Source organism: Setaria italica, chromosome IX (genome assembly GCF_000263155.2).
Source record: "Setaria italica strain Yugu1 chromosome IX, Setaria_italica_v2.0, whole genome shotgun sequence".
Classification (NCBI taxonomy): Eukaryota; Viridiplantae; Streptophyta; class Magnoliopsida; order Poales; family Poaceae; genus Setaria; species Setaria italica.
The window spans coordinates 37,901,097-37,971,693 of record NC_028458.1 but is presented as its reverse complement, the minus strand read 5'-3'; the positions used below and the strand labels follow the sequence as shown (position 1 = coordinate 37,971,693).

At 47.3% G+C, this 70,597-nt stretch overlaps 4 protein-coding genes and 1 long non-coding RNA gene across 5 annotated transcripts; 1 reads left to right on the top strand and 4 right to left on the bottom strand.

The window, feature by feature from the left end:
* Nucleotides 1-25,256: 25,256 nt before the first annotated feature.
* On the bottom strand, nt 25,257-26,995 carry LOC101760127 (expansin-B2). Its single transcript, XM_004983634.2, has 3 exons — nt 26,761-26,995; nt 26,529-26,638; nt 25,257-26,099 (listed from the first exon to the last, which is right to left on the bottom strand). The coding sequence occupies exons 1-3, from the start codon at nt 26,945-26,947 to the stop codon at nt 25,587-25,589; spliced, it is 810 nt and encodes a 269-aa protein (XP_004983691.1). The 5' UTR covers nt 26,948-26,995; the 3' UTR covers nt 25,257-25,586.
* Nucleotides 26,996-32,915: 5,920 nt separating this feature from the next.
* On the bottom strand, nt 32,916-34,601 carry LOC101758914 (expansin-B3). The gene is made up of 4 exons (XM_004983631.2): nt 34,376-34,601; nt 34,173-34,282; nt 33,836-34,020; nt 32,916-33,552 (listed from the first exon to the last, which is right to left on the bottom strand). The coding sequence occupies exons 1-4, from the start codon at nt 34,554-34,556 to the stop codon at nt 33,231-33,233; spliced, it is 798 nt and encodes a 265-aa protein (XP_004983688.1). The 5' UTR covers nt 34,557-34,601; the 3' UTR covers nt 32,916-33,230.
* Nucleotides 34,602-40,593: 5,992 nt separating this feature from the next.
* On the top strand, nt 40,594-41,415 carry LOC111255864. The gene is made up of 2 exons (XR_002676005.1): nt 40,594-40,832; nt 40,913-41,415. It is a non-coding gene; the product is annotated as an uncharacterized LOC111255864 (long non-coding RNA).
* A 7,386-nt stretch (nt 41,416-48,801) lies between these two features.
* On the bottom strand, nt 48,802-50,315 carry LOC101759311. Its single transcript, XM_022823440.1, has 5 exons — nt 50,160-50,315; nt 49,520-49,599; nt 49,327-49,392; nt 49,157-49,204; nt 48,802-49,019 (listed from the first exon to the last, which is right to left on the bottom strand). Exons 1-5 carry the CDS (start codon nt 50,230-50,232, stop codon nt 48,894-48,896), a joined length of 393 nt encoding a protein of 130 aa, XP_022679175.1. The 5' UTR covers nt 50,233-50,315; the 3' UTR covers nt 48,802-48,893.
* A 1,153-nt stretch (nt 50,316-51,468) lies between these two features.
* LOC101759719 (expansin-B3) lies at nt 51,469-53,220 on the bottom strand. The gene is made up of 4 exons (XM_004983633.2): nt 52,919-53,220; nt 52,687-52,796; nt 52,377-52,561; nt 51,469-52,083 (listed from the first exon to the last, which is right to left on the bottom strand). Exons 1-4 carry the CDS (start codon nt 53,097-53,099, stop codon nt 51,762-51,764), a joined length of 798 nt encoding a protein of 265 aa, XP_004983690.1. The 5' UTR covers nt 53,100-53,220; the 3' UTR covers nt 51,469-51,761.
* Nucleotides 53,221-70,597: the final 17,377 nt, after the last annotated feature.

Here is a 70,597-nt window from a genome sequence, read left to right as displayed (position 1 = left end):
ATCGGCTCCTCAGCCGACAATCCAGCCGCAAGATCTACACCACGCTCCCAATCATGGTGCCGCAAGTTCAACAGCATATGCCAATGGCTCAGCGGATTGCACATCAGTAGCAGCAGCAGGTGGATTGGACCGCAAGAATAGCTGATATAATACAAGACCAGTTCGGATTGAAGCCAAAGATACAAACCTACACATACAGAATGCCGTACCCAGCCGCCTACGACCTATTTCCGTTCCCTCATCGGTACAAGGTGCCCGACTTCACTAAATTCTCGAGTCAAGATGACATGTCCACGGTGGAGCACGTCAACAGATTCATCATCCAGTGCGGAGAAACTGCTGCACAAGACGCTCTAAGGGTACAGTTGTTCTCATCATCCTTGTCCAAGTTGGCCTTTCAATGGTTCACTACGCTGCCGCCCAACTCCATCGTCACTTGGGCCGATTTGGAGAAACAATTCCATAAGTACTTCTTTGCGGGGGTCCACGAGATGAAGCTGTCAGATCTAACTAGCCTCAAGAAAAGAAGCGACGAGTTGGTGGCCAGTTATATATACAGAGGTTCAAAGAGGTGAGGAACAAAAGCTACAGTCTGGTTTTGACTGATGGCCAGCTGGCCGATACCGCTTTTCAAGGGCTCCTACAGCACATCAAAGAAAAATATGCTTCCCAGGAGTTCGAGAGTTTGAGCCAGATAGTACACCGGCTGTCCGGCCAGGAGGTGCACCTCTTTGACCAATGAAGAAATTTCCAAAAAAGGTGGCATACGTGGGAGGGTCCGATTCAAAAGAGGAGGCAGAAATCGGCTTGGCAGAATGGGTCAAAGGCAAAATGCCAATCTCGTGCCCATTTGGAAAAAAGGAACCAAAGACGTTCGGCTTTGATACATCTAAGGCTGATAAAATCTTCGACTTATTGCTACAGGAGGGACAGATCAAGCTCTCATCCTACCACACAATCCCGTCAGCCGAACAGCTTAAGAAGATGAAGTACTGCAAGTGGCACAATGCCACATCTCACAACACCAATGAGTGCAAAGTCTTTCGTCAGCAAATAAAGTTGGCCTTCAAGCAAGGGAGACTTAAATTCGAAGTCCCCACAAAACCAACAAAATAGATGAAAATCAACTAGCATCCCTTCCCAGCCAACATGGTCGATGTCGGCGAAAAGAACGCACTCCAGACCAAGGTGCTGACGTCAGAATCGGCCAGAAGGAGCGAGGCCGTGGACCCTAGGAATCAGGTCTCGGCCGGTGATGTTAAAGGTAAAGGCCGAGTAGAAACAGAGGATGAGAACTTGGAAAGGCCCCGTTAGCCTATCACGTCTCGGGACTTAGTCACCAAGTACCAAAGGCAAAAGGAAGACGCGAGACGCCAGGACGAGATGATGCGCCGGCACAAGGACCACTGGAGATGTCCGTTCTTCATCCACTGTTGGGAAAATAATCTCAGATTGCCATCGGCCGACAACTGCCCTAAGTGCAACGGCCAGTACCTCGACGGCCGTCCGTTCAAGAGGTCACGCTCCGGAGATTGAGGATAGGAGCCGATCAGCAGAAAGGCTCGAACAAGAAGACAGGCGCGTTTCAGTGCGAGATCAGCTGAGGGGCAGAATAAATGAGTATAATCAGCCGGGGGGTAGAGCTAACGCATATAATGGGCTGGGAGAGATGGCCGACGCAAAAGTCTCTAACGAAAATCCTCTGGGCCAGAACCGGGTAGGGAACGTACGAAGCCGTCGGGTAAACTAGTGAACCCCAGATGGTGCCCAGATGGTTTAACCAAATCCTAAAAGAGAAGGGTCCAACGCTTACGCCAATGGGAACAACAGGAGGAAGAGCAAAGGCAAGCGCTGGAGAAAAAAGAAGTCAAATCTCAAGTTTGGCGCCCTAGAAGAAAAGCTGATGAAGAAAATGACAATCAGGGTTCGGCTGCTGACATTAACATGGTGTTCATCTTACCAATGGAGTTCATGGCTCCCGCTGACCGCGATAATGCAACAGAGGTAGAAGAGCGGATGGATCAATTGGCTATGGAGCCAATGACCACCACTTTTAAAAAACCCGAAGATGAAAAACGCCAACATCTCAAGCCTTTGTTCCTCAAGGGGCATGTTGACGGATGACCAGTCACCAAGCTGTTGGTAGATGGAGGCACGGTGGTGAACATCATGCCATATGCCATGTTCTGAAAACTTGGCAAAGGGGAAGGAGACTTGATCAAGATGGACATGATGCTCAAGGACTTCGAAGGCAACATATCTCCAGCCTGGGGGGTACTCTGCGTCGACCTCACCATTGGCAGTAAGACCCTACCCACCACTTTCTTTGTCATTAATGTAAAGGGTCCTATAATATGCTGCTTGGGTGAGACTGGATCCACGCAAACTGTTGCATCTCGTCTACAATGCACCAATGCCTTGTACAGTGGATCGGTGACACGATTGAAGTGGTCACCGCCGACTCTTCTTACAGCGTTGCCACAGCCGACACGCAATAGTGGAGTTACGAGCACGTCAGATGCATATCTGGCAGGACCTGGGACACTGATTTCTTGAAGGTGTCCGATTTCGGTCTAAAGTCGATCTAAGCAGTCGGCTCAGAAGCATCGTTTTGATGGATGAGTACGTCCGAGAGGATGGGAAGCTTGGGCATGGGTTTACGTCGGCCAATTCGTTAGAGATGGTAGACCTTAGAGATGGTAGCAAGCCAAGGCCGACGTATATTAGTGCCAAGTTAGATCCTGAGTATAAGCATGAGTTAGTGGATTTGTTAAGGGAATTTAAAGATTGCTTTGCTTGGGAGTATCATGAAATGCCTGGTCTAGACCGGTCGATTGTCGAACACCATTTGCCCATAAAACCAGGGTTACCGGCCATATCAGCAACCCACACGACATTGTTACCCAAAAATTTTACCTGATATAAAGGCTGAAATCATGAGGTTAATTGAAGCAGGGTTCATTCGGCAGTGTCGATATGCCGATTGGATTTCTAATATTGTTCCTGTATATAAGAAAAATGGAAAACTACATGTTTGCATTGATTTCAGAAATCTTAACCAAGCTACGCCGATGGATGGATAGCCGATGCCGACGGCCAATGTTTTGATAGATGCCACCGCGGGACACAGGGTCATCAGCTTTATGGACGGTAACACCGAATATAATCAAGTATTAATGGCCGAAGAAGATATCTCCAAAACGGCCTTCAGGTGTCCTGATCATCTCGGTTTGTTCGAGTGGGTAGTCATGACTTTCGGTTTGAATAATGCTGGAGCTACATATCAGAGGGCCATGAATTATACATTCCACAAGCTTATCGGTGTTCTGGTAGAAATTTACATCGATGATGTCGTTGTCAAGTCAAAGGGACATCGACAGCATTTGGCCGATTTGTGCAAAGTGATGGAGTGCACGAGGAAGTATGGGTTGAAACTGAATCCGAACAAGTGTGCTTTTGTCGTTTTGGCTGGTCAGTTTTTGGGTTTTTTGTCCACGAGCGCGGCATCGAGATCAACCAGAAGATCATAACCGCCATCAACAAAGTTGTGGCCCAACAAGACAAGATTAAGTTGCAGTCCTTAATCGGCAAGATCAACTTCATCCGGAGATTCATATCAAACTTGTCTGGACGGATTCAAGCTTTCAGCCCATTGTTGAGATTGAAGCCCAACCAAGAATTTGTTTGGGTTGAAGAACAACAGAAAGCGTTAGGTGACATCAAACGATATCTGGTGTCCCCTCACGTGTTGGTTCCTCAGGCTGATAAGCCTTTCAGATTATATCTATCAGTTGATGAACGGGCTATCGGTTCGACGCTGGTCCAGGAGTTTGAAGGTAAAGAAAGGGTAATTTATTACGTCAGCAGAAGACTCTTGGACGCTGAAACCAGGTATTCTCCAGTGGAGAGGTTGTGCCTTGGCTTATATTTCTCTTGCACTAAACTCAGGCACTACCTATTGTCGACGGAATGTGTAGTCGTGTGTAAAGATGATGTCGTCAAGTTTATGTTATCACTGCCAATTTTAAAGGGTAGGATTGGAAAGTGGATTCTGGCCCTCTCAGAATTCGATTTGAGGTACAAATCGGCCAAGGCTATCAAGGGTCAAGTGATGGCTGATTTCGTAGCCCAACACTATGGACCAGAAATTACTGTCGTCGAACCAGCTCTGTGGACTTTATACTTTGATGGATCTTCATGTGGGGTTGGATCAGGAATCGACATCATCCTCATATCGCCTTGATCGGCAAGTTATGATTTGTCTCTACTGATTGAGGCTTCTGCCACTAATAATCAAGAAGAGTATCGGGCTATCTTAAAGGGCATCCAACTGTTGAGAGAGGTCAAGGCTGACGCGGTGGAAATATTTGGGGATTCCATGCTTATCGTAGATCAGTTGACTGGAAAATGTGAGTGCAAGGATGATATTCTGAGGATTTATTATGAAGAATGCCTTCAGTTACTGAAAGAGTTCAAGACTGTAGTTATTGAACATATCCCCAGAGATTACAACGAAGAAGCCAATAGACTTGCCCAGCACGCTTCTGGTTACCAGCCGATTCATGGCGCTTTGGCTCTAGAGTTGGCACCCGACGACTGGAGGAGAGAGATCGCCAACTATCTAAGGGATCCATCCAAGAAAGTTGATCGGTGGATATGCTTCCAAGCCACAAAGTATGTGTTACATGAAGATGATTTGTTTTATCGAACGATTGATGGAGTATTACTCAAATGCCTCGGCGTGGAGGAAGCAAAAATCTTGATGGGTGAGATCCACGAATGTGTTTGTGGGGCCCATCAATTGGCCTTCAAGATGAAATGGATGATCAGAAACAATGGGTACTACTAGCCGACAATACTTGAAGATTGTTTTAAATATTATAAAGGCTGTCAGGATTATCAAAAATTTGGCCACGTGCAATGAGCTCCGGCCTCGGCTATGAACCCGATAATAAAGCTGTGGCCATTTAGAGGCTGGGGAATTGATCTTATCGGACAGGTTTATCCACCATCAAGCAAAGGGCATAAGTTCATATTGGTGGTGACCGACTACTTCACCAAGTGCATTGGGGTAGTCCCTTTGAAAGTCGTGATGTCGGCCAACATGATTGAATTCGTGAAGGAGCATATTATTTATCGATTTGGTATTCCTCAGACTATCACGACTGATCAGGGGTCAATGTTTACTTCAGGGGAGTTCAAGGAGTTCACTACCAGTATGGGGGTTAAGTTGTGGAATTCTTCTCCGTATTACGCTCAGGCTAATGGTCAGGCCGAGTCATCAAACAAAGGGGTTATTAAGCTGATTAAGAGGAAGATTTAAGAACAACCAAGACGGTAGCATACGACGCTGAATGAGTCCTTGTGGGATTATCGGATGGCTTGTCATGGTGTCACCAAGGTGTCCCCTTACCAGTTGGTATATGGACATGAAGTGGTATTAACTTGGGAATTGAAGGCTGGGTCTAGACGTGTGCCACTTCTGGATCAGTTGTCAGCCGATAACTATTCCACCCTCATGAGAGGAGAACTGGAAGATTTGGCAAATTAGCAGCTAAGGGCTTTGATTAGTATTGAGGAAAATAAGAAAAGAGTCGATGGATGGTATGACAAGAAGGTTAAGGTCAAGCAATTTTCCCAAGGGGATTTAGTCTGGAAGTTGGTCCTGCCGATAGGATCTAAAGATCCCAAGTATGGAAAATGATCGCCTACCTATGAAGGGCCGTACCGGATTAGCCAATGTGCTCCAGGCAACGCGTACATACTGGAGACTTTTGAGGGAGAGGAATTTACAAGGGCTCTGAATGGAAGATATTTGAAAAGGTACTACCCCAGTACATGGGTAGACGCTTAGCCGATAATATGGCATATCGGGCTTTCACGACTGACGCGTATTGAGTCGTGTTCATATAGCCGATACGAGAGACATCACCTTAAGATGAAAGGATTTATATGAATAAACCGATCATTATTCGGTACATCAACTGGATACATGGCCGACATGGTACAAGTCGCCCTCAGATAAAAAGTACCAACATACTCATAAGTTACAATAATTCAATGGCGTTCCAGTCAAGCTTTATTCATGTCAATCTCTTTTTGAAGTCGATTTAATTCGATCTAAAGACGGGCGTTCTTTTCATCCACTTCTGCCATGTCATCTTCGAGGGCAACTTGACGAGGCGGTTAAGGGCTCCTTTCGACTGGTTGCTGAGTTGGTCTTCTAGAAGCTTTGGCCTCGATGTCATCTATAATCCTCTTGATGTGTGTAGGAAGGTGATCCTTGAGTTCCTCGCAATGAGTTTGGATCAGATCTTTGTCAGCCTGGGTCAATGGTTCATCGGAGTGCATGATTTCAATGGCTCATTCAAGACCGGGGCTGAGGTGGTTTGGCTGTGAGAGTAATAGATGATCAATTGAAAGAAAAAATCAATCAAAGAGGGAGAGGTTAACTTCGTACCTGATTGGCAGAAGAGGAGGAAGCCATCTTGGTCGCTTGATCTGAGACTTGGCAGTGTCTACAAGGAACGAGAGTTAATGGGTGCTGTGCGAGTGCTTTTGGAGGGGCTGCGAAGGACTCGTATTTATAAAAAAAAGATGGTGACAGTCAATGGTTAGTAAAAGGAGAGCATTTAAAGCAAGTGACCGTTGAGTCAAAAGGCTGCGGAAAAGGCCGTTTAGATTCACATTCAAGATAGAAACGTCAAAAATATCAATGTTATACGAAACTTTCAAGGGCTGTTTGAGTTCATTACAATTATCCGAGGAGATTGTTTAAGGCCTCGATTGCTCATAGGCGAACCTGGTCGGCCGCATCCAGCACTCGCCGATCGTCATCGGCCGATCCTAGGATTTCTAGCACGTTACGATGGAGACGAATGGCCTCATGAGCGAGGGTCTGCCTTTCTTGTTTCAGATCGGCGATGACAGTCGGAAGATCTTCAAGCTTCTTTTCTTCGGCGGCGATAGCTTTCACGAACTGTTCCATCTCTTTGGCGAGTTCTGCTCTGCGCCGTTTAAGCTGATGTATTGCGCTGATGATGCTTGGACGGGAGGTCTCGAGGATGCCGATCCGTTGGTGTACCTCTTGCGCACGATGCTTGTAAGATTCTTCTTCTTGACGCACCTTCTCCAGTTTAGCACGATCAGCCATGTGTCGCAAGGCTCTAAACACTGGGACCCGCATGGTTTCGATGTATGCCGCGGGTGTAAAAGCCTCTTCTGCATCTTCTGGGACTTACCCTTTGATCTCGTTGAATATTCGATGTATTGGTTCAGCATCCTCCACCAATCGGCCAACATTTTCCTGGAGAAGGGCTCACATGTTTTGGAACTTGGCGTGGACGTCTTCTGGTATTAAGCTCAAGGTTATCTGGCGTGATGCAACTTCCTCATCATGAGAGACCGCGACAGCAAAAGAGAAGAGGCTGTTGTTTGGTGAATCCTATTCCTGCAGAGATGGAGGAGAAGCATTTTAGCTGACAGAAATGAAAAAATTGGCTGACAAAAATGGAAGGTTCTTACCTCCTCAAAATAGATATCTTCTGCTTGGGTTGGCAGAATTGCTACTCTTGTCTCAGGAATCGGTGGAGGTAGTTCATCAGAGGGAGAAGAATCGATGATAATCGGCTCTCTGGTAATAGCCGGTAATGTGCTTGGACCAACCTCCTGAAGAAGGGAAAGGAAAGAATTTGTGAGTATAAAAAGGATACTAGATCTAAATGTGGGTCTTGGTTTTCTTACCTCTAGGAGTCGCGCGGCCGATGGGCACTCAACGGGGGACGACCGATGTGTCTAGAGCATCCTGTGCTAGGAATCATCCGATTTTAGTTGAAGGAGTGATGGAGATTAAGTGAAGAGCGTGTTCTTTACCTCAATCTGAAGATTTGCTGGTGGCACAGTTTCGGCTCAGAGATCGGCCGATTGAGGAACAGTCTGCTCCGGAATGAGTTGTGCGGCCTCTTAAGAACGAACGAATTTAGTATTGGTGATACATATGAAGAAGTTAGAGCAGTAAGATTACCTCTATGACCTCCACTAGGAGAGATGCAACCGCCGACCCAGCTTCTAATGCCGCCAGAGGATCAATGTCTTGAATTGTTGGCAGGACACCTACTTGGATTGGTGCGGCTGAGGGCTCGGCCGACGTTGCTGACGATTGGTCGACTGTCCGAGCTGTCGCCGATTCAATATGAGCTCGTACCCTGCGGCTCGTTTTCTTTGTGGTAGACATTTTGAGCTTGTGTTTCAATCGGCCGGTGGCTATATCTTCCATTGATGGAGCATGATAGCCAATAAGAGGGTACGACGTGTACGGATGGTGGGTCTCTATCAGCCTGCCGCTCCGACTGTGCGTTGGAGGCACTTGGCTATCGACCTGCACGGAGAAGAATGGACAGTGATGAAAAAGTTCTTTGGCATGAAAGAATGAAAGCAAGGAATCGGCAGGAAAAATATTGTTACCTTTGCGTTTGGATCGGCGTGAGTGGGGTCCAGTTGATTGCAATACACCGCAGGAACCACACAGAAGAGGTGTTGTTTCCACTCGGCCCACCATAATTTGAATTGCTGAGTAGAGAAGGGTGCCACCAGCCAAGTGCTCAGATCAATGGTGTTGGAGTTCCGTGTCAAACTGCATAATCTGTTGTATTCAAATCCTCTTGAAACCAGTTCTCGAAATTTCACTCGGCCAACGAAGTGGACTCCAATTGGCATTTATCCCAAGCCGAATTATCTGGCTGCCACCGATGGGTTGTAGAACTCATATGTTGGGGAGTCCTTCCAAGAAAAGAAGTTCACCGGCAGAATTCTAGGTTTAATCCGAATGTCCATGATTCTCTCATCAAAAGTATTGGTACACGAGTCAAAGCAGTCAGGATTCTCAAAAGTTGGATCTTCTGTTTGATATGGATACCAGTTCGTTACTTCTTCTTTGAAGCCATTGTAAAAGCATCTGAAGTGCTCGGCTATTCTTGAGGGAGCAAGCTTGCTGCCCAGGAAAGAAGATACAGCTTCTCCGAAAGAGGTGCAGCGGCGTCTTGCCGATGGGTTAGTCTCTGATTCCATATTGGGGAAGGTCTTAGTCTCGATCCGCTCTTTGAAGATTTTGCTCATGTATAAATTGAGCCAGAGGTTGATAAACCACCAAGGACCACCAGGGTTCCCGATGGGTACCCCAGATGATAGCTTCACGGCGACTTGATGCAACATGCAGTACACTGACCCTAGCAAGTGTTTTCCCAGAGGGACGGCGGCACCTCTTACTAGTGCTTCGGCCAAAGCTTGCGTGTTGGAGGTAGGACCGACTAATTTGCCAAAGAAAAGATGTTTTTCTAGACACATCATCAAGGAGGTTGTGTGCACCTTTTTCGTGATAGGTCCGGTCTTCGTGTTCTTCTCGATAAAGCATTTCCATCCGTCGATGGCTTTCATTTCCAGCCAATCGGTGGGTTTGATTAAAAGATCGAAAAGTCTATCAACTGAGGAGATATCGAGGCCAGTCAGCATTAGAACATCGGCCAAGGTTGGAGTCATTGGTCCGTGGCCGAAAAGAAACGCATTGAGAGCGTCGGACTAGAAATAAGATGCCGTGATGAGTAGAGAGTCATTCCTTTCCATATGAGATAGGGACAAATTTATGCAGTGGTCGATTTTCCGCTCATCCCAGAAGACTCTCTTGGAATTCGGCATCCTGAAAAAACACTCTCTCCAACCGGGAGTCTGATTCGGCCAAGACTTGAAGGTGTTCGTCCAATTGTCCAAATTCATAGTGGATTGTTTAAATGGAATCCTATGAGTTTCCAGGCTAATCAGATCAGTTGGGTCAGGATCTCCCATAGGACCAAGACCGATGAGTCCAGGGGTGTCAGCCATGGGGATGGTAATTCTCTGCCTAAGTTCCTGAGCAAATGTGAAGAAAGACTAAGAACAGATCTAGAAATCGCGAATAGGTAAAAATGGGGGCTCAGAAGACTTTACCTCCGGGATGAAGGCCATGGTGGCTGTGGGGCCTGCCATTGGGACTTGGAAGCCGGCGCGATCGATGAAGAACGGGAGAAAGTCACCGGAGTGCACTGGAATGCACCTGGAGGTGGAACAAGCGGGGGCGTCGGAGTGTGTTGGGAGACAATTCGCTGGGAAGGAAACCCTTTTCGCCCAGAGGAAGAAGAAGCGGTGGAAGAGATGAGTGTTTGGGAATGGCTCGAGAGAGGGATAAATATGGGATTTTTACCGCACCGTCTGTGCTAATTTAAAAAAGGGTGGTTTCCTGTGGGCGCTATGTTCAGAAAAATGTAATCATTAGGGAGAAGATTTCAGGAGAAAAAAGGGTTTTGCCGCATCTATTGTTGCATCTCTTCAGAAGGAAGGAATCAGAGTTGAGAAAATTTCGGAGCAAAAGATATGTTTCACTCCAAAACTATGGGGCATGTGTTGACACCGGTTTTTTACACATGTTAGGGTCGGCGTCAGGGAGAGAAAAGAATGGCCGATGAAGTCAAATAGGAGGCTGTCGCTAGGGAAATCGACCGATAAAACTACAGTGTTTTGGCCGATTAGCCGATGAAGTCGATGGAAACTAGCCGATTGGAAGCTAGAGCAGCTCGGCCGATATGCACCTGAATGGGCCAAGGCGGTAACAAACTAAAGACAGAGTTGGCCCATAGAGGATTGATTGGTCCTCGACTCCGATGCGAGTTGTATCCGTATGTAAATATTTGTTATTTTGAATAAGAGATAAAATCATAGTCGGTTAGGAAATCAGTTGTAATAGGGTATAAATAGGTGCCTTGTGAGGCTTGTAGAACAACGAACAATCATCAATACAAAATCTACTTTTTCACGCAACTTTACTTTCAAGTTGGCGACTTCGCCAAACCCTTTTTCTTTTCACGAGTTCGTACGAGTTGGCAGTGCTGCATCAACACGACCTTCGGCCAATTTGTAAGTTCCGCGTATCGAGTAATATCTAAGCTTTAACTTCGAGTGCATCGCTGTTGTTTCTTTTAGATTTATTCACTAGTTATCGATATTTACTAAAATTATAGGTTTTACCTGTTATTTTAGTTTTTATCACCAGTTATCCAGCTTGCAGCATGAACTGTCGGCTATATCAATATTTTGTTTATTATCATAGAGCCGATTAGATCTGTTCCAAGTGTTGTCTCTGTAGCATTGTTTAGGTTACTCCAGTAGTTTCTTTTACAATTGCCACGTGATCATTGGCTGTTTCATAGCCGGTCATCTTTACATTAAATCGGCCAATCCGTGGATAGATTGTTTGGAATAGATCGGAAATTCAGGCGATCAAATCTCTAGAATTTGATATCTTTTCTCTCTTGTCAATCAACAGGTCAAATTGACTGGCACGCCGCGTGAACTGCATCAGGGCGATAACCCGAACAGGTGCTAAGCGGATTCTCCCGGTTCGTGTGTCCGATGCAAGAGTCAGGGCCACTGTCCGATTTTTTGCGTCAACACAGTCCAATGGCTACGATGCTACTCACTAGCTACGATGCTACAAAGGTTATTCACATCCCCATATGCATGGAACCCGCGCCACTAACATGGCTCGAGTCACTCAAGCCCAAGTCAATCGATTCCTAGGAAAACTTGACGAAGGCTTTCACTAATAATTATGCGGGCTCCATGTCTCGCCCAGGCAACAAAATTGACCTGAGCCAAGTCAAACAAAAGGAAAACAAGACACTTCGCGACTACCTACGTCGTTTCTTTGAAAAGAAGGCTACAATAGTCGACATTTCAGAGGGGGACATCATCGAGTGCTTTCAAAATAGCCTCTATGATCGTCGAACATACCAAGACTTTGGCAGGCGTCGACCAGCCACTGTCAAAGATCTCAAAATCATGGTGCAACAATGGGTAGACAAAAAAGATAAATAGCGTGAGAGATTTAGCTCTCATCACAACCGTGATCGCGACAATAATAACAACAATCATAATCAAGATAGAAACGTAACAATGATACTCGAAACAACTACTCGGGTAATCAAAACCACAAGCGCAAACCTGACAACACCGTCGCGGCTATCTCCAACTCAGGAAAAAAAGGGCCACCCAAACGCAATGACAGGGCCTCCTTCACCGAGTTACTCAAGAAGCAATGCCCATGGAATCCAAACAGCAAACACTCAGCGATTGATTGCTACAGCATGCGGCGAATAATGCAAGAATTACCCGCACCACCCCCTCTTGAAGACATTGGTCAGAAGAAGGACAAGCGCAAAGGCAAGGTCGACGAAGCTAACGAAGGTGAAGGTGAGTTCCAAACTGCCTCTAAAACGGTCAACGTCAATTTTGGTGGAATCCCAGGTACCGCATCCAAGTGGTCCAATAAGCTAGTACTTAGAGAGATTATGGCTATCGAGCCAACAACTCCTACATCACTCAAATGGTCTGAAGTATCCATAACTTTCAGCAGAAAGGACCAATGGACAAGTTTCTCAGAACTAGGCTGATTCCCTCTAGTACTCGACCCTATCATCGCAGGCTCAAGACTTACCAAAGTACTCATCGATGGCGAAAGCGGCCTCAATGCCATTTTTCGCCAAGACACTAAGGAAAATGCGCCTCGACATCACAGACATGCTTACTCCAACAGACTCACCATTTTACGAAATTGTCCCAGGAAATGCTGCCATACCTTTAGGACAAGTTGTCCTACCAATCACTTTCGGCACCAACAAACATTACCGAACCGAGTACATCAGGTTTGAGGTTGCCAACTTCGAAACTTCTTACCACACCATACTCGGAAGACCAGCCCTGGCCAAGTTTATCGCCATACCACACTACGTGTACCTAGTACACAAGATGCCAGAACCTATGGGTGAGTTAACACTATGTCGATACTTGAGGCGATCGTACGAGTGCGACACGAAAGCTGTCGAGATTGCAGCGACATCTCAAGCACCCAATCCCATGCAACAAGTCTTCACAGTTTCAAAGAAACTCAGCCCCACTGAACTCAAGATCCCAGAAAACAAGTCAGGATCGACTAAGGTGAAACCAGCAAGCGAGAAGGACTTCAAAACCGCCAATCTCCAAACTGGTGACTCATCCAAGACAACCCTGATTGGAACAGGATTAGACCCTAAATAGGAAAGTGCGCTCGTCAGTTTTCTTTGGGCTAACCACAACATCTTTGCTAGGAAGCCAGCTGACATGCCCGGTGTGTCCAAGGAGCTGATTGAGCATTCATTAAATGTCGACCCCAAAGCTACCCCAAAAATACAACGACTACGAAGGTTCGTCCAGGACAGAAGAGATGCAATAAAAAAAGAGCTAGCCAAACTACTTGCAGCAGGGTTTATCAAGGAGGTTTTCCACCCTGATTGGCTAGCCAACCCTGTATTCGTTCGCAAGAAGAAGAATGAGTGGAGGATGTGCGTCGACTACACAAACCTCAACAACCATTGCCCAAAGGACCCCTTTGGACTACCCAGGATCGACCAAGTAGTCGACTCCATACCTGGGTGTGCTTTGCTATGATTTCTCGACTGCTACTCAGGCTATCATTAAATAGCCCTCAAAAAAGAAGATCAAGCCAAAACAGATTTCATCACCCCATTTGGAGCATTTTGCTACAAAACAATGTCTTTCGAGCTAAAAAACGCAGGTGCGACCTATCAACGTGCCATCCATATGTGTTTCAAAAAGCAACTACACCGCAATGTAGAAGCTTATGTGGACGACGTAGTCGTCAAAACAAGAAATCCAGACGATCTAGTCGCGGACTTAGAGGAAACCATTGCAAGTCTAGGAGCATTTTAGTGGAAACTCAACCCTACAAAATGCATTTTCGGTGTACCCTCAAGAAAATTACTCGGATTCATCATTAGCTACCATGGCATTGTGGCCAACTCGGAGAAAATATTTGCCATCACAAATATGCAAGCTCCAACCGGCATCAAAGATGTGCAGAAGCTTACAGGCTGCATGGCAGCCATCAATAGATTCATCTCAAGACTTGGAGAACGCGGATTACCCTTCTTCAAGCTACTCAAATGACAAAACAAGTTTCAATGCACAGAAGAGGCAGACAAAGCCTTCACATAGCTCAAGGACTTCCTGTCAAAACCACCAATCCTCACGGATCCATCTCCAAACGAGGACTTGCTCCTATGCATAGCTGCTGCTACTCATGTTGTCAGCATAGCAGTAGTAGTCGAAAGGTCTGAACCAGGCCACGTATACAAAGTCCAGAGACCCATCTACTTCGTCAGTGAAGTACTCTCGGACTCCAAAACTCGGTACCCACCGGTGCAGAAGCTACTCTACGTGATCCTACTTACCTCACGGAAACTACGACACTACTTTTAAGAACACAGCATATCCGTCATCACCGACTTTCCACTCGATGAAATCCTTCTTAACAGGGATGCAACGGGTAGAATCTCCAAGTGGGCAGTAGAACTCGAAGCTCTGTCTCTAGATTTCAAACCTAGAACAGCTATTAAATCCCAAGCTCTAATCAACTTCATGGCGGAATGGAGGGAAAACTAGGTACCAACACCAGTTGAAAGGTCAAAACATTGGGTTATGTACTTCGACGATTCCCTCAAGCTTGAAGGCACCGGTGCAGTAGTACTCTTGATCTCTCCAAAAGGTGAACAACTCAAATACGTTCTCTAGATCTTTTGGGAAGTATCAAACAATGAAGCCGAGTACGAAGCAATTCTACATGGCCTTCGTCTCGCAATACCACTCGGTATCAGCAACTACTAGTATATGGTGACTCGCTAGTCATCATTAACCAAATCAATGATGAGTGGGATCACAACAAGAAAAACATGGATGCCTACTGCAAGGAAGTCCGCAAGCTAGAGAACAAGTTCTCAGGCCTTAAGTTTCACCATGTCGTACGCGACAACAACGTAGCTGCTGATGTGTTATAAAAAATGGGCTCAATTCCTGCAGAAGTTCCAGCAAGCATTTTTGTACACGAGCTTCGTAAGCCTTCCATATAAGAACAAGCCACTCCAGCAACTACCAACACAAAACCTCCAGCACCCAACCAAGGGATCATGATGATCAAAGTTGACTGGAGATCACCGTTCATCGACTACATCAAAGAACAAAAACTACCCTCTGACAAGAACCAAGCTGAACAAGTCTCGCGATGAGGAAAGAGCTATGTTTTAGTCGGAGACAAGCTCTACAGAAGGAGCGCATCTTCAGAAATACTCATGAAATGTGTCACCCGAGAAGAAGGTTAAGAAATCTTGGAAGAAATACACAAAGGAATATGTGGTAATCATGCCTCTTCACGAACGATTGTAGGCAAAGCTTTTAGAGCAGGCTTCTACTGGCCCATGGCACTAGCCAACACAAAACATCTAGTCCACAGATGCTAAGGCTGCCAATTCTTCGCCAAGCAACAACATGTCCTCGCCTACCTACTCATCACAATACCTCCAATATGGTCCTTTGCATGCTGGGGGCTTGACATGATTGGTCCACTCCCAATTGCGCTAGGAGGGTTCAATCGAGTACTCATGGCCATTGACAACTTCACCAAGTGGATCAAAGTCAAACCTGTCACTTGCCCTAAGGCCGACCGAGTCCTTAACTTCCTGGACAAGATCGTACATCGCTACGGTTTCCCCAACAGGATCATCACTGATTTGGGATCCAACTTCAACAACCACGACTTCTGGGAATACTGCGAAAACAGCGGAATTGATGTACGATACGTCTCCATCGCTCACCCAAGGGCCAACGGCCAACTTGAGCATGCCCACAGCATGTTACTTGAAGCTCTCAAGTAAAGACTGCATGACATCGGTAACACGAAAGGAGGCAAATGACTCAAAGAACTACCCAATGTTCTTTGGGGATTACGCACTCAACCATGCAAGCCTACTGGGCACTCTCCCTACTTCCTCATATATGGGTCAGAGGCCATCCTCCCTACCGACGTCATGTGGCAATCTCCCGCAGTTGAGCAGTATGACGAAGGAGTGTTAGAGGAAACAAGACGCCTAGACCTGGACAATCTAGAAGAAACAAGATGTGCAGCACTAGTTCCGTCAGCCAGATATCTCGATAGGCTACGACGCTATCACGACCGTAATGTCAAGGAACGTTCCTTTAATGTGGGTGACATGGTCCTCAAATGCATTCAAGACACATCAGGGCTGCACAAACTCAACTCATCATGGGAAGGTACTTATGTCGTATCCAAGGTCATAGGGCCTGAATCGTACCGACTACAGGAACTCTCAGGTGAAGAAGTACCAAACTCTTGGAATATAGAGCATCTGTGTCGCTACTACCCATAGCAGACTACAGGACGTGTACTCGGGTCTTCACCCACAGTTTATTAAACAACAAATTTCTTTGGCAAACACTACCTATCTTTGCCTCCGCTCGACTATTCACAGCCACTCGAGCTCTTCAGCTCCGCGAGCCCCAGCGCTCCGCCTTCGACTTGATTCCGTCAAGTCTCTTCGAGTTATCACAACTCGTCGGCTATTCACAGCCACTCGAGCTCTTCAGCTCTATGAGCCCCAGCGCTCCGCTCTCGACTTGTTTTCATCAAGACTCTTGGAGTTATCACAACTCGTCGGCTATTTACAACCACTCGAGCTCTTCAGCTCTGCGAACCCTAGCGTTCCGCACTCGACTTGTTTTCATCAAGTCTCTTTGAGTTATCACAACCCATCGGCTATTCATAGCCACTCGAGCTCTTCAGCTCTGCGAGCCCCAGCACTCTGCCCTCGACTTGTTTTCATCAAGTCTCTTCAAGTTATCACAACTCATCGGCTATTCATAGTCACTCGAGCTCTTCAGCTCAGCGAGCCCCATCGCTCCGCCCTCGACTTGTTTTCATCAAGTCTCTTCGAGTTATCACAACTCGTCGGCTATTCACAGCCACTCAAGCTCTTCAGCTCTACGAGTTTTAATGCTCTCTCGCCGACTCATCTCTACAAGACTAAGTGGTTTCACAAAGCCACGACTCACTGTGGTACAATGCTCCATGATAACAAGCCACGGCTACGGCGCTAGTCATTCGTTCTTCAAAGGCACAAGATTGCCGCAACCATCAGTCAAGGAGTACTCAAACTCACTTCACACTTGCATTTTTTGCATTAACGAAACTCCGCAGGATTACAATCGACTACCCAATGAAGTCGGGGTATACAAAATACAACACAATTGCACAACAACGACTGTAAGTTGTTAGAGTATATTAGGCAACTCTGGATATGGTTACTTTAGAATTGATTGTAATCTCGGGATAACATTTCTTATCTCTAGGAGAGGCCACTTGCCCTCCAAGCCATGTACTCCTATATAATCAGCCCAAGGGGCTCAAGCAATATATCCCACGCATTATACGTAATCTCTATTACTTTCATGGTATCACGAGTCTAGGTTACAAACCCTAGGCCTCCGACTTCTGCTGCCCAAGCGCCGCCCCCGGGGAGATCAATCTCCGCCAGGGGCAGCGCCCTCATAGGATCCGTGGCCGATCCCTCTGATCCACCGTGCCGATCATGGTCAAGCAGCAAGCAGATCGCCCCTCCACTCCTCCAGGCCGCGGCGGCCCCCGGCGGCGCCGGCGGGCGGCCCTCCACTTCTCCATGCCGCAGCGGCACCCGGCGGTGGTGGGCGCCCCTGTAGGCCAGGTGCATCGTGCGCCACCCCCAACCGCTCCGACCGGCGACTGCCCCCGACCACCCCGGCGGTGGCGGGCACCCCTCCAGGACGTAGCAGCACCCGGCGGCGGCGGGCACCCCTCTAGGCGCAACTTGACGCTACCTCCGGCCACCCCGACCGCCTCGGCGGCAGCGGGCGCCCCTCCAGGTCGCAGTGGCACCCAGCGGCGGGCGCCCTCCGACGAGCACCCGACCGCGTGGGCGACCGCTCCGACCGCAACAGCAAGTGCCCGACCGTGCCTGCAAGTCCCCCGACTGGCGCATCCGGCTACCTCGACCGCTCCCGACTGATCCCTCAGCACCTCCGACCGGCGCATCTGACCGCACCAGCCAGCAGCCCCTGACCGCTCCGACCAGAACAGCGCATCCTGGCGCTGCCGCCGACCGGTGCAGGCGCCCCTCTAGGCCGCAACGGCACCCGGTGGCGGCGGGCGCCCGTCTAAACGCATCCTGGTGCCACCCCCTGACCAGTCCAACCAGCGCATACGGCCGTCCTGACAACTCCCGACCACCCTGGTGGCAGCGGGCGCCCCTTCAGGCGCAACCTAGTGCCGCCCCCGGCCGGCACCTCCGACCGGCGCATCCGACCACCCCGACCGCTCCATCGGCACCTCCGATCAGCACATCTGACCGCACCGACCAGCGCGGTCGGCGACGCCAGTCCTCCGCCGGCCTTCGCCGGTCGGACTGGTTCTCTGTGGGCCTCTTCCTGCTGCTGCTATTTTTCCATTTCCCGATCATAGATCGAGTTGCGTCGCCCTACCATCCCGTCGTCACTTCATCGTCGACACTCCCGAAGACGAGGTTGTTGTTGCGCCCTTTAGGCTGCTGTGGCGACGCTCGTGATCACGCTATCCTCGTCGACGACGCCACCTTTTCAGGCGGTGGCACCACCCATGCTTCTGGTCCTCATCACGCTGGCTCTCGGTCCGAGTCTGCACCTATTGCTGCACGCTCGCGGACACCGCCATCGACTCTGCTGAAGGAAGATGCAATTGCGCTCTTTAGCTGCACCATCTACCATCGCGCTTGGCTCATCGTCCTGCTAACCCTGTTGACAAGAAGCTGCTGCTTTTGTGTATTCGAGAGCCTTCGCTGACGCTTCGGACCCGCGCCCTCCTCCATGGCTTCGATCACATCCACCAGGGGCTCAAGCAATATATCCCACGCATTCTACGTAATCTCTATTACTTTCACAAGCAACTACCTACTGGCAGTTAGAACAGAAGTCCCAGGCTTTTACTATATCACAAGGATACACAAGCCTGGTGACTGCTCAACTACCAAGGTGTAAGCCGTGTCAAAAGGCAGGACCTGCACACAAGGAAGCTATGCAATAGGTAGTTGTACCCTGGTTCCTCCCCCTGACAACCGGAACACCAGGTACTCCTTCACCGTCGCTCCCTCGACGGCGACAGGATGAATACCCGATGTGGGATCAGGAAGAAAAGCACTAGGGAGACGAAGTGCACTCCCCGAAGCTGCTCCCTGGACAGCTTCAGCGCACAAGTCCTTACCGTATGCCACACCTCCACCTCTAATCAAGGAGCCGGATAAAGACCGCGGAGCTCATCATCCTTCACTCGCAAGTTCCAGCATGAACTAAGCTGGATCACGAGTTGCAAGATGAGGCACGCGGCAAACCCTCCTACGAGGATTCTTCTAGCATCGCGGCTATCCCTACGAGCGTAAGAGTCTGTGAAAGGAAGGTGGCTCTAATCTATGAGGAATCTTCTAGCACTGGGACACTCATTTGAAGCTCTCTACTATCAAACAACAGCAACCTGAAGCAAGCTATCACTATACTGAAGGGCATAATCCTGATTAAGTACCCAGAGGCTCACTTATAGCTGAAGGGCTGCAACTGCCAACTACTCGCAGTTACTGCTCGCTCGTGACGAATAACCTGAGACACTGACAAAGGTCAGAAAAACGACTTAACTCCACGCATGTGACCACACTGAGCACAACGGACAAAAGTGAACAGTGTACCCATGCACCCTCTCAAGTACAAGGCAATAATAGCTACAATACCCTTACCAGCAACTTCAATAATTGAAGACCACACCAAATACTACGACTACTCGATTACTCGGATTTGTTTCCTGACTACGAGGTCAACCAACAAAGATCATCGTTCATAATCAGAATTTAAATTTCTCGACAGAGCAAGATTTACAATACAATTGTTTGAGTACAGTCACAAGTGTTCGGCAAAAAATACAACACGAGTTCAAACGACAAGGGTTCCTCCAAGGATATAAACTCGGTCATCCTCGCTGCAATGGGCTCAGCCTCTTCAAGATACTGTGCATAAGCGTCCTCTGTGCAGTTCCGGGCAATACCATCTCCAGCCGCTGACAAGTTCGCCCTCGGGTAATATGACTTGACAACTGCGTGGACTTGCTTGCAGATAGTCTTGCACAGTCCAGCGACTCTACCCGGGGCAGCTCTCAGTCTCTCGACTAGCGAGAAAGGCTCAGCATCATCTTCGGTTAGAGCAATAGCATTGACTGTGTCCTGAGCAGCACTAGTCAACTCTTGAAGAACACCCTCCAGTTTCTCCGCAGTTTTAGCATGGCCTCTATAGGACACCATAGCCAATGCCAGCATCATTCCCATCCGATGTTTCCTCTCCTTCTCGCGCTCGTAAGCTGCCCGAGTTTCCGCTAGTGACGCCCTAAGGTGGACGGCCTCATCGGCTACCCGGTCGTGAGCATTTCTCCAGTCAAGTACTTGGCTACTCGCAGCAGCCTCTTTGCCTTTGAGCTCTGCGTCAAGCAACACAGAAATCAGAGAAAAATCTACGACTACGATTAAAACATACTCAACAACCACGAGTACTCACCCTGATATTCTCTGATTCAAAGATCTATAGCGATTCTCCAGTCACTCCTGAAGGACTTCATGATCACTCCTCTCAATCGCAAAAGATTTTGCGGCCTCCTCATGAACTCTCAAGGAATCTGTAAGGCGGCGACACTCTTGCTCCAATTGCGCTACCCGCTGTGCGACTTCACTGTGCTCTTGAAGAGCCCGAGTATTTTTCTGGGCCTTATCATACAGATCCTACAACACCACAACACAAGCATCAAGACTTGTCAAAATACAATTAGTCAGAGAAAATGGGCCATACACACCTGAAAGCTCTGGATAGCTCTCTTGATCTCCGACTCCGATGGAAGCTCGAGTACCGAATCCCCAGTGCTCTTGGCGACTTGAGGCTTCAGCACTTTACTCACAACAGACCCTGACAAGAAAAAAATCAAGGTTAGCTACTGGGTATAAGGGAGCTCCCTTTCAAAAGCATCCCTACTCCAGTAACATACCTGTTGCGCTGACTTCGCCTACTCCTATCGCAACAACCAGTGCCAAGGCATCAGCACCAGTCGCGCTCACAGTCAACGCAACTTCAGCCGCTGTAGGCGGCACATCTCCAGAACTCTCAAGGACCGTAAGGCCCTCCACTGAGCGGATGACCTCCTGTAGCATATTCATGGTAGCACCCACAAGACTTGCGTCTTCGATCTCAAGAGCAGCATCCATAGTCAAGTCGACTATGGGCTTAGAAACGGTAGTTGACGGGCCAACCTCAACCTCTGCCTCCACCTCGACGGAAATAATGTCTTCAGCATCCCTAGATCGATCAAGTTACAAGATTATCATCCGGCTACAAAGTACAAAAATCATCAAACAAAGGAAAAGACTACAAAAATCCTTACTAGGCTAATCGCGGTGGCAAACGAACATGCCTCTTTTCGACTACCACCGACTAGATACTTGGCACTGGCTCCACAGGGGCCATAAGAGGAAAGTCCTCCACTCTTTCGCTAAGTCCTGAAAAGAACCAAGGTTGAGACTACGTACGCACGACTACCAGAACAGATCACGTACTCACCACCAGTAACATCCTCAGACAACGAAGCATCAGCAGCTACTTCCGGTGTCTTCACAGCATCCGCCACCACAGATGCCGTGGCCTCATCACCTACTGGGTAAGTAGCCTGCCCGGGGGCTCTCAGCTCGGGGGCTATCGGCTCGGGGGCTACACGCTCGGGGGCTGCTGACCCTAAGTTTGACAACACCTCCTCCACAGAAAGCTCTTCAACAACTGCGACACCGGCAGCTGCATCTCTGGCAATCATGACTACTTCAGCAGAAGTAGCCTCGTGATCACCAAAAGTCAAGTTGGCGGCCTTTTCAACATACAGACTAATATCGTCAGTATTCTGGAAGTAATACGACTAAGTCAACAAGAAACTCAAAGTACTCAAATAGTTACAACTCACGACTACATACCTTGGTACCTCGTGACCCATCAGGGGTCAAGTCCGAAGCAGTCGCAGTATGCTGAGTAGCGGGTTTCTTCCGCACTACTCCGCGTCTCTTAGCCGGAGGAGCAGAAGGCGCATCTTCAGTTTTACCCTCGGCTACCTCCTTATCCTCGGAAGGCGTGGTCAAGAAACCAACCAGCACCCGGGACTACAAAAGACAACATTGTTACTCGGAAAGTACTACTTGTCAACAAAATCAACCGACTACATCTTCGACTACACAAAATGAACAAAGAGAAGCAAAAATACCTCTGTGGGTCCATACCAACCGTCAAACTATCAGAGGACTCCTAGGAGTACTGGCACTCCTTGATAGTTCTTGAAGAACTTACCCAACAACGCCTCCACATCATCGTCGGATACGTCTTCAGGGGACATACGCGACGGGTCATTAAAACCCGTGTACTCGAAACCCCAATGAGCACGCTGTTGCAGGGGTGAACTCTGCATTTGAGGAAACTGGCGGCTACATGGACCCCAGTCAACCCTAAAGTTCTCAACTTGGAAATCTGCACCAACAAGTCGGTGATCTCATGGGTATCCTCAGGCTCCGTTACCCAGTTGTCTGCATGTTTCAGAGCATGGCCGGTGACTACTGGTAAGACAGGATCATGGTTCCCAATATAAAACCACCTCTTTTTCCAATCGTCATGAGAATTAGGCAGGTCGTACTCAAGATACGCACCCGAGTTTCTCAACTGAAACCCAACTCCTCCAAAGACTTATGTCCTAGTCGTGCTGGGTTGTGGTTTACACCAGAACAATTTCCTAAACAAGTCCAGACTAGGCAAAACACCCAAGTACACTTCGCACAAGTGTACAAAGATAGCCATATGCAGCACGCCATTCGGATTCAAATGGACTAGCTGAAGACTATAATACTCGAGAATACCTCTGAAGAAGTTAGAGGTAGGCACCGCTAGGCCTCTCTCGATAACGTGAGCCAGCATCACTGTCTCCTTGGGGTGCTCTTTGAATTTCCACGTATTTCCATATGCAGGCCTCCACTCAAGCTCCACCTTTGGTTGGAGCAGCTTCGCATCAACCAAGGCCTGAACCACCGGTTCCTTCATCACAGAATGCTGCAGGTGGCCCCAAGAGGCGGTGGCGCAGTCTGGTTCGTCGAGCCACACTTGGGCACCGGCAACTCAGGCTCCTTGCCCTTCTTGGATCTAGATCTCAACTTGCTGGTGGTCGTGGCCTCCCCCTGGATCTTCTCAGGTTTCTTGCCCATCTTCTTGGTATGCATCAACTAATCTTGAGGAAAAAAGGGGGTGAAGAAGGCTGCAGTGATCTCTCTTCAAAAGATTGGGTAGGGCAATAATGGAAGCAGCAGCGCAAACAGGAGCAGCGGCACTAGGGTTGCAAAAAGGATGCAAATTGCAGATCTGCTACAACAGGCGTGCCAATAATTAGCGTTGGGCCCTCCTATTATATCAGCAACATTTTCGGATTCCAACCATTAATCAAGCAATGGTCAGATACGACTCAGATTTACCACCATATAGTATCCGACGGCTACTCAGACCAAGACATTGATCCCTTCTCCGACTACAAGTAATCGACCAAGTGCTCGGGGGCTGCGTGTACCTTACCCATTGGATAAAGTTTTCTTTTTCTGAAGACTAAGATAAGTCGAAGCAAAATTACAAGTTTGACCCTCAGCCTGATTCTTCGATTCAACCTAAGGCTCGGGGCTACTCCATATGGAGTGCGATTGTCATCACACTACCATATGAAAAGTTTCAAGACAAAGGTTACTCGAAGCAAACGTCGGGAACTGCTAAGAGTACCTTCCAGTCACGTACAGGTTCAGTACTCAAAGGTTGACCGCAGTAAGAAGTACTCGGGGAGCACCAGGAGACTCGGGCAATGTTCTTCAAGTACTCGGAACTGTTCCTCTCAACTACAAAGTACTCAGGGGCTTGTTGGTTGGGCACCCTCGGGCCCACTAGAAGACTTGTACGGATCCACTCAAAGGAACGTACCCAAAACCTACTCGGACATGAAGACTACCCTGCAGGGCGCGTAGGCTTCATGGACTCCCCGAAGACTAGTCGGGTCAAAAGGAAACTACTCTACCGAGTTAGAGTAGGACTCTGTAACATACTCGACTAGGACTCTTATACATAATCCGCCTTGTAACCCTGCTCCCCCGACTATATAAGGGCGGGCAGGGACCCCCTCCAAAACAACGAAGAACAAGATCAATACAATCAACACACAGGACATAAGGTATTACGCGATCTAGCGGCCTGAACCTATCTAAATCGTGTTCCTTGCATCACCATCGACTCCTTGATTCTCGACGACACCACGCACAAAACACCACCTTGGGAACTCCCTAGGCGGGTTGTCGGTCTAAAATACCAATAACAGCTGGACAAGTTTAAGAACCGGTCATGCACTTTACTCTTAAAAAAAAACTTCCTATCCGAAGTTTTAACCTTCTACGGCAAAGCAATTATAGAAGTAATCAAACACTAAAATAATTGCTGAATTTCATCATTAGTTGATCGATCGACACACTCACCAAGAGGCTTGTCATGCATGCTGTATAGCAGTGATGGCATACATGATGCATTCATTCTTCTGGATACTGTCTAGCAGTGATGGCCACGAATGGACATGCAATGGGCCTTTTCCTTTTCCCTTCCTGATTAAATCCATACTTAATCACATATTAACAATTTGGTGGCCCTATTCGGTCGCTCACCTCGCACTCCCTCATCGACGGCCCTGCCAAAGTTCATAGGATCAACTCATGACATACTATCTCGTTATGAACGAGGGTAGTTCTATTTTTATTGCAATCCATTTAAATAAATATTTTAGTTTTGGACCCATTCGAGATGATATTTTCTAAACTAGCCTTTTTTTATCACACCAGGCTACACGGCATGACAAAAACACTATGTCACGCCTTATGCATAAGGCTTCATAGAGTGTTTATGTTACGTCATGAGAATGACCAAATAGGCTATTTTAAAATTATCGCTGGAGCAGATTAAAAATAAAACATCATGTATAAAAGAGTTAAGAAAAATTTTAAAATTAAAAGAAGACATGAGATGCCAGTCCTCAAACAAAAAACATGAATACACGTCCCACTACCACATGGCAACGTGGGGTCACAGTACATCTGCTAATGTAAAAACAGTGCAATGCGGTTTCTACGGTGATCTCTGATCTGAAAAGCTCATAATAAAGTGTGCTGTGGATCCGCATCTACTAGAATATATAATCGGAATCATGTGATCGACAAAGTAGTTATTAATGATCCATTGACGAGGCATAACCCCCGCGATTTGGTTACACGCTGTATATCACTCTAGTCATGGAACGCACACTAGTTGTACGCACTTTCGCCGGTGGGCGGGAGAGCTAGCACACATGTATAACACACTTTGCCTCCTCCATTTCCCACGCGCCCCAAGTGCGCGCGCGCGCACACACACAAGGACACACACACGTTACTGAAAAATCGCCAAACCCATTGCAAAATGAAAATTTGCAATAATCACACGGTACGGTACCAAAATAAAATCAACAACCGAACCCACCAAGCTGATTAGTACTGGACGTAGGAGCGGTAGTCGGTGTTGGGCCTCCAGTTGGCCGGGATGACGTTGTAGGCGACGAGCGTCCTGCGTGACTCGCCGCGGATGCGCAGGGAAAAGGGCGCGCGCAGCGGGTGGTTGGAGTCGAGGCGCCAGACGGAGCCCCAGGAGCGGCGCATCGGCGTCCAGTAGCGGGAGCCGGACTCGAGGAGGTCCATCTGCGACACGGTGCCTTCCTTGTTGGCGTACTGGACCAGCACGGCGAGGTACACGGGGTTGGACCCCTGCTCCACGTGGAAGTTGATGGTCAGGCCCCGGTTGTCGCAGGACACCCGCCGGAACTCGATGTCGATGATGCCGGCGTGCCGGAGCAGGTCGTTCAGGCCCGGCCGCGCCAGCGCGCCGAACGCAGTGCCGCTCAGGTCGAAGTGGTACTTGGCCACCGGGTAGTAGTTCATGTCCGTGATCATCACCGTCTTGGGCTGGCCGGAGCAGGCGGGGTTGTTCTTGTTGGTGCACTTTATCTGGAGTTTAGTAATTAAGTTAGCAGAGAACGTGAAAAGATGCGCTTTGCATGTTTTAGTTTGACTTCGAGAATTAATTCTAGTAGTCCTCAGTCTAGTGGCTACTAAAAAATGTCGTTAACTTCGAGGAAAAAATATACTACTTCTACTACTCTGGCAGTGTAGGTCTGTACATTTGACCGAGCGATCTTGTGAATTAAATGATCCGGGTAATTTAACCGCTACTCCTCCCGTTATTTTTAGAACCAAAATATCATCTTTGACTAAATTTATATAATAAAATATTAAGATACCAAATAAATACTATTAGTTTCTTCATTAAATATATTTTTATAGTATATCTATTTGATGCCATATGATTTAAGTCAAATATAAAATGATTTGACTTTCAAAAAAATTAAAATAATTTATAATTTAAAACGGAGATACCTGGTAGCATGCTCCGCAGCCCTGGCCGTCCTTGAACAGGGGCTGGTTGCCGCACGACGTCATGGACATGAACGGGTACTGGTTCGTGTGCTTGAACCCGCACGCGCCACCTGCAGAAACCATCGGGGGATGCACGACACAATGTCAGCCACCACGGCACACGGCATGCGAAACCAATGCAACATCATGTTAACACGACAGCGCTAATTAGCGGCAACGAACGCATACATACCGTTGTCGTCGGGGCCGGCGCCGTTGGGCGCGCCGTACCATGTGGCCTTGGCCGGGAGCCAGCCTCCGGAGCCGCGGAGTTGGCGGGCGGCGGAGGAGGTGTGGTTCAACTCCGGGTGTGCTCGGACGCCATGGGCGACAAGCACGGCGAGGAGGGCGACGACGAGTGCAGCTGCCCGGGCGGCCATCTATCTCAGCTTGTAAGCCAAGAAGAACCTTCTGTCTGTGTACTTGTTGGCTTATGTGTTGTAGTTTGGTGATGGTGTAAGGGGCGAGACTGCCGGTGTACTTATAGACGGACAACAAGTAGGTAGGCAAAGGAGCTCGAGCAGTTGGGCATCGGTGGTCGTCGCCACATCGGACGTGCCGTGTTTGGAGGTACAGGGTCACATGGCCACCGTACCGATCCGAGCTAATCATGGTGGAAATGGAGTACTCGGTCCGCGAGCCAGTCTGCCATTACAAATTAAACGCGCTCTTTGGCAGTTACCCACATGGTCGTCGTACGCGCAGCTCTCCCCTACCGTACGCCGGTGTGGCGGTGCCAGCCAGCCAATGAGCCAATGATTCCCAACTCATCCCGCGCAGCCATCTCAGCGGACCAACTTTCCTCTCAACAACCGTCGTGGAATCTGAACCGTCGGATCGGGACCGGGACCACGAATCTGGTGACGGTGGGCCCTACACTCCTAGTAGCTATACCGTGCTGCCTGCGATCACCGTTGATCCTGACTGCACCACGCATCGGGATGCCAATTAAGTATGGCAAGCTAACCGAAATCTTTTCGATCTAATTGTAGATTAGATTGACACCTGACGGCTGACGCGTTGGCCTAGCAATAATCGGGAGATTCGTTCGGTCACAACTCACAAGCAACTGAAAAACGAACTGCTGGTGGGTTAAACTACACCTGGACGTTAATCTCCGAACACTGGGAGGCAATCATGCATCAAAACAATCGATCTATCGTTTGTTCTACTATCTCCGAATACAGATTCATCGATCGTTACCACTTGCCGGCCTATCATTTGACTTTAGATTTTCCTTTTTGTGGGATGACTTTTTTTTTTTTGTCTTTTGATGGTTTCATACGCATGTAATGTGTGTGTACAACTTCCACATGCAAATGTGAATGGAGAGTCGCACTCTGTAACTACTGTAGCCATGCGAGACACAACCGCGCAGCTGACTTTCTCATCGACGCCTTGCATTGAAACATCTGACCCTCAATCCTTGAGCATGCATGTTCTGCTTATCGGCCACCATGCATATTTTATGATCGGTGGATTACTTTAGCGCCAGATCGGAGACTTTGCATCTCGTCAACATCGATCTGTACTTATCAGGATTTTTTATTTAGCGGAGCATTCAATTCCATTTCGCAACACGGGAAAAAAGGTTGGCAAATTGCAAAAGGAATCGGAGACCCCATGATCCCATATAGGCGACGACGACGGCCCTGATCTTACCTGCGCAAATTAAAAGGAGGTGAAGGCCGGCGCTATTATTTTCGTTATCTATGTGTAGTCGATCAACGATAATGCGTAGCGTATACGTTCGGCACCCAGCGGAACGGGGCGTTGTCGCACGTACTGTACGTGCGGTGCTGTGCAGCAGTCTCCCACCGATTGCACGTATAGTTGCGATCTCGTTCGTAGTCCTCCTCCACCAGCTTGCCATTTGCAAATTGGCAATAATGTGCCGCAACAGCCGCAACCAGGAGAGAACGTGACGTTGCTTCTCCTTTTTCTTCACGCATGACATGTGCTTGGCGCCCGTCCTTATGTCTCTCATCTGATCGATCAGAGACTGGCACTTGCACAGCGCAGCTCGTCAGCTCGTGCTCATTTGGCCGGTCAAAACATTTATCGTCCACCGGAAAAAGGAAGCAGAGGAGCACTGAAGCGCCACCGGAAAAAGGGCAGCGAAACTTGGTTTGTTTGACCCAGAATGAACGCATGGAGTTGGACTTCAATTTATCTGGACAAGGCTAGAAGAGGCCCCAAAACGTGCGCCAGATTGAGCGGTTTGTCTGTATCTGTAGAAAATAAGGCCGTGTTTAGTTGGGGAATTTGGGAGGTGCCAAATTACTGTTACAGTACTGTAGCACACTGTAGCGTTTCGTTTGTATTTGTGAATTATTGTCCAAATATTGACTAATTAGGCTCAAAAGATTCGTCTCGCAAAGTACAACAAAACTGTGCAATTAGTTTTTAATTTCATCTACATTTAGTACTCCATGCATGTACCGCAAGTTTGATGTGATGGGGAATCTTCTTTTTGCATAGTGTCAAAGTTGGGAGTTGGGAGTAACTAAACATGGCCTAAACTACTTCTCACAGAATAAGTTTTACGAGGATGTGTACCATGGTACAGAAGGTTGGTGTATGCAATACATTGTATGGGTTGTGTGTAGAGAGTCTGAATGACACCTCATAGTTGAGTGATATGGGTACAAAAGTTTTTTGTTTTTCCCCGGGTCTCCCGGTTGTTTCACTCCATTATCAATGAAATAGACACATTCAGTGCACGTTCGTTCAAAAGAAAAATAGTTGAGTGATATGTGGAGCTGTGGACACAAGTAACGTACATCATCTTTATAACGGGTAAAATGTTGTCGTTAAGAGTTTCTCTTATGCTGTTCTAGATTATTTTTTCCCCAAAAATAAAGTACAAATACAAATACAAATACAGATGTTTATATACACGTATTCACACGCTCAATCCTATAAATATAAGTATGTAACTCTACTTCTATGAGCACCTCCGCAAGACTGAACTAACGGATTTCGAGATTGACGAAGTCACTACATGTGCCCCTCTGTCGACGGGCACATCGCCTACTACTGAAAGAATAATAACGATTAAATCCTAAAATAAATCTAAAAAAATACAAACACTGTAGCGAGTGGAAGACTCAAATCTGAGTGGACAGGTTCCACCACGAGGAACTTTACGTCCTTACCAGTGAGATACAGCTCGGTTCATCCAGCCCATTCATTAATTACTAGATGACAACTTTTTCTCTCCTCTTCCTCTCCCCTCCACGTCATATAAAAAACCTACATGGCACCTCTCCTAGACAGCTAATGTCATCCCAATGTGTACATGCCTTAGGGGGTGTTTGGGAACACCCTGTTAAAGTTTAACACCTATCACATCGGATGTTTGGATGCTAATTAGGAGTATTAAACATAGGTTAATTACAAAACTAATTGCACAGATGGAGTATAATTCGCGAGACGAATCTATTAAGCCTAATTAGTCCATGATTTGACAATGTGGTGCTACAGTAACCATTTGCTAATGATGGATTAATTAGGCTTAATAGATTCGTCTCGCAAATTAGCACAGGGTTCTGCAATTAGTTTTATAATTAGCTCATGTTTAGTGCACCTAATTAGTATCCGAACATCCGATGTGACACTGTTAAAGTTTAACACCTCGTATCCAAACACCCCCTTAGTAGTTTTTGAAAAATCAGTTTTGAGTAGTCCGTACTGCCTTCATCTTGCCGTTGCTGACTTGTTGTGTCCACCGCTACAACCTGCTGCCACAGTATACTTCTCGCTTCACCCTCCCAACCCCATCCTAGCCCACATATTTTTTTGTCGTGGCCCACGGTGCCTCCGCTCCCTTGCCGCGCCATCTTTGCTCGGCAAACCTGTTACCCTTAGCATGCCTCTAAAGCAGGAGCATTTTGGTGAACCCTAGCTTCCAAACACTTCGCTGCAGTACCTCCAAAAGCTTGCTGGAGACCCACCTCCTTCCTAACCTCGTAAGAGAACCCATATCCCCTAATCTTGTTGGAGATGGTTGGATGAAGATGTGGAGAGGAGAAGAAAAATCGAGTAGTTTATAATTTTTCTTTCAATATCATGGGCCAATGTATGCTTCCCCATAGTTTGTGGAGTCCTTCTCGATGTGATGTCCATTGTTGAGGTTGAAACAAGGACTTATTGAACTGATTTTTTATTTAAAAAAAAAATAATTGATTTTGATAAATCTCGAAATTCCGATTTCATGATGGTACTACTTGTCCGAAGGTAGCAGGGGTAGATCCCTGCGCAGTTCACGGAGCTCCTCTAAAAATTTTAGCTATAGATGAAGAAGAGGAAGAAAAAAAAAAGGAAAGGGGATGAAAGAAGGGGAAAAATCAGACCTCCCATTCTTCAAGTCTTGGATCCGCCCTAGTTAGAGTAAAGAAACAAAACTTTCTATAAATTAGGGTAAAAAACCAGTTTAAGGAATCTTCAGAAGGAGTAGCTAGTTTTCAGAAAACAGTACACAAGGCCTCCACAAACTATCTATCGCAGCCGCCTGCGATTCCGCCAGCAGCAAAGATGCTTGCTTGCCACACCGGGACCGCTAAAAGCTCAGCTGTCAGCTCAGCCGAAGTTGAGAGTGGGCGGTTTGCCGGCCCCTTAAAGGTTACGAGAGCGCGAGGGCCGACGACCTCGTAGGCCGCAGAAATCCGGCGCGAGACCTCCGGGCGGCGTTCGGCGGCGATGTTGACGTTCTATGCGGGCCGTTGGCTCGCTCTCGGGCCCGGCGGCGGTTGCCTTTCTTTTCCGCCATGGCGGCCCGCACCTATCAGATGCAGAAGGCTGTCATGCGCCTGGAGCCCATTATTGGTCTCTTTCCGGTGGGCTAAATTGTTTTGACGAGCCCAAAAGGAAATGGATCATTGAGGTCTCTCGTTTTCTCACGCTGTCATATGCATGTTAGTACCACTTTATGCAACTGAAAAGGAAAAAATGAAATCGACAGCTGAACTGCTGGACACAAAACATTGTTTTCTTTTATTTCAGGAGCATCTTCCATTTTTCGAAGTGAATCTAGAACCTACATGCTGATGCCTCGTTTTAGTATAGTGGTCTTTGTTGAACACCTACAGGCTACCGCGAACCTGCATGCAGCATGCTGATGCAGCAAGGTTAATCATCAGAAGCCTATAGGATCGGAGGAAGTGTCTGCATCCTGTTCCCTGTATAGCTTCCCGTAATTTGGTACGGCCATTGGAAGTGACTGGAGGGCAGTTTGACTCCAGTAATTACGGCAAGAATCCAGTTCAGTCAGGCCGGCCCCTTTAAGCGGCCGGCGACTTTGCCGGCCGGCTCTCATCACAATAGTGGAAAAGCGACGGATCGTTGTCACACACGGTAGATTAACTACTTTTGTGACGGGGAAATCAAAGGGCTTTGGACTGAAAGAGACTTGTGTTGGAGGGTTAGCATCCTTTGCGTTCAACCAACGCAATAGTACTCCTTCCGTTTCAAATTGTAGGTCGTTTTGATTTTTCTAGGTTCATAGATACTTGTATGTATCTAGACATACACTATATTTAGATGCATAGTAAAAACTATGAACCTAAAAAAATCAAAACGATCTACAATTTAAGACGGAGGGAATACTGCTTTGGCCGTTGCTAGAATTATGGTGACGGTCCTTTTCAGGATTGCCAAATCTGCGGGAATGGAGTGCCATCAGAAAAAGAGCAAAAGGCTTCAGCATTCGGCATGAAAGAAAATAACCTCGATGGGCTGGAGTTGTCGCTTGCAGGGTTTCAGTTCAATTCAGAAAAGGGGGTACCTGCTAGGTCAGCCGCAGAACCTTCGATTTGGACTACGTATTAAACACATCCCATATAACCACCAAATTTTAATTGTCTTCCTTTTAGGACCAAATTTTAATCGTCTAACTCTGAAGTCACAAGTCAAGGACTCTTTCCACAGGTAGTAAGGTACCACCGTTGTTGGTTAGCAAGTCAGGATCAGCCCCTCTATTTTTTTCCCAGAAGAAAGTACAACCTCCGGCCTCCATGGTTCCATCAGACATGCAAACAGCTACGGAGTATTTACAGCATGTAAAATTGTAAATAGATGGACAACTAGATTTGAACCCTGGAAGGCGGAGTCATGTACCCATGGTTCGACCACCACGGCAATTGTGCCTTTTCAATAGACTCCTCTAGTGCATCTAAATAATGAAATAGTGAGCGGCTTATAGACCATTTATTATGCATGAATTTCATAAAAAATATTTTGATTTCCTAGAAAATAATTCTCAAGTTTAAAATTTAAATAGGACCTTGGAGAATCACAACCTTATATGCTGAAAAAAGCTATAATAAGAAAAAGATAGAAGCATACTTATACTATGTAGCACACAAAATACTGTTAATAATTTATAATCTTGATCACACTGGTACAAGCGTATCGACAATGATGGGCGGGAAAGCACATGCAAACTTTGCCTCCTCCATTTCCCAGTCGTCAAATCTCCGAAGACACGTACACAACACCACCTAAAGCATACAAGGACACCCGGCATATTCACCGGCTAATTAATCAGTAGTAACTAATAAGGCACCTCAATCCCATGGAAACGATGCAGTACCAAGCTAATCGAGCCAATGATGCCGAATTATCGTGTCCACTGCCGTGTCCAGCAGCAGAGACCATTGGTTGCTAGTACTGGACGATGGAGCGGTAGTAGGTGTTGGGCACCCAGTTTGCCGGGATGACCTGGTTTGCCACCAGCGTCTTGCCGGACTCGTTGGTGATGCGCAGCGAGAAGGGCGCCTGCAGCCGGTGGTTGGAGTCCAGCCTCCAGATGGAACCCCAGGACTCGCGCATCGGAGTCCACGAGCCGGAGTTGGCCTCCATGAGGTCCACCTGCACCACGTCGCCGTCGCCGTCTTCGAACTCGACGAGCACCGCGAGGTAGACGGGGTTGGAGCCCTCCTCGACGTGGAACGTCACCTTCTGGCCCGGGTAGTTGCAGGGCACCCTACATGAACATGCCATGTGGTATGTTTAATTTGGGTTAAGGATTTGTCGCCAGGCATGCAAAAAACGCCAAATTGTAAAGTGGAAGTACGCTACTAATATTTGTGCGAATCTACTTAAACCGGTCGTTGTCGTTAAATGTTGATTGAGCAAAAGTACAAAGGCTCCACAACAAAAGTAGCTAGACGGTCAAGATATGATTCTGTTCGTGTGTGTAGGGCCTTCAGATTATTTGGTCGGTCAGTGGTTCTGTGTTGCAACGAGCGGTGCAAATGTTTACCGACCTCTGGAACTGGATGTCGATGATGCCGGCGTGACGGAGCTCGTCGTTGCGGCCGGGCTTGGCCATGGCGCCGAACGCCGTGCCGCTCAGGTCGAAGTGGTACTTGGCGACCGGGTAGTAGTTCATGTCGGTGATTATCACCGTCTCCGGGTTGCCGGAGCACGCAGGGTTGTTGACGCATCGTATCTGAAAAAAGGTCAGCAACAAGGATGCATGGTTAGGCAAAACTGTGCCTAATAATCTAGTTTTTCTCTCGGTCCATCTCCATTTCCGTTTCCACGAGGGCAAACGACACGTGTCGTCCTGGAAATAGGATCTCTGACCAAGTAACGCACTACCTGATAGCAGGAGCCGCAACCCTTGCCGTCCTTGAACAGCGGCTCGTTGCCGCACGACGTCATGGCCGAGAACGGCGGCAGGTTCACGTTCTTGAACCCGCAGGCGCCACCTGCATGCACGAAAGCTTACAGATCTCGTCCAACACCATTACACGCAGCATATACGATCTGGCGACGCCATGCACCGGCGTTCATAGACGTACCGTCGTCGTCGGGGCCGGCGCCGGTGGGCGCGCCGTACCAGGTGGCCCTGGCAGCCTCCCAGTTGGGGTCGGCGGTGAAGGCAGAGGCGTTAAAGCTCACCGGCCTAGCGCACGAGCCGTACGAGACAAGGAGGGAGAAGACCAGTGCACCAAGTGCAACCACCTTGAACGAGGCGATCATCGTCGATGCCTAGCTCGTTAGTTGCTAGTACTGGGCAGACAGGAAGCTCTGTGTTTCGATGGTCGGGAGAAGCACATTGCCGGGGTATTTATAGGCGGGAAAAAGAATCGAAACGAACGCAGTGCGCCGCGATCGCCATCAACGGCCGTTGCACCCGACGCCCTTTGGTAGGGGTCACATGGCTATGGAGCAAATCATGGGAGGGATCAGGGATGGAGCCTTCAGGTCATGCGTGCACTATTTTACAAAGTAACGGTTCCTTGGCGGTTATCGCATATTCGCAGGTTTTGTAGTATGAAAAGGACATAGTACCTGTATACGGATTCTTGTGAAAGTTTATTAATATATACTCTTCTCTTTAGTGATGCACAGTTCTCTACGATGATGCGCGTAAACGAACGGAAATAGAAGAAACTAACGGCAGGTTTACGACCAATACACGGACATCATTAATTTGTCACGATTCTGTGTACTGAATCAGTTAATCGTTGGAAGCTGCGTTGGAAGATAGGTACCTAATCCGTTTCAGTTTCCTGTAAGCAAAGTGATACTATATGCCCTTATCGATGAGATATAGTAAAGCTACAATGATATGTTGAGCAACAATGATTATATATATACTTAGCCACTTAGGACGAAATCCTTGTTCGTTGAGATACCTTGCGAAGTGAATGCAGAAAGCCAGATACTGCCCTAAGATTGGTAGGGCATGTGTCAATTCTTCAGTTTATTTTACAAAAAATACTCCCTCCATACTGGTATTAGAAGTCGTTTAAGACATGATTGCGCTTACCAAGAGTAACTAGTTAAGGGAAGTTTTCCTTCTTTGCCCTTATTAAATAGCGCTGCGGGTGTCCCTTATACAACAATTCTTCATAGACCAAGTGGTGAGCACCCCTGTTCCCGAGGTTGGTGGTCAAGTGTTCGAACCCCTAGTGACACACTATTTTTTTGGACGTGGATTTTGCATGGCGCTATGCGCTGGCTATCGTCTGGGCGCTTTTTTTTTCGTTCACTCGTTTTTTCGGTTCGGCGCGTTAATTTCGTTCGTTTGGCGCTCACAGCTCAGCAGGTCCGACGGTTGGAGTGCCTGCGGTATTAAGACTCGAGTGCGTGCAGTACTACTGCCTTGCCTTGACTGTTCTTCACTTGCTTGTTCATCTAGCCATGGCTTAGCTTCTTCTCTAGCTTTCTACCTGCTCCTTCCACAGCAATCTGTACGGCGTGATGGCTCATGTCCTCCATGGCTTCGATTTGAACGTTCGTATGGAGGAAGATGACGACGGCAATCATCCCTTCAATCTCAACGAGCCTATACTGGAGGACCACAACAACAATGGTAACGTGCTCATTCTTACTCATTTTTTCTTTCCTTTTTTTATATTCACAGCATTAACGTGAGGTGATCTCAACTTTCCGGTATAAGAAGATGACGGCCCCAACCCCAACGACGTGCTTGATTTCGATGAGCCAGAATACGACGGCGCTAATGATGCCGACGGCGGCGTGTTTGATCTCCAAGAGCAACAAGACGACGGTAAATGCATCGCTTCGATCTATCCGTTCATTGCTTGTTCATATTATTTCGGTTCTCATTATTGTTTTTTTTACAGTACTGGATTTAAACTTACCAGTAGATGAGTTCGGTGCAGTTGATTTGGACTTTGTACAAAATCTTGCTGGTAATTTTTTTTGTCACAATCACATTCTTCTACTAGATCATGCATGAAAGTGTTTGTTTTTTCCCTATAATTAGAACATGCCATGAATAAGTAGTATAAACATGCCGTGAATAAGGTTTTTCCCTATAATTAGAGCTACGAACGTGATTCTTTTTTCTTGTAATAGAACATGCTGTCCAGAACCCCAACGTGGAAGCAGTTCATGGAGGATTACCCCACCGAAGGAAGGAAATGACTGAAGCTCTCCGAAAATGAGTTTACCAAGCTTTGTTAGCTAGAAGCAACGATGGTACACTACACAAGGAAGACACTGCATTTGTTGCTGCTCAATTTGACATTCATATACGGACAGCTCAGCGTGTTTGGAACTGAGGTAAAACACAACTTAGAAGCAGTGTTCCGGTTGTGGTTTGTAGTCTAAAGAAGGGTAGAGTTGGACGTAAAGCAATACCTTTTGATTTGGAAGCATTGCGAAACATTCCTCTAAAGGAAAGAATGACTATAGAGGATGTGTGCGCCAAACTAAACATGAGCAAATGGAGGGTTCAAAGGTGTTTGAAACTAGGATTGATTAGGCGCCACTCTAGTAGCATCAAACCATATCTCACTCAAGCTAACAAGAAGTCTAGGTTACAATGGTGTGTTGACATGGTTAATAGGGAGTTGCTTGATGATCCAAGGTTTAAGGAGTTGTATGACTTTGTGTTCATTGATGAGAAATGGTTCTACCTACATCAAAAATCTGAAAGATATTATTTGCTACCCGAAGAAGATGAACCCCATCGGACTTGTAAGAATAAGAACTACATCCCTAGGCTCATGTTCTTGTGTGTTTGCGCTCGGCCAAGGTTTAGGGATGGGAATTGTATTTTTGATGGTAGGATCGGTTGTTTTCCACTTGTTCAGTATGAAGCGGCTCAAAGAGGTAATGAGAGGACAGGCCGTGTCCGTGGAGACTTGGTTATGAAGCCCATAACTTCGATCACTAGAGAAGTGATTAGAGGTTTTATGATCAACAAAGTGTTGCTTGCCATTAGAGCTAAGTGGCCAAGAGAAGATGTGGGTAGACCAATATTCATTCAACAGGACAATGCACCTTCTCACTTGAAATTGGATGACCCACAATTTTGTGAGGCCGCTAAGCTAGGAGGATTTGATATTCGCCTAATATGTCAGCCACCAAACTCTCCAGATTTCAACATTCTCGACTTGGGTTTTTTTCAAGCTATACAAGCAATTCAATATGAGAAGAATGCAAAAACAATGGAGGCTCTACTTCCAGCCGTGCAAGAGGTAATTTGCTCAACAATTGTTCACACATGTTTCGATGTTTTCTTCCACAACAATTTGCAAACCGAATTAAACTTCCACAACAATTGTTCACACTTGTTATGTAGGCATTCATGGAGTACTCACCACGCCTTGCAAACCGAATGTTTCTAACACTACAAGGTGTTTTCGTGGAAGCTATGAAGAAGAAAGGTTGCAACAACTTCAAGATACCTCACATGAAAATAGGAACATTGGAAAGACAAGGTCGGCTGCCATCTTGTATCCCTTGTGATCCATCTTTACTGGATGAAGCCGAGGCTACTCTTGCTGCATGAAACAAGTAGATTGATGGTTGTTAGTTTTAGTAATGGAGACAAATCTTGTTAATTATCAGTTAATTAGAATTCAATGTTAATGATCTTACCGCTGCTTTGGCGTCCTCCATAGCCTTCTTGGCATCGAGCTTACGCTCGCGCCTCTCCTTAGCCTCCTCTTTGACCGTCTTGAGCACGTCTGGAGGCAGCACGATTTGATCGCCATCGAACACGATATTGTCGACATCTGGAATGAAAAACTCACACTCGAATTCGTAGAAGCCATGAATAACGGCGAAGATCATGTAGTCTGCGTGCTTGAGACCACAGCGAGAGCATGGATAGCGCCCACTGTGCACACGATCCCATGCTTCGCGGTTTTCATGAACGACTTGACAGCGGCGGCAAATAAAAGCGTCCGGCGGCAAAGAATCCGGCACCATCGCCGAGTCTGGCGCGAGCTCCTGCAACTCCGGCGAGGGGATGGTATCTACCTCCGACTCAGGCACGATCTCCTCCAACTCCGGCGCAATGATCTCCTCGGACTCCGGCGCGACGATCTCCTCCGACTCCGGCGCGGCGATCTCCTCGGACTCCAGTGTGACGATCTCCTCGGACGCCGGCGCGATCTCCTCCGGCACGACGATCTCCTCGGACGCCGGCTTGGACTCCATGACTTGGGCGAGCGGCGAGCGTACGCGCGTCTGGCAGCGAGCGCGAGCAGCGAGTAGACGAGGCAAGAGGCAAGCAGGCGAGTGGACGACGCGAGCGGCATGCGGCGCTATTAATAGTGATTAACGCGGCAGCGAGTCGTGGGAGGCGAACGGCGCGTTAATAGCGGCGCTGGAGCCCAAGCGGAGGGGCAGCAGCGTCAAATTTTGCCTAACCACGCCAGAACGACTTCTTTTACTCGTTTCCATCCAAACGCCAGAACGACTCCTAATACCAGTATGGAGGGAGTACAAGCTTCAACTATCCCTAGAGTATAGTTTTTCAACCCTCAACTATAAAACTATTTACCTTTTAACCCTAAACTATTAAAACTGTTGTCTTTTCAACCTTGGCTCAAATCTAGCGTGGTTTTTGGTGACATTTTTTTGAAACTATAATTTTTTTTGTGACATTCGGTGGTGTTTGCGATTTGCCAAGGCTAAAATAGTTTTTGCAGTTAAATTGAATATGTTTGAAACTTGTGATTTCCTCACTAGCACCGTGGAGACTTTTGACCGGCGTGTAACCGTCATTTGGCCTCTCATTAGCCAAACTCTCATAAAACTATTTGGCAAGCTTATTAGCGACAAGACAATTCACCCATAGGCTATGCAACAAGTATATCGCTTGGTCAACAGGCATACGAGGGTATTTGAAAAAACATAAAAATTGCAAGTGCTATCTAGACCGTAAGGAAGTGATTTGCATATGTGAGTATTTAATGTTGAAGACTATTGTAGCTTGCAGGTGTTTTCTAAACTTGCAAGTTTGTTAGCGACTGAGGGTATGATTTGGGGATAATTTGGGCCATGGGATTTTAACCTAATTTTAGCAAGGCGCAAAAGCGTTGCTGGTATACGACTTTCCTTGTACCTGCGGGATCGTTGAGTGCTCCTTCAGATGCGGCACACGTACACTGTGCGACGACCGTGCAGCTAGTCCGTCTGCTCCATACCGTTGTACTGGCTGGCATGATCTCCGCCACTTCCAAAGTCCAAACTAGCATGTGGCTGCGGCCTGCGTGCAGGATCGAACTTGGGTGGCGTTGCGTTGATTCCTTTTCCTTCACGCATGACATATGCCTCGCGTGCGTGGTGCGCGCGTTTTCTGAAGATCATTGAGCTAGTGGTGGTACGTGCTGTCGGCCTAACACTTGCGCACAACCCGTTTCACGTTTAAGCTGTTAAAACATTTCGTACACGGTACACCGGCGAGCGCAAGAAAGCAGAGTCCACGGAATCAACCTCAGAAGAAAAGGCAGCAATTTGGGCTGTTTCAGATTGAACGGGTGGAGTTTTGACCGGTAATTCATCTGATCGATCATCTCTACAAATACAAAACTGTCGTGCTGAATGCACAGGGTCCCTGTACAAATAATACAATCTCACATCATAGCGGAAGTGGATAGTTTTTATCTGCTTATAATACGTCACGCAGCTGACAAACAGGGAGCCCATGCCGCCGTGCGTGCACAACCGAGAACATACCCACAAGGCCACCGGCTCCAGAAGTCGCCCGTCCGCCCGCAACCGAGACGCCACAGAGCCGACGAGACCCGGGGCCGGGGGGCCGGGGCACGCAGTGAGCGCTGAAACCTGCGCGCGCGGCAACAACGCTAGGCGCGGCGACGGCGCGGGTTCCGGAAATCTGGTGCGGAGCCATAGTTTTTTTAGTTTTTATAGGTAAAGTCTATGTACGTTGCCACTAAGCGAGACATCTTTCTTAACTCATTCTTAATGTAAAGTTTCATAAATTTATATTTTCAAGAATGTCACATAAGCAGGAATGTATTTAGTTCATAGATGAAATAGCTCACACAATGTATAGTTTCATCTTTTGGTGTTTCCAAAACTACATGACATAAAGATCTTAGAAATAGTGTACATATAGTTTCATCCTCATAAAATTATTTTTTTCTTTCACCTTATAAATAGTGTGTCATGTCATCAAAATTATCTACGTAGCCGCTCATTTATTATCCATGAAACTTCCATTAAGAATACCTTAAAAACCACCCCTCCAACCATGATTTCTTTAGATTCTCTGCTTATCCTTTCTCTCTCTATCCCTTCCTCCTCTCCTTCCCCTCTCTACTCTCATTTTCAACATGCAAAACACGAAGCTGCAGCTCCCAACCACCAGCCATCCTGCAGCCCCCTCTCCATCGATCTTCTCTGCTCAAATTAAACCACTTCCTTCCTACCTTCCCCAATTTAGTCAATGGCGGGCTGCAGCCTGTTGGAGCGCAGGCGGCCGCTGCGGGGCTAGCGGCAGGCTCCATGGTCCAGTGAGTCCAGGTACCATCACACTTCACCCCAAAGAAACAGAGGAGCGCAAGATTGAGGTGGAACTCGCTGATTCTGTTGTTATTCCTTAGATTGAGGACACGTTCCTAGCCGCAAGAAGATTAATTCGGTGGCCGGCCAGCTCCGACGTCCCCGCAGGCGGTGGTAGGACACGGGCGAGCGGACGGGCGGCGCTACGCTGCGGGCACGAACGGCCAGCATCAAGGCAACGGGTGAGGAGCTTTGTGCCGTCGGGGCCGGCCGGGGCGGACGTGGGCAGGACGCACGTGAGCGTTTCGCGGCGGTGAGCCAGAGCAGCCGTGCGCGAGTCGCGGCCTCCGGCGAGTCCGGGCGCCGAGATCTCCAGCGCGGGCGGCGGCCTCCGACGACTGCGAGCACCAAGCTCTCTAGCGCGGGCGGCAGCGTCAAGCTCCCTGGCTCAGTGCGGCAGTCTCCAGCAGTGGGGTCGTCTGCCCCCGCACAAATAGGGCGGGTAGTTAGTTTTTTTTATACTTAGAAGTGAATTTATTTGATCTTATTTTTACTTTTTAATTCTCATTGTAATTAGACAATTTATCAACTTCTTTTATCATCATATTTTGTGGCGTAAAATATATATTCACGGTGAAAGAAATATCATAAAAATTTGTTCGGAGCTATGGCCGAATTAGTAGTTTTTATGTATAGTCCGTTTTTCGGAGGAGCTGGCGAATACACCTAGCCCTTTCAGTTGTTAAATCTAAGTGGACTAGCTCATAGTATTTTTTTTTACGAATAACAATATAGATGTAGTCAATTAGACGCGCACATACACACATATATTTACTTATGTCTTTGATTTTGTATTGGTGAATGAATTCATTTTCAAGTTGATCAATCTACCCTTCCAGCAACAACAGCGTTGCGTCTTCACTTTTTGTGTAGGTGATGTGGTGTTGAGGGGTTGACCTTGTTAAATTCTATGATTTCATCTACACTTCCATTTCACCAAACCTATCATCTTATCTGTGACTCCGTCAAATCCCTCCACACTTGTAGATCAGTTCCCACGCCACCGCCCTTACCGCAAATGAAGAAGATACACACAAAGATTCTTCGCGCCCAACCTCTCCGGCATCCTCATCGCCAATGTCCTAATGTGTGTACCCTATCACTTGCTTTGCCACTTCAAGTGTATCTCCCAATCGTGGCTCGTGCAGTGCTCCGACCCCTGCTCCGCCGCAAATGGTTGTATGTTATGAATTATGTCTTTTTTTATACCCTAGATTGTATAATCGAGCTTATATAATCTCAAGTGGTAAAAAATACTCCAAATTATAATCTTGATTATATAATCTAAGTTCCTGATAATCCTATAAGCTATCCATACCAACTTATTTCATATTATAATATGATCTTTTACCAAAATGTCCATTAAATTTTTGTGATAATTAACCACCAGTGAGCTGGTACCTTTCTTTTCCCTCTCCATTCGGCTTCCTCCTCCCCCTCTTCTTTCCCTAACCCAGCGAGATTCGGTCAGATTCTAGTTGTAACTGTACTATATTATTTTAGGAAAGATTATGTAATATAATTTAGTAGTGATACGTTTAGTAAATTTTAAATGAGTAGTCAAATAACTTTTTTTATTCTCTCCAATATTGTTATTTTGGTCCATTAACCTAGGCCCAAAGATGCGAAAGGGCATGTAGCGTAGTGGTTAAAGCACTTGAGTAGCACCCAGCAGGTCCGGGTTCGACTCCCTGTGGGAACGAATTAAACGAGTCTGAAATAAAAAAACTATAAAAAATACATAGGGGCTTCCTTGCTGATTACGGTAAAAAAAACCTAGGCCCAAAGATTTATCCATCATTTTCTCTATTTTTCTCCTTGGATTCTTCTTCCTTCTTCGGTAACTAAGCTGCCCTGCATCTTTAGTACTGTAAGTTTTTTTGGAGCTCCCATGGAGAGTCTAATAGGTCTGGTTTGAGTTTTCAATCTTGTCTACTTTTCCTCTTCTCTGATGACACTTTCAACATCATCATCTTCTCTGACAGGGTATTTGGTGCAATTTACATGGCCCATCTTGTTGCCGAGGTTTAGTCTGTCGTTACTTTGTTAGCGGCATCATGCTTCCCACCCAGCTAGAGATTGGCCCATCCATATTTTGTGGCATCCTATAGACATGAATGAAATTATCTTGCATGCCTTCAAGCCAGGATGGTAAATGCACCATTTTATATTTGCATAAAGTTTCCGTATAATCTCATTGTGTGTATTGCCAATCTGTTTTTATTTTCCTTTGGATCTGTAAATATTGGAAGCAAGGATCTCACAGGGATGTCCTGGTAAAAGCAATTAGTAAAAATCGTAAACAGGAGAATAATTTATTTGTTGGAACAATTGTGTTATTTATGAAGCGAGGAATCTGTTGTAAAATACAATAGCAAAATTTGAGATTGAATCTTTGCCAAATCTGCTGTGGCACTGCTTGCCATGGCCAATTGCTATTTTGAAGCAAAATCCAAACAAAATTATGGCAAGCGGCTTAAGGCACATTTGCTTGTCTTGAAATCTCTTTTAGACTCTATTCGTATTGCTTTGCCTTCGTATAATCCTGCTTGTTGTAGCCACAAACACAAACGCTGGCCACGACTGCCATGACCGGCCACCCAGGCAAGCTGCACAACGCTTCTGACCAAGCCACCGATCGAGCCACAATATGGTTGGACGGGCTGTTGGTCAGAGTAACATTCGACCATGTCAAGCGACTACTAAGGTTCTTCATCTTGCTTGATCCGTTCTTTTAACTTCTAGTTCCAAAGCTCGCACCATCTTCCATCAAAGCACAATGCTCCATTTTGAGGTTGCTGTTTATTTGTGGTGGCATGCATATATTAGCACTTCGCAGTTAATTCGGCTTTCAAGTCACTCGATGCCATCGATGAAATTTTGCACCAGTACAACGCTCAAAGTGATGGCTTGCTGACCACCTTGCCCATGCCGAGGACGCCCTCAGTCATCCGCTTGGTCGCCATCGCCAGCACGGGCGTGACAGACAGTATTGTCAAGCTTCAGGCTGGTGGAGTAAAGGGAGTCTACAGTCTACTTCTGGATGAACTTCGTGAACTCCTCGCAGACCAGGAGTCCGTCTACTCGTGTGAGTTGCATAAGCCAAACCTGTGAGGTTATGATGATAACACACTCAAAGCTCTGTAGCAGCTGAAACAATGGGGAATTCGAGAGGAAAATTTTGTGCTTCCAATGCAAACCACGGACTCATTGGAAATAGGAAGCTAGAACTATTTTGTGCTATTATTTCTAGGGCTTCTCGTCTTTAATCGTTTTTTCCTAATAAAACTTCTAGCAATGGAGCGCAAGAGATATGGATGAGATGAAAAGAAATCAAATATATAGCTGGACTTTTTCTAGTTGAAATCTTGTCCATTAGATCATCAAAAATCAAACGCTCCATTAGATCATCAAAAATCAAACCATAGATCGAAGTCGATCAGTTGCTTGCTCTATCATGGCATATTGCGTAGATAAGAATTCTTGCCATAGATTCATAATCGTCCGTAATGGCTGTACCGATTGGATGTCAGCCCCAGTAAGCAATGGCTGCACCGATTGGATGTCCATTGATGCACAAATGACGTTGCTCCTTATGTAATGCTTGACCAACAAAAAAATCACTAAATCTTTCATGTAACCAAAGTAATTTGACTCATGGTTCCAATGAAACAAATTTTCACTTGTTATAGAAAGAGCCAAGCATCGATCTATCGACGACCACATGGAAAGACTTAACCGATGTGCAGGCTAAATCCAACTCATTAGCATCGCAAATAGCTGCTATATGCGGCTATGAACGCCAAGGCTCAAAACACGCATGCATGGCTTGACAACGCTGCCGGCACTATGGTCGCACATGATGCTGTATCTAGGGGGTTGAATGTGTGAACACGATATTACAGCTCTGTTTTCATCATGGATGCTTATGTTATTTTCTACTCCATGCTTCGTTCTATAGCTTGCTCTGACGGCAACAAATAGGATCGATTAATTTTCTCTCCTTTCCAGTCGTATAAATAAAGGAAATAGTTCTTGACATCGTGTATGGTACATGGAAAGATGTATTTTCTTATATATAAAGGAATAATCCCTTGGTCTGTGTTAATTCCTTTTTATTCTGAATATTTTTCTTTATTATTTATTGTTTGTATTCAACACATACTTTAAGTTAAGACATATATAGGAATCAAACTACTTATTCTTCATATTTTAATTCCGAAATTAATTATTATAGTTGTATTGGATATTGACTTTTTGGCTGATCTAGGCCGTTGGATCTTCATAAGATCTAACGGTGTATATTTTTCTCTTTTTTCAATTAATGTGGTAATTTTTAGACCTCTTGAAGCCAAGTAGCTTCTTTTAATATTATTGTGTCAAGATAATAGATGGTGTGGGGAGAACACCGAAGCGCCCAACGCGGGCCTTGTTTAGTTCCCAATTTGGGAGTAGCAAAATTGGCATTTTGTCATAAATGCGCAACTGTAGCGTTTCGTTTGTATTTGTGAATTATTGTCCAAATATTGATTAATTAGGCTCAAAAGATTCGTCTCGCAAAGTACAACAAAACTGTACAATTAATTTTTAATTTTGTCTACATCTAGTACTCCTTACATGTACCGCAAGTTTGATGTGATGGGAAATCTTCTTTTTGTATAGTGTTAAAGTTGGGAGTTTGGAGGCAGGCCGCGATATCGGTCGTGTCTTCGCACGTTGGTTGCCGAGCCGACTTGATTTCTCAGTTGAGAAATGGCGTCTAGGAATTTTCCTCTCTCTCATCATTAATTCTATTGCCATCTGAGATTTTTACTGATGTCCCGGGTGGGTGGTGATCAATCGGCTGATCGCTGCGTTCCGCTTGCCGGCCGCTGGTTCGATGGACAGCACGGGCCCGGCCGCCGCCGCCGGCGGCCCGCACCTCACATGCAAGCATGCAGCGCGGCCGTCGGCATCCGATCCCTCGCGCGCGCACATGCGCCTGGATTCGTCGTGCATCAGTTACTTCGTCTCTTTCCGGGGATACTGTTTGGACGGGCGAAAATAAAATGCGTCGGTCACCTTGGCTCTCGGGTCTTTATGCAACGGAAAAAGAAATGCTGTCGACAGCTGAACTGCTGGACCAACAGAGCACACTGTTCTTGTTGTCCACCAAGCGCAGTGATGCTTTGAGAAGCATCATTTGACCCTTTTTTCAGGAAACCTGGTTGCGGATGCCACAATTTAGACAGCAAAATCCTGTAAAACACCCACAAAATGCCTATATATGAAGCTCATGCCGTCATGTACCCTGTAGCTCTCCTTGATTTAGTGCGGTCATTGCAAGTGACTGAAGCGAGAGTTTGACGCCAGTAATTACGGCATGAATTCGGTTTATTAGCTCACTCTAAAAGGTTGACTTGGCCGGCTCTCACAGTAGTGAAAAGCGACGAATGATTCTATGATATATGGTTATACAATCAGCATCCTTTGCGTTCGACCAACGCACTGGTCGTTAAGTACTCATACCTTGTTCGTTGTACTGCATGCTTTGGCCGGTGCATGGACAATGATGCTGTTCCTTTGCAGGATTGCCGTATCTCGTTGGAATGGAGTACCATAAGCAAAAGGCCTCATCAGGAAAGAAACCTTTGCTATGCACTCGCATCCCTCCGAACTGTCGCTCCAAGTGTTTTTTCGCCTTTACAGTCGGAAAGGTGGTCTACGCTAATTCAGAACGTCTGCACTGAAATGCTGCCCCCTCGGAACATCCAAATCTTCTGACCCGGAACTCAGAAATCTTCCGAAGGCAGAATTGCTGTTGGTTACAAAGTCAGGATCCGATTTCCTCTGGTGCAGGGGCGGACCCAAGGCCCGGCCACCCTGACCATCTGCCCGGGCTCATTGAGCAGTAGTCCACTGAATGAACAATTAAGCTAGCAAAAAATACCTTCAGCGTGATGCATCGGCAACTGGGCAAAGGCACACAGCAAGGACAAGGGCCAAAGCACGTCCCCAGGCTGCAGCCTCTGCCCATGCTGTACAAAACCTCTAGGTCCGCCACTGCACTGGTGCATTCTTGGCGCCTAGACTGAATATTGGAAGATCCAGAAAACGCAAAAGGGGGGGAAAGGTGAGGTTTAGGGACTATTTGGGAAAGAAGACTTTCGCAGGACACACAAAGCAATTCTGCGTGGGACTATTCAGAACACAAGAATTTCACAGGGAACAAATTGATTTCCGTAGAATGAAGACGACTCTTACCTTTCAAATAGATATCAATGATAGTCGTCCATCCGGTCACAAAATAAATGATGTTCTACGATCAGATCGTATATGAACGGATATGACTGACCCCATATTTATATTCATATTCATATTTTTCTTCAAAGTCACAAAATAAATGATGTTCTGCGATCAGATCGTATATGAACGGATATGACTGACCCTATATTCATATCCATGTTTTTCTTCGAAGTCAAAGTCGCACACATATGTTGTTCAGAGATGGATACGAATGTGGATTGACTTGGTTACGAATAAATGTGTATCTAATACGGAATGAGTCGATCACGAATATTTTCTCAGGCATTGAGTAAAAGCAATCATATATACCACAAGTGCTCTAATCATTTGAGCATTCCACAAGTCCAAATTCCAACTAAATTGTGCTTAAAGAAGCAAAATAGTAATTTACCGTTGTTGCATAGATACATGGGGTAGATAAGTAGCTTGTTTCTTATGGATGCTCGAGTACACAACATTCTACAACTATTGTAGCACTTTGCATTTCAATTAAGTTGAGCTTTTCAACAAACTCACTATAATTTAAAACTTTACAATTTCTACCAAAATAAAAACATGTACTTACATGTTTCTCAAACACTGATTTTTTCCTCAGATTAACAACTTTTATAAGAACAAAGTTGTTATATTGACGTATTATTTTTTAGATTTATTTTAATTTACTTAAATATATTAGTGAAGTTAGAATTTGAATATAATTCCTTTTTAAGTTAAAAACACTTTACAAAGAGAAAACAAGAAACTATTTTTAAGTTAAAAATACTTTACAAAGAAAAAACAAGAAACTATTGTTCACTTACCCTCTTGGGCCTTTAGTTGAGCCTACACGTCAGGATTTGGTATCCAATATCTACAGATATCACCCTTCCTGTATTTGTAGCCGACATCCAACAAGACTATCTAAATTTATATCCGAACCAGTATCCGACCCTCCTTGGTCGATCAGAATAGTCGGAAAATATCCATATTATTTGTACCCCTATCTACTTGTGGGTAGTCAACCGTTTCAAATTCTAGTTATATATTGCATTTTATGTGTTAATTTTGGGGTATGATATGAGTAATCCAAAAGTACTAGTTAAATCTGTGTTTTTTATATTAGATCATTCTGGTGTCCAAACATTAATTATTTGTAATTGGAGGTGGGGTATATGACTGAATAACTGAAAAAAATATGAAGTCCAGCCAGATAATCAACACAAGAAAATGAAAAGTAAAGTGTCATACTGATTAGCAAAAGGACATGCTTGAAAATTGCCTTTAGTGATGCTTTGCCACCAACGGATCTCAATCCAAATGATATGAGATAGACTTCAACAAGGGTTGTAAATGAGCCAACCTCGAGCTTATCGCTTCAAGCATGAGCTTTTAAGGGCACGTTCAACAGTTTAGACGGCTGCCATCTGTAAGTCACATATAGACAGTGAAACCGACAGCTTGTACAATGATTTATCTTTTAAGTTGTCTGTTTGGTTGTCTGTTAAGTTTTTAATGCCCGCATGTAGCCACGACCAATCGTAAATAAGATTTGTGTATACTATTGTGTTGCTTGTTGAAAAAAAGAAAGATCAAGCTTAAATAAGATCATGGTTACATTTTTTGAAAACATAAATATAAATAATATTCAAATATATTTATATTAATGTAATAGAACAAAATTTTCATAAATCAAATAAAACATAATATGACTAAACAAGGAAAGCTTCGCTGTTGTATGATTACTCATGTAGGTTCAGATTACAAACAGTTTAGATGCATACATTTCCAAGCTTCATTGAACAACTTGTTCGAACACCTGTTCTCTTGAGTTCCTCTGATTGCAACGACAATTGAATTTAGATTATGAGCTACACCAACAAACGCCTGTCACATTATTCAGCCAAAGAATGGTAGGTAAAGGGAAGGATATCATGAAAAGATTGCTGGGTATGATAGCAACGAGCCATACGATGTCACAAATATTCATGATAACTGAATTCAAACTGTGGTGAGAAAGGAACCTGCAAGCAGTTCCCCACGCCAACAATTAGAGATCTCATCTCAAAGCCCTATTTCAGAAATCAGAAGTTGGAAACCATATCAAACTAGAAACTAATATATCCTGGCCAATGGCCATTTCAGAGAGCAACTTTGAAAGGGGCAAATGATTCAATATTGGGCAGTTTCTTACTTGAGTCAAGTCATTGCATCTCGAGCATGTCCATGTATAAAGAGCAGTTAAGTCTGACATATACACCTAGAGATAATACATCGCCATCGGCTTAAGTTTAGTTTGACATAAAAGCAGCAAACGGTAGGACACTGTTGATATTCAGTTCAAAACAAAGGTCGTGATAAAAAAAATGGGAAAAGTTTTAAGTTACCACTGAAGCATATTCCACAATAGTCTTTGCAAGAGTGTGATGGTAGACAAAAATCTGATCACTCTTCTTGATAGGTAGCTCTGTGATAAAAGACAAAACAAAATTGTAGGCTCATTCTGGTGTTCAATAATGGAACATTAAAACAAGTATTGGCTACAGACACTATTAGCATGAGAAGATAACCATAATAAATAGACAATGTGCTTAAGGGGAAACTGATTTCAGCTTCTCAATTTCAATTCGCCTTAGCCTTCCAAAAGTGACTACAATAGCCCCTTTCTTCCAACTGAAAGAAAAGGCAGCTTCCTTGGCCTTGTTAAATTATTGCAGCTTTAAGCTCAAGCATAAATCATCGAATCAGTAATTCCATACAATAAAACTGTCAATGCCCAAACATATCATGGTTATTGTGTGATAACTAATGCCTATTGGGATATTGGAGTCCCAATATCACCCACACTATAACCCTGAAGCCAAATTCTATGAAAATCAGACAGTCCTAACCATAAGGACATAGCTGGTAGGTGTCCCTTGTCTCTACACAAAGTTACACCATTTCAGATGTTTGCGAATGCATTGACACGCTGAATCCATTCACTGGGAACTGTAAACTGACCACGGGAGAATCACATGGAACTACCTCTTCCGTGAGAAGCAACCGAGAGCAAGAGTATGATGAGAACCACCACGCCGGTGCACCTCCATCTCCCCATGAACCTGCAGCCACATCCAGACTGAATCTCAATCAAACGGAGGCAGTAGCAACAGAGAAGAAGGAAAGCTTCGCAGCCTGGCTAGGGACAGTGAAGGGGGGAACGTGCGGCGGCGGCGCCTCGCGCCCAGCCAGCAGCCAGCAGCCCCCAGCCCCAGCGCGGCCATGGCGCACGAGAGGGGGCCGCAGCCCCACCGGCCACGACGGCGCGGCCATGGCGCGAGGGGGGCGTAGCCCCGCAGGCCAAGGCTGGGGGCGGCGTGGCCTGGCAGGAATCGGCGGCGCAGTCGCGGCGGCCGAGGCTGGGGGCGACGCCGTTCTCATGCTCCGCGTCGACGGGGCCACCGGCGAGCTCATCGCCGCTCGCCTCTTCGACCCCCTTGCAGAGCACGCCGGGGATGGAGCTGGATTTGGCGCGCAAAAGTCCCGCGCGCGCCCAAATCAGCTGCTGTCCGCGCGGGATCCAAGCGCGCTGTCTCCCCTCTGTACAACGGTGCTGCGGCGTCTGTTCCCGCCTTGGAGCACGGGACGCGGTCGTCGTCTCGCGAGGCGACGGCGCGCCCGTCGCCTGGCTGAGAGAAGGTCGTTTTTGCAAAAATACCGGCTCGCAGACGGCTCCTAGACGCCCGTTGTACGTGCCCTAAGAGCGTCGAGCCGAGCTTGATCCGAGCCTCAGAACCGTTCGAGCCTATAGCTAGGCTCAAGCTTGGCTCATTTCAAGCCAATCTGGAGTCGAGCTTTAAGGGAGTCAAACACCAATAGTTCACGATCCTTGAGATTTTATCAGTTACAAACTTAGTTAATCATATAGTAATTAGACTTGAGCCATTGTCTTGTTTGTAGACTTTGGCAATTTGGAAAATGCAATTGGGAAAGAAAATTAGATACATGTATGCATATTTCAGAGTCATAACTGATAGTAATACACAAGCTTAATGGAGCTTTTCGATCTCGAGATCAAGCTCGAGCTTAGCTTGTTTAGAATTAGGACCGATCTCAAAACAAGCCTAAGATGAACCAAACACGAGCAGCTCACGACCCTAGCTTTTCGAACAGCCTTATCTTCAACCTCTGTTTTTTCGTGCATATCCTCTGAGTCCAGCGGGAGCAGGAAGGGAACCCCAAGCACGAACAGAACCCCATTCGTGCACACACGAACAAGACCATCACATTGTGCTGAAATGTCCGTCGCCAGTGAGGTCTCGCGTTTCCATACAACCGAAGCTTAGCAGGTGCCTTTACTTAATGGTGCACAAAACAGTGTTTATAATTTAAAACCTTGATCACACCATTACATTCATAGACAGTGGGCCGGGAAAGCACATGCAAACTTGCCTCCTCTATTTCCCACACGTCAATCTCTTACAGACACAAACAACTCCTACTGATGCCAGCATAGCCGGACTCCTGATACCTCACCTACTAACTAATTAAGGCACCTCAATCCAATGGAACAACGAAATAGTACCAAATGAATCGAAAATCTATCAGTGACCGCATTATTGTTGGCAGAACCAGATCATGCATGAGCTAGTACTGGATGATGGAGCGGTAATAGGTGTTGGGCACCCAGTTGGCCGGGATGACCTGGTTGGCCACCAGCATCCTGCCGGACTCGTTGGTGATGCGCACTGAGAAGGGCGCCTGCAGCCGGTGGTTGGAGTCCAGCCTCCAGATGGATCCCCAGGACTCGCGCATCGGAGTCCATGACCCGGAGTTGGCTTCCATGAGGTCCACCTGCACCACATCGCCGTCGCCGTCTTCGAACTCGACGAGCACCGCCAAGTAGACGGCGTTCGAGCCCTCCTCGACGTGGAACGTCACCTTCTGGCCGGGGTAGTTGCAGGGCACCCTGCAGGAACAAGCCATGTGGTGCGTTTGGACATGGATTAGGCTTCAAATTAAGCAACCTTTGTCGATCCACAGTGCATGCAGACTCCAAATTCGGAGTGAATTGGAAGTACTGGTACTAAATATTTCTGCGAATCTACGTGGGCCCCAGCCCCCCATTTAAAACTGGCTGTCGTGTCGTCAAAATCGGTTGAGCAAAAGTACAAGGGCTCCACAGAACAGGTAAGCTAGACGGTCGAGCTAATGATTCTGTTCTGCGGCTCTGTGCAACGAGCAGCAATGCATGGTACCCACCTCTTGAATTGGATGTCGATGATGCCGGCATGGCGGAGCTCATCGTTGCGGCCTGGCTTGGCCATGGCGCCGAAGGCCGTGCCGCTGAGGTCGAAGTGGTACTTGGCGACGGGGTAGTAGTTCATGTCGGTGATTATCACCGTCTCCGGGTTGCCGGAGCACGCAGCGTGGTTGGTGCATCGTATCTGAAGAAGAGGAGCAACAAATGGAGTTAGTGAAAACAACAACTGCATGTACCTCAAATAAGCTTTCGGATCGGTATCCTTTTCCTGTTTTCCACGACACGGCAGAGACGGAAAAGTCTACGTACCTGGTAGCAGGAGCCGCAGCCCTTGCCGTCCTTGAACAGTGGCTCGTTGCCGCAGGACGTCATCGCCGAGAACGGTGGCAGGTTCACGTTCTTGAACCCGCAGGCGCCACCTGCACAAAAAAAGATGGGTCGCCAAGGGCATGCATGCAGAGTTAGTTTATTAATCGTCCAAAAATGCGGCATTCAGCAATACGCCAATACCCATACGTAGCCATGACCGAGAATTACGTACCGTCGTCGTCAGGACCGGCGCCGGTGGGTGCCCCATACCAGGTGGCCCTGGCGGCCTCCCAGTTGGGGTCGGCGGTGAAGTCCGACTCGTTAAAGTTCACCGGCCGAGTGCACGAGCCATACGTGACAAGGAGGGAGAAGAGCAGTGCAGCAAATGCTGCAGCCTTGGAAGAGGAGGCCATCTTAGCTCAGTGCAGCAAACACAAATTCTACTCCAAGCTTAAGATCTACTGAAGGTATAGCTACTGCTAGTACCGAGCAGACACTAAGATTCGGTGTTTTGGATGGTTGGGGAAGAGCACCTTGCTGGGGTATTTATAGGGGAGGAAAAGACTCGATCGATGGAACGCAGTGCGCCGCGATCGCCATCAAGGGCTGTTGCACCCGACGTTCTTTGGTAGGGGTCACATGGCTCCGGAGCAAATCATGCGAGGAACGGAGACTTCGGGTAGTCATGCGTGCACCATTAAAAAAGCAACGGCCTCTTGGCAGTTATCCGGTGATGTGTATTGTCGACAGTGCCTTGTACCTGTGCACTGCATTTTTTATGCTCGTCGTCGGAAATGCACAGCTAGTCCTCTTCGATGATGCGTTAGGAACGGCCGAACGGGCCGATTCGCGCACAGCCGGTTACAGGGATGTTAATAAACGGACGACATCATTATTGGTACAGGTAAGGATGCAATCATTAGTAACGATCTGTGTACCAAATCGCTGATTATGTGTTGGAAGAGGCACCTAATCCGTTTCAGTTTCCTGTACGAAATGTGATATGCCATACTACCGACACAAATGATAGATGCTAGTACAATGATACGGTGAATGCTTTGTATTGTGTCTTATAAAATTGGACCCATGGTGGTTGCAAGATACCCTGCAAAAAAGTTAATTGAGAAGCCGCTCTTCCGTCGGACATGCAAAACACGAAATGCTCGGTTTCTTTACACTTTACAGATACGACTGTCCAGCACGCTGCCGGCTGAGTTCTACTAAATTTCTAACGAATAAGAGACTTGTGATTCCTTTACCAAAGTGTCCTGTCAGCTAATAACTGTTGGATTAATTAGGTTAGGCACATTTATTTCAATTAATCAAATAAGAATTAAAAGGTCCACCATAAATGTTAGGAGTGATGGTCAATTTTGCTTGGGAAGTTGAGGAGAGGTTATTATTGTTGTTTATGAGAATTGCTTCACTCAATTAACACAGCCAATAAAATATTAAGAGTTATTAGTGATGACCATTATTCCCATCAATTACTAGTAACTTCCATCGCATTATGATGTCCAGGTTTGATGAACCTCACCTCTTGGAGCCTATATAAGAGAGGCACTTGCTCTCACACGTGCAAAACATCGAAACACTCTAAGGTACTCTTGTTCAGGAGACCTCTCAAAAGTACACTCCGAGCATTAAACTGTGTTAAACTCTGAGGTGTATTAAACTATCTTAAAAGACAAGTGATGTAATTAACTTAACCGTATGTGGAGAAAAAAGAGTCTCCATCCATCCCTTGGTGTATACGACAGGACAACATGTAGCTGAGGCCTGCAGTCGCGCCGAGCCTTGCCTGACTAGTGTCATGCTGAGACCGGATCTCGAGCTTGTTGGAGGGGTGAATGCAAGGTTGTCTAGGTTTCTCAAGCTGGGACGCCGACCACACGAGTTAGTCGTATTGCCTCAAGAGGGGGAGGAGAAGGATGCGGGACCTGGAGGTCAGCGCCTGGGGGTAGCCCCTGAGAGCGAGCTAACAGGTTGGACAGCCTCCGAGCGTCAGGAACAGCTCGGGTAAAAGAAACAATAAGGCACTAGGTACACTAAGAACCACAGAGGTTGTATTTATTTAATGAAAAGGGAAAAGTAGAATAAATAGCTTGTGAATCCTAAGGGTAGAAGCGCCGTAGGTGCTCGATGTTCCATGGATTGGGGACGCCTGAGCCATCCACCTATTGGAGTCGATAAGTTCCTAGCTAGATGACTTCTTTAACGATGAAGGGGCCCTCCCAGGGGGCGGCCAGCTTGTGTATATCCTTGGTGGACTAGATCCAGCGAAGCACCAAATCACCAACGTTGAAGGAACGTTCCCTGGCATTCCGATCATGGTAGCGCCGTATCTGCTGCTCGTGGCGTGCGTGCTGGATGAGGGCTGCCACGTGATGCTCTTCAAGACTGTCGATGTCTACCCGTCGACTTATTTCTGCCTCACCTTCCTTGTAGTATTGGATGCGAGGGGCGCCAAATGCCACGTCGGATGGCAGGACGATCTCTAAGCCGTACACCATAAAGATAGGGGTGTAGCCGGTAGCCCGGCTCTTCTATGTTTGTAGGCCCCAAATGACATGGGGTAACTCGCGTAGCCACTTGGTGGCGTACTTGGATGCGTCGTTGAAGATGCGTGACTTGAGGGATTAGAGGACCATCCCGTTCGCACATTCGACTTGACCCTTGCAGCACGGTGTGCTACTGAGGAGTAGTACACATCGATGAGGTTGTCTTGGTAGAAATCCCAAAACTCGGAGCCTGTGAATTGCTTGCCAAGGTCGGTGATGATCCTGTTCGGCACTCCAAAACGGTGTGTAATTTCCTCCATGAATTGAGCGACTTTAGCTGACTTGATGCTGGTGACAGCCTTGACCTCAATCTACTTGGTGAATTTGTCAACTGCCACAAAGATCTGTGTGTAGCCACCTGAAGTGGTCTTGAAGGGTCCGACCATGTCCAGCCCCTAGCATGCAAAAGGCTAGGATGGTGGGATGGTGCGCAAGGCCTGAGCTGACAGATGCTGCTGCTTGGAGAAGAATTGACACCCTTTGCACCTTTGGACGAGCTCGTTTGCATCGACTATCGCTGTTGGCCAGTAGAAACCAGAGCGGAAGGCTTTGCCAACCAAAATGCTCGAGGCGGCGTGGTTGACACATGTTCCTGAGTGGATTTCATGCAGGAGTTCGAGGCTTTCGCTGTGCAGAATGCACTTCATCAGGATGCCTATAGATGTAGCTTTCCTGTAGAGCTCCTTGCCGATAACGACGTAATTTGCACTGCGCCGAGCTAATTTTTCATGTTCTATTTTATCCTCTGGCGCCATCTGATCGGTGGTCAAGGCTATGAATGGGGTGCGCCAGACTTTTTCTGCCTCAATCATCATGACGTCAGTAGATTTTGGGTCGGCCGAGACCGGAGCGCCAGCGTCGTTGACATGTTCATATTCCAAGGTTTTGATGGAAGGTTTCTGGAGGTCTTGTATGAATATGCCAGCCAGAACCTGCGCACGCTTGGAGCCAAGCTTGGACAGGACATCGGCGGTGATATTATGGTCCTTGGGGACATGGCGGAACTCAAGGGCATCGAAGTGGGCCTCAAGTTTGCGGATTTTCATGCAGTAAGCGTCCATGGACTCCTTGGTGCAGTCCCGGTTCTTGTTGACTTGCTCGATGACAACCTTGGAGTCGCCATAAGCAATGATGCGTTTGATTCCGAGGGAGACGATGATGTGGAGGCCGTGGATGAGAGCTTCATACTCGGCACCGTTGTTGGTAGCCTTGTAGTGGATCTGGAGCACGTACTTGAGTTGCTCGCCTTTGGGGGATATAAAGAGGACCCCACGCCGGCTCCTTCGAGGTTGAGGGCGCCATCAAAGTACATAGTCCAGTGTTTAGCCCTCTCCAGGGAGGGCGTGAAACAACCTAGCTTAACTAAGCCATGTTTAAATCTTAAATAAAGTCATTAGCGCTTAAAGAAAAACTTTGGCAGCGGTGAAGGCAAGTAAAAAGACACTTTTGCCCTCACAAGCTAAACTGCTGTTTAAACCGTAACTCAAATTTTCGCTTAAGAACTTAAAAATCTGTCCAGCTAAGAGTTGTAGAAATCAACTTTCCTAATAGCTTTTATTTTTGGTGTTTTGCCTGAATCTGAGTAGAAGCTTTTCAAAAACTCGAAATTTGAATCGTGTTAATTAAGAAAAATAGTTGAAGTTTCGACTTTGGGACTATTTATTTTGAAATATCTAAATAAAAACTCAAGCTGAGCTCTATACCAAAGTTTTAGAGCTTCGAGACCTTAACAATTTTGATTAAAGAAGTAAGATCTAAATCTGCCCCAAAAGCCTTCAAAACTCAGGTCAAAGCCAACTAGTTTGTTCAACCCAGCCTCAATTGGCAATCCAGGCTAAGTCTTGAAAACAGCCTAACCTGGCATCTTAGCGTGGGCTTATCTCTCAAAAGTTGGGCAGAACATCAGAAAAACCCTTTATAATAGTTTGAGAATTAAGTTTGTATAACAACTTTGTTAAATGGACTCTGATCTATTTTGCATCAGGAACCTTTCAAATTTCAAGCTCAAGTCAGCCAAAGACCTAAAAACCAGCCAAACCGTCGTTTTTCTCTAAGTCTGGAAAACCGGCGTTCTTCCAAACTTTACAGCTTTGAATCTCCGAATCTACCACAAATTTGAACTCGGTCCAATTACAAAAGTTGAACTTTGGTCTGAGGACTACAACTTTGGTAAAGGGGGTTAATGTTATGCGGTTCAAGATTTAGGAGATCTTGTGCCTAGAAATCAGCCCGGGGAGGGATCCCGCAAATCCCTCGGCCCAGCGTGCGCCAGGGCACGCGTGCCGCATGCTCCAGAGCGCCACCGCCGCGTGGTGCGGCTTCATCGGCGAAGCCGTCTCGCCCAGTCCCCGGCCGTGATAGGATGGGTCGACACGCCTCGTTTCCCAGTCGAGCTCGACATCACCATGCAGCTCTTCCACCCCGTCTCGCCTCGCCCGAGGCCTTGCCAGCCACGCCAAGCACTCTGCCCACGGACACACTGCCGTCCCAGCCACTCCGCGGCCCAAGCAGGTTGCCGCTGCGCCCGGTGCTGCCTCGCACCCCGCGCGCGATCCACTCCGCCAGGATCTCCGGCCGTGCCCTGATGCTCCTCGCCTCTCACATCAAGACCTGCCGCGGCTTTGCCCGCTCGCGCCCCGTGACGCCGCCGCCTCCACCAACCGCCGTCCCAGCCGCGAGAACTCCTCCCCGCCTCGCCAGTGACGCATCCCGGCAAAGCCGCTATTGCCGCGCACGCTCGCTTCGCTTCGCTCGCGCCTGTCGCCTCGCCTGCCACGCCCCTCTCCCTCCTCTGTCCGCTAATGGCGTCATCACCATTAATGGCCGCGACAGCACGCACCCCGCTCTCCTCCGGCCCACCGGCCAGCCATGAGCTCCGGCGCCTATATAAACCCCGCCGGCACTACCGTGCTCCCTTCGCCTCTCTCTCCGCTCTAGTTGACTCCGTCCAGAACCTCACCCACTCGCCAAGCTCCGCCGCCGCAAGCTCCTCTACTCCGCGCTCACACGCCGCCGCGTGAGCTCACCGTGGAGCTCCCCCTTCCGCTCAACCCTGCACCTCGCCGACACCGCCAGCCGCTTCACCTCTCTCTCGTGTAGCTCTAGAGCCCGTCCGGGTCCCGCAAAGAGTGCCGCTGCCGCTGGACTTCACCACCACCCGAAGCTCCCCGCCTTTGCGCCGTTCCGCCCCAACCGAGCCTCCCCGTCACCCCCAACTGCTTCAAACCGGCCCAAGGTGAGCTCGTAAGCCTTCCTAGACCCTTACCGTCCCAAGGTCGCCAACGAATCGCCGGAATTTTGGCCGGCCGCCACAACCCACGCGCTAGGGACCCGATTGCGGTTTAGAAAGTCGAGTAAAGGGCTTTAGTGCAAAGATCAGGGACCCCTACGAGATTAAAGTATAGACCTAGTGTGGCGGAACCGCCCAAATTAACTTAGCTAAAGCACATTTAAGTCACCTAACATGCGATCCTGTACTTTAATCAAGTTAACCTGGTAGTCCGTCAGATTTCGTACGATAAACCACTTAACACAGAATCGAGAAAGCATAGCTCATACGAATGTGAGTGGTTTCAGAGATTACAATAGACCATCCAGATTAAACAAGTGCATCAAGATTATTACAACATCGAGTTCAAAATTCAAACAAAGTTGTAGAGTTCAAGCAGCAGAAATAAATAAGCAGAAGCTAACGTCATTGCCAGACATCATGATGAAGCCGACCATGATATCAATGATCCCAATCCTCACCGTCCGAGGAGGGATCCCACTCGACTGTCCACCCAAGAGGAAGTTGTGGAGGCCAAGTGCCACTTGCAGCAAACTCAGAGGCGTCAACATCACCTGAAAGAGATATGCCACAACAAGGCTGAGCGACTACGCTCAACAAGACTTAACCGACCGGTGGTACTAATCCACCAACACCTAGACATGCAAGCTTTTTGGCTCTGGGGTTTGTTTTTGCCAAAAGCGACTAGAGTAGGTCCTTACTTTCAATATTTTAGCCACAAGTTCTAAGTTCATTTACCTGTCTAAGTTAGCAACTATACTAAACAAGCATAGTTTCCAAACAATTTATGACAAGCATTAACATTAACATCATCATCAAGTTCCATTGTTAGTCAGTGTAGCATAGCGATCAAGTAGTCCCAAACTGTGAGAGGCAGATGAATCGATTCAAATTTCTTAACCATGCATGGCGAACCTAACCTCACGACATCCGCGCACCGCAAAGGGTCGCTTCATTTATTAGCCGTCCCCATCAATTCCCAAACCCGTGTTAGGCCCACTTCCCTTGGTACAAGGCTCCATAGACCCAGCCTCTGCCATTCTATTACTGCACTTGTCACCACATGCGGCTGCAAGGGAACTCCGTTCCAGAGACAGTGGAACGATCCGCTCACGTTCCGGTTCAATCAGGTATTAGGCTTCCCCATCCCATACTAGGTATAAGATTAATACTTTCAAACACTTGATCACGAACACTATCACATTTCGACCTTAATCCAATTTCATGTAGACAGACAGGGCAATCCACTGACCACCAAAATAGTTCATAGAGCCCTGCCCCGTCCATCGTCCTTATAGTTGTAACAAAAGGAAAGCAAACAACTCCTATAACTCGCGAGTGACAGTCAATCACTCAACTTTTACAGAGTCCTATTAAGCATTGCAACTACTCGACTTCTTATACTAGTGTTCAAATCAAGGGGCACTATATTCATGCATCTATGGTTTCAATCAATTCCTAGAAATATAAATGCACAATCAAAATAACCAATATATTGCGAGTATTTAAACATAGTAATTTATGCTCCGGGGCTTGCCTTCACGCGGGGAGGTAGCAAACGGGTCTTCGGCTTGCTCGGGCTCGGCTCCGACGGGCTGCAGCTCAGCTACGGTTCCTTCTTCTGATGCCGGGTGAAGCTCGTAAGTCCCATCAGCGAGGTTTCTACACGAAATGCAATACATCAAGTTAAATTCCCAAACTTTTTCATAGGATGTAAAACACGAGTTAGTACTGAAGAAGAAGTTATATTAGGGCCACATTCACCTAAACAAGGTTTTACACCTTCTTTATTCACATAAGGAGGGTGGGTGTGGTGCAAAGCCGGGGTTGATTTGATGGTGATGGTGTACATATAAGCACTTACTTTTATTAAACCTTAGATCGGAAAGTTATCCTATTTCTGAATGTTCTTTTGTATCTCTTCCAGTATTACCTTTATTACCTTAAGGTAGCTTATAGTTAAACATTTTCATAGCGGAGACCTTAATGAAACTAGTCATGAAATATTAACAGTGAGTTATAGGGGTAATACAGAGCCTTTGATGAATTTTTCATGATTTTTAGTGAAGGGCATCTTTTTCTGTACATTTACCCTATTTAATCTTCCCTAAACAAGAAAGTGGTCCTTCTTTCTATTTCTGGTCGGTTCCATATTTTTCCAGCAAAAGACATTATACCACTGACTTATTCCAAAAGGTTTCATACTTTTATCCTTTCTGGTTTAATTATTATGCAAAAAGGCAAAAACAAGCTTAGATTTCCATGGTAAAACTAAATAGAGAAATAAACATCTAATCTGGGTTCCAAAACATTTTTCAGCTTCTACTATCTGAAACAAACACTTGAGAGTTGGATTTAACGTTTTAGCATTTTTCTATGATTTGTTATGATTTAAATAGATTAAACAAGAATTAAAACACATAACATTAAGTCTAGCAGTGACATGTGCCAAAAGTATTTTTATTACAAACTACTCTTTAAACTGAGTCTAGCAAAATTGGTTTGACATTTTTCTGAATTTTCTAAGAATTTTGGTGAATTTCCAAAGTTAAACATATATTCTGCCGATATAAAAAGATAAATCGTGGCAAACTTACGGTCTAGCCCCTAGGTCTACGGTTTAAACACACAAAGCTCCCTAGTTTTAGCAGTAAAGCCCCTGATTTGACTTTCTCAATCGCAATCAGGTCCTTGGGCCCGGGCGGCGGCGGTCGGCCAAAATTCCGGCAACTCGCCGACGGCCTTGGGGCGGTAAGGGGCCGGAAAGGCTTACGGGCTCACCTTGGGCTGGTTTGAAGTAGTTGGGGGTGACGGGGAGGCTCGGTCGGGGCGGAACGGTGGAAGGGCGGGAAGCTTCGGGTGGCGGCGAAGTCCGGCGGTGTTCCGGCGGTGGTGGCACTCTTCGCGGGCAACAAGCAGGCTCTAGAGTTGCGCGAGAGAGAGGCGAAGTGGCTAGTGGTGTCGGCGAGGTGCGGGGTTGAGCAGAAGGGGGAGCTTCACGATAAGCTCGCGTGGCAGCGTGTGAGTGCGGAGCAGAGGAGCTTGCGGCGGCGGAGCTTGGCGAGCGGGTGAGGTTCTGGATGGGGTCAGCTGGAGCGGAGAGAGAGGCGAAGGGGAGCGCGGTAGCGCCGGCGGGGTTTATATAGGCGCTGGGGCTTGCGGTTGGCCGGTGGGCCGGAGGAGAGCAGGGCGCATGCTATCGCGGCCATTAATGACAACGACGCCATTGGCGGACGGAGGGGGAAGAGGGGTGGCAGGCGAGGCGACAGGCGCGGGCGAAACGATGCAAGCGTGCGCGGCAACATTGGCTTTGCCGGGACGCGTCATTGGCGAGGCTGGGAGGAGCTATCGCGGCGGAGGCGGCGGCGTTGCAGGGCGTGAGCAGGCAGAGCCACAACAGGTCTGGACGGGAGAGGCGGGGAGCGTCGGGGCGCGGCCGGAGATCCCGTCGGAGCGGATTGCGCGCGGGGTGTGAGGCAGCACCGAGCGCAGCGGCAACTGGGTTCAGCCGTGGAGTGGCTGGGATGGTGGCATGTCCACGGGCAGAGTGCCTGGCGTGGCTGGCAGGCCCTCGTGCGAGGTCAGAAGGGGCAGGGGAGCTACAGGGCGCCGTTGAGCTCGATTGGGGAGCGAGGCGCGTCGACCCATCTTGTCGCGGCCGGCGACTGGGCGAGACGGCTTCGCCGGTGAAGCCGCGCCACGTGGCGGCGGCGCTCTAGAGTGCACGGCGCGCGTGCTCTGGTGCGCGCTTTGGGTGAGGGATTCGCGGGATCATTTCGCCGGGCCAATTTCCAAGCGCGAGATCTTCCAAATCTTGAACCGCACAATATTAATTTCCTTAACAAAAGTTGTAGTCCTCAAACCAAAGTCCAACTTTTATAATTGAACCGAGTTCAAATTCGCGGTGGATTTGGAGATTCAAAACTCGAAAGTTTGGAGGAACGCCGGTTTCCCGGACTTTGAGAAAAACAGCGGCTTGGCTGTTTTCAGGGTGTTTGGCTGACTTGAGCTGAAGTTTTGAAAAGCTTTGGAGGCGAATTGGACTAGGGTCCAATTGACAAAGTTGTTGTATAGGCTTCGTTCTCAAACTCTTATAAAGGATTTTTATGATGTTTAGTTCAACTTTTGAGAGATAAGCTCGTGCCAAGATGTAGGGTTGATCTGATTTCTAGACTTAGTCTAGATTGCAAGTCTTGGGCTGAGTTGACCAAACTAGGTGACTTTGACCTTGATTTTGAAGGCTTTCGGTGTAGATTTAGAACTTACTTCTTAAATCAGAGTTATTAAGGTCTTGAAGCTCTAAAACTTTGATATAGAGCTCAGCTTGAGTTGATATTAGAAATTTCGAAATAAAGAGCCCCAAAGTTGGGACTTAATCTGTTTTCCTTAAATTGACACAGATTTGTACTTCAAATTTTTGAAGGTCTTCTGCTCAGATTCCAGCAAAACCAAGAATAAAGTTGTCAAGAAAGTTGAGTTCTACAACTCTTAGTTGGACAGATTTTTAGGTTCTTAAGCAAAAATTTAAGTTACTGATTAAACAGCGGTTTAGCTCGTGAGGGGCAAAAGTGTCCTTTCACTTGCCTTCACTACTGTCAAAGTTCTCCTTTATGCGCAAATGACTTTATTTAGGATTTAAATATGGATTAATTAATCTAGATTGTTACGCCTAGGGTTAGACCGCAAGGTTACCTCGGTTTTTCTTTTATAATTGGCAGCATGTGTTTAACTTTTGAAATTCACCAAAACTCATAGAAAGTTCAGAAAAATGTCAAACCAATTTTGTTAGACTCAGTATTAATAGTAGTTTTTAATAAAAATACTTTTAGCACATGTCACTGCTAAGATTAATGTTATATGATTTAATCCTTGTTTAAGCTATTTAAATCATAACAAATCACAAAAAAATGTTTAAAAGGTAAATCCAACTCTCAAGTGCTTGTTTAAGAGAATGGAAGCTCATAAAAATCATGAGAAGCCTAGCTTAGATGTTTAAACCTCTATTTTAGTTTTTTCATACAAATCTAAGGTTGTTTTTGTCTTTTGCACAATAATTAAACCAGAGATGATAAAAATGTGAAACCAACTGGAATAAGTCGGTGGTATAGTGTAGTTTGTAGGAAAAATATGGAACCTGATTAGAAACACAATAGGAAACCATTTTCCTTTTTAGGGAAGAATAAATAGGGTAAATGTATGGAAAAATATGCCCTTCACTAAATTTTTTTTGAAAAATTCATCAAAGGCTCTGTATCACCCCTATAACTCATTGTTAAAAATTTCATGACCAGTTTCATTATGGTTTCTGTTATAAAAATATTTAAGTATATGCTACCTTCAGATATTAAAGGTAATATTGGAAGAGGTACAAAAGAACATTCAGAAATAGGATAGCTTTTCGATCTCAAGTATAATAAAGTAAGTGCTTATATGTACACGATCGCCATCAAAACAACCCCAGACTTGTACCACACCCCATCTTCCTTATGCAGATAAAGAAGGTGTAGAACCTTGTTTAGGTGAATGTGGCCCTAATATAACTTCTTCTTTAGTACTAACTCGTGTTTTACATCCTATGAGAAAGCTTGGAAATTTAACTTGATGCATTGCATTTTGTGTAGAGCTGAACCTCGCTGACGGGACTTACGAGCTTCACCCGGCGCTAGAAGAAGGAGCCGTAGCTGATCTGCAGCCCATCAGAGCCGAGCCCGAGCAAGCCGAAGACCAGTTTGCTACCTCCCCGTGTGAAGGCAAGTCCGGAGCATAAATTCCTCTATTTTAATTACTTGCAATACAATTGCTTCCCTTGTTTGTGCATTTACGTTGCTAGAATTGTTTGAAACCATAGATGCATGAGATAGGCACCCTTTTGATATGAACACTAGTATTTGAAGTTGAGTAGTTGCAATGCTTAATAGGACTCGGTAAAAGTCGAGTGATTGCCTGTTACTCGCGAGTTGTAGGAGTTGTTTGCTCTCCTTTTTGTTACAACTACAAGGATGATGGACGGGGTAGGGCTTTGTGAACTATTTTGGTGGTCGGTGGATTGCCCTGTTTGTCTACATGAAATTAGACTAAGGTCGAGATGTGATAGTGTTCGTGATCAAGTGTTTGAAAGTACTAATCTCATACCTAGTATGGGATGGGGAAGCCTAGTACCTGATTGAACCGGGACATGAGCAGATCGTTCCACTGTCTCTGGAAATTGAGTTTTCCCCTGGTGCATCATGTGGTGACAAGTGTGGTCATAGAACGGCAAAGGCCAGATCTATGGAGCCTTGTACCAAGGGAAGTGGGCCCGACACGGGTCTGAGAATTGATAGGGACGGCTGACAAGTGAAGTGACCCTTCGTGGTGCGCGGATGTCATGAGATTAGGTTCGCCATGCATGGTTAAGAAATTTGAATCGATTCGTCTGCCTCTCACAGTTTGGGACTACTTGATCGCTATGCTACACTAAGTAAGAATGAAAGATGATGATGATCTAATATGGTTACCTACATTAAATTGCTTGGAGACTATGCTTGTTTAGTCTAGTTGCTAACTTAGACTGGTAAATGATCGTAGAATTTGTGGCTAAAATATTGAAAGTAACGACCTACACTAGTCGCTTTTGGCAAAAACCAACCCCTCTATCCAAAAAACTTGCATGTTTAGGTGTTGATGGAATAGTACCACCAGTCGGTTAAGTCTTGTTGAGCGTAGTGTAACGACCTCGGTTAAAAATCCTTCGCGTCAATCTTAATCCGAGTCCCTTATCACCTGTCTCCGTTTACCAAGCCTAAGTGCTCAACCTCCAGATCTCCTGACCCCTTCGATCTGACCCCTCGCCGTGTTTTCCCTAGTTCCGACCCCGCCGACCCCCAACCCACCGTCGGATCTTTCTAAGTCATCCCACAACGCCGCCCTTCAATTCAAGCCGTGGACCCCCGAGACTGACCGGTGGACCCACGAGATCTTTCTCCCAGATCCCCCGCGACAGGCGCACTCGAGTGGCATGCCCGCTTCAGAGTTCCCTTGCCGCGTGGCTCAACTCCTCCGACGCCCGCCGCTCCACCTCGTCGCCGGCCACGACCGGATGGATTCTCGCGCCCCCTTCCCCAATCGCGGCGGAAGCTCCTCTGCTACCCTTTCTGCAGCACCTCACCGCCCGCGTCCATCATCACATCGCTAGATCCCGGCTGCAGAGCCCGATGCCGCCTGTCTTTTCCGTCACCTCTCCACAGTCGCGCCGCCCCGGTCCTCGCTACGCGACGATTCCTCCTCTGCCAACCCAGACCGCGGCAGCGACAGCCCCTTTTCCGCCATGTCAGAAGCTCCGCCCCGACAATCTGTTGCTCCGCGCTTGCCCGCGCGACCGCAACCGCTTGTCTTCTGACCTGTGCGCCCTCGTTCCTAGCGCCGTTTCCCCGGTCACTTCCATCAGATCCACCGCAGACGACGCCCACCTCCGCCAAATCTCAACCACCGGCAAACCCGCGCCTGCGCCGCCCTGACGACAGTGCCCAATGACCACCGGTGTCATCCCCGAAGTCCTGCTCCACCGCCCTCATCGCTCAATCGCCGCCCCGGCAGAGCACTCCATTGCTTCTTCCCCGGCCTTCGCGCCGTTTCTCCTTCTCGCTTCCGCGCAGCTATAAAAGGGAATGCCGGAGCCCCGCCGGAGTTCCCCTTTGCCATCGCTGCCCTCTCTCTTGCTCCCTGTTCGTGCTCACAGTGCCACCGCCTAAGTCTGAGGAACTCTCCTCTCCGCGCAAACACCACCTTCCCCCAATCCACCAGCCACTACTTCCAGTGCTGCACAAGAGCTTGCTCGTGATCCACAAGAAGCACGCCGCCGCCGGCATACCACCGGACATCCTCGCCGCTGTCCCAAGCCTTAGTCTTTCCGCCCAAGCCTATTCTTTCCCGACCCCAAGCCTCGTCTGTAAGACGAAGGTAAGCTACCGACCCTTTGTTCGCCTCGTCCGACCCCTCCTATCCGCCCGACCCCGGTTCCGTCTCGCCCGACCCTGTCTGTTCCGCCGACCTTTCTCCGCCTCGCCCGAGGGCTCGGCTGTATCTTTTTCTTTGAACCAAGGGTGTATGTATAAAACTTGGGGACTTTCCAGCATTACGTCTGAGGACCCCTAGACATCTATTCCTCTAGATTAAGGGTCTGATCATAAGTTTCTCCCCGTCCGACCCTTATATCTTGATCTCCATCAACTCCATCGAACCTCCCCACCCTCCTCTAACTTGTCGCAAGTTTCTGGGCTCAAACTTGCAAGTGTTGCTGTTAAAATAACCGTCTAAATGCTAACCAATGCATTGCATTTGTGTCGAGCTGCGTCTTGCCGACGGCTTCTACGAGCTGCACCCGGCGCCAGAAGACGAAGGTGTAGCCGAGCTCCTGCCTCCAGAAGCCGAAGCTGCCCAAGCAGACGAGCAGTTTCCCTCCTCCTTGCTTGAAGGCAAGCCCCGGATGCATGAATCCCCTATGTTTTACCAAACTTGCACATGCCTTCTTTAACATGCTTGTGCATTTACGTATAGGAGTTGTTTGGAACCGTAGATGCATAACTTAGCTCCCTTGATCTGAACACTAGCTGTTGGACCGGTTAGATGCTTTGCTTAATAGGAAACGGTAAAAGCCGAGTGATTTCCTGTCACTCGCGAGTTGTAGGAGTTGGTTGTTTCTCTTCTGTTACAACTATAAGGACGATGGACGGGGTAGGGTTTTGGGTAACTCTTTGGTGGTCAGTTGATCGCCCCGTCTGTCTATGAAACTTTCTAAGGCCCGACAGCGGTGGTGTTCGTGATCAAGTGTTTGAAAGTACTAATCTCATACCTAGTATGGGATGGGGAAGCCTAGTACCTGATTGAACTAGGGCATGGCTTATACCCCTGCTGTCCCTGGAACGAGGTTCCCGGAGCTAAAAACTTGAAAGTAGGGATACGCCTAACGCTTTTGGCAAACAAACCCCTCAGCCAAAAAGGCTTGCATGTCTAGAAGAGGTGGAGTAGCGTACTCCCTGTCGGTTAAGTCTTGTTGAGCTTAGTAGCTCAGCCTTGTTGTGGCTCCTCTTTTTTTTCAGGTGAAGTTGCTACCTCGGAGCCTCCCTCTACTGGCACTTGGCCACCCCAACTCCCTCCGGGTTGGACGGTTGAGTGGGATCCCTCCTCGGATGGTGAGGAGAGGGATCACTGATGTCCCGGTTGGCCTCACCAGGGATGTCCGACCCCGATGAGTTAGCTTCCGCTAGTTGTTTTACCTTTTGTTGTTTCTCTTCCGAACTTGTAAACTCTGATGTTGTTTTATGGCCAAACTAAATGGTTAATTTGTTAACTCGGTGGACTTGTTGTATTCTCTGGAACCGCTCACCTTCGTGTGGGTTTGCTATTCGGTCCTGTTCAAGTGGTTAAATCGGATGAAATCCGACGGCACTTCGTGTTTACTTGGTTTAGGCATGAGTGTCGCGTATCATGCGGCTTAATCATGTTGACCAAGCAAATCCGAAGTGGATCCGCCACAGCTGGTATCAGAGCCGGTTTAACAAGACAAAGAACACAATAGGTCCTAATCACTTCTTTAAAAAAAATAAAAGTTGCAAGAAACTCTTTGAAAAATCTCGTACGACCGTTAAGGATGACTTTAGTACGAGAGGCCCTAGGGGATTTTGGGGTTGTTTTAGGTGGCTAATATTTATTTGGTTATCTTGCTAACCCTTCCAGCACGTCGCCACGTTTATCATACGTGTGCCGAGTTCCGCATCACGAGTATGCGAGGGTTGATAGGGAGTTCTATTCAAAGGACCCTATCATCGCGGTTGTTTCGCCCACGTTTATTATACGTGCGCAGGTTCCGTATGTAATCCATACGAAGGTTGGTATGGTTCGATTCCAACGAGCCTATCATCACGGTTGTTCGCCACGTCTATTATACGTGCGCTGATTCCGCATCACGAGTATGCGAAGGGTTATACGGTTCCATTCAAAGGGGACCTATTTCCACGGTTGAGTGCTGTCCATGCAGCCTTGAACGCATGGGTGCCGTTCCTATAGTGAACGGTAATGTTTGGGAACGCTTTCGTGGGTGCTAGCACGAAAGGTTCATGTGGTTGTGTCTTCTGCAGGTACACTAACCGCGATCGCCTAGGAAACGTTGCTAGAACCGACTAGTTATTATAGGGAGAGACGTACTGGTTGCCTTGCCACCGGCACTAACTGCGTAAGACCAAGCTTTGGCAGTTGTTTTGGTTAAGAACGAGGTAGGCCGTGCATGCGACATAAGCTAAGAATCTGTAGAGTCACCCTCCTCAAAAACAACCTTGCTCGGAAAAGCTCTTCTTCGGTTCTAAGGATTTTTAGTTTCTTCCAGCTTGTTCTCAGTTAAAAATCCAGATGCTTTTTCTGTCCGACCCTTGACCTTTAGAGTTCATCTCACGTTGTTTTGGTTCCTGGTTCCAGATGGCCGCCCCCGGACATGTCCTGTATGGCGCAGATGGCACCTCCCATTCGATGTGTCTGCACTTCGAGGGTTTTCCCGCTATCTTGTGGGACACCTTGAAGTGGTTCAGGTATCAGTCTCCACCTTTGTATGCGGGACGGTTGTACCTGGAGCGAGGCGTCCAAACATGCAACGTGCAGGCAGTAGTACCTCCCCCTCCTGTGCGGACCGACTGGCCCCCGTTTGGAATCTCAGCATATGGCCACACACTGGAAGACACCTGGGAGTCAGCTGCTCTTCAACTCCTCACTCAATTCTGTCAACTACACCCGCTGGAGGTCACCCTAGACCCCATCGGCCTGTTCCCTGCCAGGAATCGGTTGGACCCGACATGGCTCGACCGCGTCAGCAATATCGAGGTGTTGGCCACCTCCTACTAAATGGTCACCATCTCCACCAATATCCGGTGCATGTTAGCCTTATATCGGCTGATTGAGCTCCAAGGACGAGCCATGGCTATCCTTGCTCGGATCGCCGCGGATACCCAAGGACACCTCCAGGCCGCCAGAAGAGACATGGTGGGCCAAACGTATCAGCTCATCCAACAGGGCATTCAAGTCCACGACATGCAGGACCGAATCTCTGAGCTTGAGGGAGAAGTAGCCGACTTAGTGGACGGCATGATCGAGTTATCAGAGGAAAAGATGGAAGTGGAAATGGAGCTGGCGGTTGGTAATGCTCATCTGGACGAGCATCACGCCGAGCTAGATGACATGCATGCCCTCTAGATGCAGCTGGAAGCTCAAGAAGACCCTGAGGAGGTTGAGGAAGCGTCCAGTATGGACATTGAAGAGGATGACGCCCCTTCTCCCACTCACAGTGTTCCCTCGTAGATGGAAAGTTGTAGGGAACCCATTCTTTTGTTGTACTCCTCGGCAGCCTAAATTTTGGATAGTCCTGTAATAGGTTAGCCTTGAGTTGAGTACTTCTTGTGTTTTAGAACACATTTGTAAAAAGATCCCAGTGAAATCAGATCCTTAAATTGACCTTTGACTCTTTGCAAAATGTTGGAATGTTAGACCATGTGAGTTTGTGCTGTGACCACACACGTCGTTTTCTGTGGGTCTGTTCAAGTTTGGCCGACCCTGGGTCGCGAGATCGGATGCGCCCGATCCCTCGAGGCAGTGTTCCGCCTCGCCCGACCCCTTTCTGTGTGGTTCATTTTACCGACCCCTTGGCTTAAGTTCAGATGTAAGGGAATTCCTGGAGTCTGGGTATGGTATGGTTCGCCCGAAGTCGTGTACTGGGCTAAGATAAATGCTAACTAAGATGACAATGGGAAAAGTGTATCTCCCTTATGAGGCTATGTGTTGCATTATCGGCAAGAGTTGCATTGGAGAAATTAACTTGTGCGTTCCCATCTGTTGGAGTACTTCTAGGATTATGAATTTAATGGAACGTTAACTCTTACAGATGGCGCATCGCACCAGATCTGGTTCTGTGCCCGGCAGCAGCGAGCAAAGACAGGATCTTCCCCCACCCCCACCCCCATCTCCACTAGAGGCAATCTTAGCGGCTCAGACCGAGCTGCTGAGACATCTGGTACAAGGACAACAACAGCAGCAGCCCCAT

Excerpts from the sequence above, each read along its gene's own strand:
- LOC101760127 (XM_004983634.2), bottom strand. The coding sequence starts at position 26,947 with ATGGCCGCCCGGGCAGCTGCACTCGTCGTCGCCCTCCTCGCCGTGCTT. Across the intron at positions 26,639-26,760 it reads CGCCGGCCCCGACGACAACG|GTGGCGCGTGCGGGTTCAAG; the intron begins GTATGTATGCGT and ends TGGTTTCTGCAG. Across the intron at positions 26,100-26,528 it reads GCTGCGGAGCATGCTACCAG|ATAAAGTGCACCAACAAGAA; the intron begins GTATCTCCGTTT and ends ACTAAACTCCAG.
- LOC101759311 (XM_022823440.1), bottom strand. The coding sequence starts at position 50,232 with ATGGGGAGATGGAGGTGCACCGGCGTGGTGGTTCTCATCATACTCTTG. Across the intron at positions 49,600-50,159 it reads GGTTGCTTCTCACGGAAGAG|AGCTACCTATCAAGAAGAGT; the intron begins GTAGTTCCATGT and ends CTTTTATCACAG. Across the intron at positions 49,020-49,156 it reads GCGTGGGGAACTGCTTGCAG|GCGTTTGTTGGTGTAGCTCA; the intron begins GTTCCTTTCTCA and ends ATAATGTGACAG.
- LOC101759719 (XM_004983633.2), bottom strand. The coding sequence starts at position 53,099 with ATGGCCTCCTCTTCCAAGGCTGCAGCATTTGCTGCACTGCTCTTCTCC. Across the intron at positions 52,562-52,686 it reads GCTGCGGCTCCTGCTACCAG|ATACGATGCACCAACCACGC; the intron begins GTACGTAGACTT and ends CCTCTTCTTCAG. Across the intron at positions 52,084-52,376 it reads ATCGACATCCAATTCAAGAG|GGTGCCCTGCAACTACCCCG; the intron begins GTGGGTACCATG and ends TTGTTCCTGCAG.
- LOC101758914 (XM_004983631.2), bottom strand. The coding sequence starts at position 34,556 with ATGATCGCCTCGTTCAAGGTGGTTGCACTTGGTGCACTGGTCTTCTCC. Across the intron at positions 34,021-34,172 it reads GTTGCGGCTCCTGCTATCAG|ATACGATGCGTCAACAACCC; the intron begins GTAGTGCGTTAC and ends ACCTTTTTTCAG. Across the intron at positions 33,553-33,835 it reads ATCGACATCCAGTTCCAGAG|GGTGCCCTGCAACTACCCGG; the intron begins GTCGGTAAACAT and ends ATGTTCATGTAG.